General features: G+C 48.1%; 1 protein-coding gene across 1 annotated transcript; it reads right to left on the bottom strand.

Moving 5' to 3' along the window:
* Positions 1–45,642: 45,642 nt before the first annotated feature.
* FGF9 (fibroblast growth factor 9) lies at positions 45,643–71,450 on the bottom strand. The gene is made up of 3 exons (XM_059996093.1): positions 71,098–71,450; positions 62,988–63,091; positions 45,643–46,456 (listed from the first exon to the last, which is right to left on the bottom strand). The coding sequence occupies exons 1-3, from the start codon at positions 71,372–71,374 to the stop codon at positions 46,211–46,213; spliced, it is 627 nt and encodes a 208-aa protein (XP_059852076.1). The 5' UTR covers positions 71,375–71,450; the 3' UTR covers positions 45,643–46,210.
* Positions 71,451–72,089: the final 639 nt, after the last annotated feature.

Genomic DNA, 72,089 nt, shown 5'->3' with positions numbered 1-72,089 from the left:
TGATACATGTTTTTTGATAACGAAAATGAGGAAGTCATTTGTATTTGCTTTTGAGCAATAGCCTTGGACAATGAAATAAAATAAACAGGATGGAAAGCTAGGGCCAGGAAATTCAGAGATGAGCCAAAAGCTGGCGGAAGCAGGCTCCCAGACTTTAGACTATACTACAAAACTACAGCCATCAGAACAGCATTGTACTGGCACAAAAACACACATAGATCAATGGACTAGAAGAGAGAACCCAGAAAAAGTCCCACACACCTATGGTCAATTAATCTACAACAGAGGAGGCAAGGATATACAATGGATAAAAAACAGTCTCTTAAACAAGTGGTGCTGGGAAAACTGGACAGCTACATGTAAAAGAATGAGATTAGAACATTTCCTCACACCATGTACAAAAATAAACTCAACATGGTTTAAAGACCTAAATGTAAGATGTAATACCATAAAACTGCTGGAAGAGAACATACACAGAACACTCTTTGACATAAATCATAGCAATGTGTTTTTGGATCTGTTGCCTAAGGCAAAAGAAATAAAAGCAAAAATAAATAAATGGGACCTAATTAAACTTAAAAGCTTTTGCACAGCAAAGGAAACCATCGACAAAATGAAGCCAATCTAATGAATGGGAGAAAATATTTGCAAATGATATAACCAACAAGGGGTTAATATCCAAAATATGTAAACAGTTCATACAACTCAACATCTAAAAAACAAACAAACCAATTAAAAAATAGGCAAAAGACCTGAATAGACATTTTTCCAGAGAAGACATACAGATGGCCAACAGGCACGTTGAAAAGATATTCAACATTGCTAATTATTAGAGAAATGCAAATCAAAACTACAATGAGATGTCACCTCACATCTGTCAGAATGGCTATCATCAAAAAGAACACAAATGACAAATGTTGGAGAGGATGCAGAGAAAAGGGAACCCTCATGTAATGTTGGTGGGAATGTAAATTGATACAGTCACTGTGAAAAAGAGTATGGAGATTCCTCAAAACATGAAAAATAGAAATACCATGTAATCCAGCAATTCCACTCCTGGGTACATATCCAGAATAAATGAAAAGACTAATTCGAAAAGATGCATGCACCCCAGTGTTCATAGCAGCATAATTTATAATAGCCAAGATGTGGAGGTAACCCAAGTGTCCATCAACAAACAATTGGATAAAGTAGATGTGGTATATATAGACAATGGAATATTAGCCATAAAAAAACAATGAAATTCTGCCATTTAAAGCAATGTGGGTGAACTAGAAAACACTATGCTTAGTGAAATAAGTCAGACAAAGACAAATACTGTATGATATCACTTACATGTGTAATCTAAAAAAATAAAGGAATATATATATGTATATATATATATATATATATACACACACACAAACACACACACACACATATACACACACAAAACAGGAACAGGCTCACAGATATAGAAAACGAACTAGTGGTTACCAATGTGGAGAGGGAAGAGGGGAGGGGCAAGATGGGATAAGGTGTCAAGAGGTATAAACTACTATGCATAAGATAACCAAAAAGGATATATTGTAGAGCTCAGGGAATTATAACCATTATTTTGCAATAATTTTAAATGGAGTATAATCTATAAAAATACTGAATCACTGCACCGTTCACCTGAAACTAATATGGTAAATCAACTCTACTTCAATTTAAAATAATTAATTAATTAATTAGTTTTTTAAAATGACTGGGCAGCAGGTCCAGAACCTGGAAAACCCCAGAAGCAAGGGCACAGCAGAGAAAACAGAGCAGCATAAGGACCGGACCAAGAGCCAGTCCTGGTCAGAAGCCACTGCAGCGTAAGGCCCACATGTGGAAGTAGGCAAGGGGCCCAGCAGACTGTGCTGGGGGCAGGACAGTTCCCCTGGGACTTCACACCAAGATTTCCATCAGATATTCTGCTTTCAGATAAGGCTCAGAGTCACTTAATTTTTCTTTTAATTTACTTTTTAAAAATGAAATACTTTCTATTATGAAATTGCATACTGATTTTTATTTTGTTTGATTTTTATCAAAATTAGACATGTGCTTTAGTTCAATGTCATATTGTTCTACAAGTCTTGTGAAGAAAAAAACTATAAAAGCTCCTGCCCCATTTTTCACTCCCCAAAGGCAACCACTTTCAAATCTTTTAGCTAATTATTTTCACATTTGCATCCATGTCTCTAAATAACTTGCATATATTGCTACTTCAATTTTAGGGATTATCTGTTGACTCTCACCCCAGCCCTACATACACATACATACATTATCTTTCTAAAAGTTTCCAATTTAGTTTGACCAATATTCAGGGATTACATTATTATATCTCTGTAAATCCTATTCACAGATTATTCATGTAATACAATCGTTTCTTTTCCTAGCTGACACAATAATTTGCTTATCTGTTTTTCATTTTCTTTCATTTCTATGTTCTTATTAACTCAGTTCCAAATTCTCCTCTAGTTCTGTAAACCTCCTCACAATGCATTCAAATGCAAACGTGTTCTACCTGCTCTCCTTTTCCTTTTGACCTGGTGGGTTTATGCCTTTTTAACATCGCCATGTTATTGTCCGTTTAGCAGCGCCACCAGAGAGAGGAGGGGCCACGGCGGGTGTTCACTCTGCCCTGCTCGCCTGGTGCCCAGAATCACTTAGCGCTGCTTGAACCTAATACCTTCACCAGCTGATGGATTAATTGGGGTTAGGGCCCTTGGGAAACTGAAACACAAGGAGCAGAAGAAGTCGCTGAAAATGGAGCTGAGGGATTCACTTTCAGCGCCCAGTGTTGGATTTCCTGAGCTGTGCTGCAGATTGACCTGCAGGGCTGATGGGGGCGAGCCTCAGCCTGAGGGAGGAGATGTGGGCACCACCACCCACACAGCACAGCCTGGCCTCTCTGCCTTGGCCACCACCTGTCTCCTCAGGTGACCCTCAGGCAGACTTCCCTGTGCTTTCCTGCTCAGATTATCCCAGCGCCTTCTTCTCAAGAGACCAGGGAATCAGCAAACACAAAGCTAAGGAAGAACCATTTCTCTCTGCCTCTACCTCCCGATCATATTGTGTGTATCACTTGAGGACACAATTTTGGTACCCCAAACCTACAGCCCTGAAATGATTAGGGCTTCAGAACCGGTGCTAGGAAACGTGGGAAGCAGGGACAGTGTGCGCTGGCAAGATCCCAGCCTTCTTTGCAGCCAGTTTCCTCCCACCCAAGGCTGGCTCCCCACCCCAGGCTCCCAGCCCGTATGTATTGGGAAGAGCACTGGCTGGAGAAAGACAGGTCTGGACTCCTTTGTTTACCAGCCATGTGTTGCTGGGCAAGTCATTAAACCTCTCTTAAGCACTTTATTATTTGCAAACTGGAGATAACCATGCTTGCCTTGAAGAACTATTATTATGTTTATAGTTAATATATGGAGAACTTCCATTTCCAACAATATTAAAGATTTAATAACCTGGAAACTTTCCCACTATAACACAATTTAAGATACTACATAAACCATGAGATTCCTTTTAAATGCCTAGCTGGGTTCTCAAAAAAAGAAAACAAACAAACAAAAAAAATTGGAACTCCCCAAAGACCAGAAATGAAACTGAAAACCAGAGTGAGAACTGTGTGAGCCCACGCTGACAACTCCAGAGAGAAGGGGGTAACAACCTTAGTTCCCCAGAGGGACCAGGATGTGGAATGGAATCTCCCACATAAAGACACAACTCTTGAAGAATCAAGGAAACAGTGAACTAGGGAAAATTCACCCACAGCACAGGCAGAGAAAGAGAAAGCCTTTGTATCTCTGATAGTTTTCCCCCTCTGAGAATTCAAAACCTCAGGCCAGATCTCAGACAAGTTGGGGAGATTGTGCTACCCAACATGAGATCCTGGATCACCTAGAAAACCATGCAGAACCTCTCTGGAGGGACATAATTCTCAAACTCGGGTTCATGTACAGCACAAGAAGCAAGAAACCACCAGCACTGAGAGTCGGCAGACGAAATAAACAGCAGGATTCAATTCTTAAGGACTTCTGATAATAGAACTATTGTTTAGCAACTAAAAAAGAAATTAATGATTTAAGAAAAGTAATAAAAATGTAATAAATAAGACACTCTTAGAAAAAGGGAGACAGACTTAAAAAGTAAATAGAGCTTATGGTAATAAAAAGTATAGTCAATGAAATTAAAATATCTCAGTGGATGTGTTTAACACACTATTAAACAAAGTTGAAGAAAGAATTAGTAAACCGGAGATAAACCTGAGGATATTATACAGAATGCAAAAGAGAAAGAGAAAAGAGATTTAAATAAATGGAGGTAAAATGAAAATGTCCAATATCTAGCTGGAATTCGAGAAGAAATGGAGACTGGTATTAAAAGAGAATTGTCTAAAAATGAGGTACATAAGGTGCCTAACAATAAATATTAATGATTTTGTCTTTAGTCCTTATATTTATGTAACTCTGAAGCTCAAATACTATTAACCACAAGAGCACAGAGATTGCTGTAGATCTTCTACATCTGTATTCATAGAATATTATAAATGGAAAGAACCTTAGCGGTGACCTAATCATACAACTTAATGGATAAGGCTGAGTTTTGACCCAGCTCTGTCACTTACCAGCATATAACTTAATTCTCTGAGCTTCAACTTCTTCAGCCATAAAATAGGAATAAAAACAACTAGTCTTCAAAAAGAGTTTCTGTGAAGATCAAAAGGAAAAATGCAGGGAAAACATGTAATATAGAGTCTGGTACAGTGAGCATTCAACAAATGAATGCTCTCAAGACTTCTCATCATTCATTTTCACTTAAAATGAGAAAACAGAAGCCAAAAAAAGCTAAAAAACTCTTGAGGGTCACACAGTGTATTCCCAGTAGCCCAAGAATTAGAATCCAGTTCTCTCAACCATATTCCTGTGCTCTTCCTGTCATGTTTCACCACCTCAGAAACACAGAGATGAGGGAGGTGTAGGCTGCCCTTAAAAGAGCCACATGAAACTTGGGAGACATGGCCCAAATGTTTTCCATCCTGGCTTGAGGTGACTTAACATACTGTGTGAAGACACAATGAGCTTTCAAGACACAAACAAATGAATACTCAGTGATGGAAGTATAGGCCTGTGGGGAAGACATTTCAAGCAGAGGAGTGAGGAGGCAGATCCAACACTTCAAGGCACATCAAGGCAAAATCAATGGCAGCTCTGCTTCTCAGAGTGAGGAGGTGTATGCAGGCACCAGTCCCATGCTCCAACTGTCCCAGGGAACAGGAGCACACAGGCATGTCAAGGAGATAGATGCCTCATCATGATATATTGCAAATAACTTCTGGAGCTCAACTGGAAAAATTAGTCAATATCAATGTGAATACTTTAGTAGCATCAAAGCTAATTTGAAATTGTCCATTGTCAGAGGTATGGTTCCCTGCTGGCCCCAAGAGAGTCTGAATTGGGCCGTCAATTGTGCAGTCAGGAGACTCAGCTATAGGCTGCCTACAAGAGACTCACTTCAGCTTTAGGGACACACACAGACTGAAAGTGAAGGGGTGTAAAAACATATTCCTTGCAAATGGAAAGCAAAAGAAAGCAGGGTTGGCTATATTTATATCAGATAAAATAGACTTTAAGACAAAGACTATAATAAGAGACAAGGAAGGGCACTATATAATGATAAAGGGGTCAATCCAACAAGAGGATATAACATTTATAAATATTTATGCACCCAACATAGCACTCAAATATATAAAGCAAATAGTAACAGACGTAAAGGAGGAAGTAGACAAAAATACAATAATAGTAGGAGACTTTAATATCCCACTTTATCAGTAGATAAATCATCAAGACAGAAAATCAATATGGAAATATTGGGCTTAAACAACCATGAGATTAGATGGACTTAACAGACATTTATAGAACATTCCTTTAAAAAACAGCAGAATACACATTCTTCTCAAGTGCATGTTGAGTATACTCCAAGATAGATCATATGTTAGGCCACAATACAAGTCATAATAAATTTAAGAAGATTGAAATCGTATCAAGCATCATTTCCAACCATAATGATATGAAATTAGAAATCAATTATAAGAAAAAAACAAAAATTTTAAAATATGTGGAGATTAAAGAACATGCTATTGAACAACCAATGGTTAAGAAAGAAATCAAAATACAAATTTTATTATTTTTTAATAGAAAAATATTTTAAAATATAAATTTCAAAATATTTTGAGACAAATGAAAACATACAACATACCAAACATACCAACATACCAAACATACCAACATACCATACATAGAAATACAACATACCAAAACTTATGGATGCAATAAGAAGTGCTAAGAGGGAAGGTTATAGGGATAAACACATGCATTAGGAAATAAGAAAGATCTCAAATAAACCACCTAACTTCATACCTGTAGGAACTAGAAAAAGAAGAAAAAAATGAAGTCCAGAATTAGTAGAAGGAATGAAATAACAAAGATCAGAGTGGAAATAAATGAAATAGAGACTAAAAAGACAGTAGAAAACATCAGTGAAACTAAGAGCTGGTTTTATGAAAAGATAAATAAAATTGACAAACCCTTAGCTAGACTCACTAAGAAAAAAACAGAGAAAGCTCAAACCAATAAAATCAGAAATGTAAGAGGAAATATTACAACTGATAACACAGAAACACTAGGGATAATAAGAAACTACTATGAACATTATATGCAAATAAATCAGATAAACTAGAAAAAATGAATAAATTCCTAGAAACATACAATCTACCAAGGCTGAATCATGAAGAAATAGAAAATCTGAATAGACCAATTATTAGAAGGAGCTTGAATCAGTAATCAAAAACCTCCCAAAATACAAAAGTCCAGGACCAGATGGCTTCACTGGTGAGTTCTACCAAACATTTAAAGAATAATTAACACCAATCTTTGTCAAACTCTTCCAAAAGGTAGACTTGGAGGGACCACTTCCAAAATCATTTTATGAGGCCAGCATTACGCTGATACTGAAGCCAGAGAACACCACAAGAAAAGAAAATTACAGGCTAACATCCCTGACGAACTTAGATACAAAACTACTCAACCAAATATTAGCAAACCAAACTCTAAAGTGTATTAAAAGAATCATACACCATGATCAAGTGGGATTTATTTCAGGGATGCAAGGATAGTTCAACATATGCAAATCAATGTGATACAACACATTAACAAAATAGAAGGATAAAAATCATATCATCATCTCAATAGATGCAGAAAAAGCATTTGACAAAATTCAACATCAATTTATGATAAAAAAAAATTCTCAGCATACTGGGTGCGGAAGGAATGTACCTCAACGTCATAAAGGCTATATATGACAAACCCATAGCTAACATAATATTCAACAGTGAAAAACTGAAAATTTTCCCTCTATGATCAGGAACAAGGGTGCCCGCCATAATCACTTTTATTCAACATAGTATTGGAAGTCCTAGCCAGAGAAATTAGGCAAGAAAAAGAAATAGAAGAAAAAGAAATCGAAAGGAAGAAGTGAAACTGTCTTTATTTGCAGATGATCTGATATTATTTACAGAAAACCCTAATGAATCCACCAAAAAACTGTTAGAACTAATAAACAAATTCAGTAAAATTGCAGGATACAAAGTCATCAACTGTTACAATGGCTATGGAAAACAATATAGAAGTCCTTCAAAAAATAAGACTACCATATGATCCAGCAATCCCACTTCTGGGTATATATCCAAAAGCATTAAAGCACAGTCACAAAGAAATATTTGGGCACCCGTGCTCATAGCAACACTATTCACAGTAGCCAAGAGGTGGAAGCAACCCTTCCCTTTGGATGTGGAAAGGAGGAGAAGGACAGCGGGGAGTTAGGACATCTGACGCAGGTCCCCTCGGGTGGCCAGGCCTCTCTCGGGTGCATGATGAGAATGGAACAGGATAGAAGGTTGGCATTGCTGAGTGGGGACCAGCCTCAATGCCCAAAATTTTTGAGTCAGAGCAGTGTGAGAAGCACCGGGGTTGGAGTGTGGGTCTGGTGCTGTCTTGTCATCACAACCGTGTGACTTTCTCAGCACTGCTCACAAACCCTAGTGCAGGAGAAGAGGAAAAGAAGACGCAGGCCTCTGCGGCCGACCATGGGCCAGGAGTGAAGGCTGAGTGGTAGTGCTGAGAACGTTTGTTTCACAGCCATCAGCTCAAAAAACATCCACTGAGCACCTCTTGTGTGTCAGGCAATGTGTCAGGTACTGGGGTAAACACTTGCCCTGTCGTTAGAGAAACCATACTGCCTTATCAGCTCAGCTGCTACAAATACCACAGATGGGGCAGCGTAAGCAACAGACACTTCCCACAGTCCTGGAGTATGAGAAGCCCAGGTCGAGGGTGCCAGCCGGTCCAGTTCTGGTAAGAGGTCTCTTCTGGGCTTGCAGAGAGTGAAGAGAAGCAGCTCTGGTCTGTCTCACTTCTTGAAGGGCACTGATCCCCTCATGGGGGCCCCCTCCTCATGACCTCATCTCAACCTCATCACCTCCCTCAGGCCCCACCTCCTGGTACCATCACATCCAGGGCTAGGCCTTGTCCCAGTCCATCCGTCTGCTCTAACAAAATACCACAGACTGGGTGGCTTATAAACACCAGGAATTTATTGCTCTAGAGGCTGGAAGTCTGAGATCAGGGTGCCGGCATGGTCAGGTAAGGGCCCTCTTCCAGGTCACAGACTTCTGGCCGTGTCCTCACGTGGTGGAAAAGCGAGGGACGTCTATGGGGTCTCTTTCATAAGGACACTAATCCGATTCACAAGGGCTCCACTCTCCCACGACCTCATCACCTCCCAAAGGCCCACCTCCTAACAGCATCGTGGTGGGTGCTAGGATCTCGACATATGAACTTGGAGAGGAAGTGACAGGACTAAGCCCACAGTGTCCATCCAGCATGGCCCGTGCCACAGGGACTCTACGGAAGCACATCGCGGGGCCCGAACCCAGCCTTGGGGGGCTAAGAAGCTTTCCACAGGAAACGACTTCTAAACTGAGGACACCAGAGGAAGGGTAAGCCAGTAAATTGGCCAGGGTAGAGGGTGGGGGGAGAAAGGTGTAGAAGATCAAGTGATGAAGTTGGGGACACTGGCTGCAGAGAAAAATGGGCCCGAGTTGCAAACAGACCCCCGCCAAGTTAAAAAGCTTGAACTTGGTCTTGAAGAGCAGGTGCTGAGGCAGGGGGCTAAGCAGAGCAAGGCAGCGTCAGGCGGGGGCTCAGGGAGCTCCCTCTGGCTCTGGTGGATTCGGGGGTCAGAAGGGCAGAAGGCAAGCTTCAAGTTATATAAAAATATTTCCAATGCCACTGGGTTCAAAACAACGTCCACCCACCGCCCACCCCCGCCCCGCCCCATATTGGGTCAACATTCAAATGTTAAAGATAAAGAAAGTAATAAAGATAAGACAGGTGTGAACCCGAACACTGGCCTCAGAGCCCAGACAGGTGTGCAGATAGCAAGGCCTTATCCAGAACACGTCTCAAGACACTTTCCTTTTACACCCTCTCTTACAAAACCAGCGGCAGGCTTTTTTTTTTTTTCTTTTTCTTTATTTATCATTTACAGTGACAAACAAGCATCTTTTTGTTCCATGAAATAAACTTACAAAACACTGTAGTTTTGACAGTGAAGGTGAGGGATGTAAGTCAGTCCAGTGCACCCTCTGGGCCGGGGTTACTCCCCGTGACCCTCCACATCAGCACCAATTGGTTCTTTGTTAAAAAACCCCGTAAATGCCCTCAGAAACTGGGGGCGGGCGGGAAAGGAATATGTATTGTAACCAAGGTCCCCATATTACTGTAGTTTGCTCCGGCCACCGTGACAAAGTGCCGCGAACTGAGCGCCTTAGCACAGCAAGGGTACTTACCTCGTGGTTCCGGGGTCTGGAAGCCGGAACACAACGTGTGGGCAGGGCCTGGTCCCCTGAAGGTGCTAGAGAAGGCCCCTCACTGCCTCTCTCCCGGCTTCTGGTGAGAGGTTGTTCCTCAGCTTTTAGACACAGCACTCCAGTCTCCGCCTCTGTCTCCATGGGGCTGTGTCCAAATTTCCCTCTTGTTAAAGGACACCAGTCATTGGGTTAGGGCCCGCCTGATCCAGTATAACCTTGTTTTAGCTAGATTGCCTCTGCAGAGACACCATTTCCAAATAAGGTCACATCCATAAGTGCCAGGGATTAGGATTTCAACACATTTTGGAGGGACACCATTCAACCCATAATCGTTCCTCTGAGTTTCATGGCTCATGAATATCAGAGCATCCAGGACCTTGGATAACAGATTCATTAATGGCCCATTAAGGCACTAGGCCACCGTGGACATGTGGCACCCTGACAGGCTGGGTTTCTGCACAGCTGGTTTGATCTGAGGGTGCAGGAGGGGGAAGACGTGGGTGTGGGCGGGCGGTAAGATGCACAGAACTCTCCCTGTGGGACGCACACAGGGCCACAGGCTCCACCCTGCAGGCCAGCCTGCCCAGCTTCCAGAAGCACAGTGCACTTTCCAGGATGGACACAGGGTCACAAAGAACCCCTGGAACAAATAAAGGCGTCTCATTTTACCTGAAGATCGAACCCAGAGCAGAGGCCTTTCCCGTCGAGGTGCAGTTTGTCTAGACTGTGGACCTGAGTCTGTAGCTCTGCCTGCGCCTGCAATGAGTGTTTTCTCAGGCTCTGGAGTGAAATGACTTGGTTCAAATCCTGGCTCTGTCACTCACCAAGTGATCTTACACAACGTACATAAGCCTCAGTTTCCTCATCTGTAAAACGGACGTGATAACCGGAAGGACCTGGTAGGATTAAATGAGATAATACATGGAAGCTCTTGTCACATAATCCGAGTTTAAGACATACGAGTTATTCCTCTAGAGCATCACCACCACGGTCACTGGTGACAAGCTGATATCTAATGGAACTGACTTCTGTCGTTCCACTACTTAGCATCACTCCTCCATATGATCATGTAACTCGAAACCTAATACGTTTATGAGCCAGTGATTTCCTCCGATGTCAATGAATGAAGGCAGAAAGTCTTCAGACTATGAAGTGCGTTTCGGTCAAGACTTCTTGATAAACCAAAGCGCTAATACGTCTCCTTGGGGATTACAGAGGAAGGGCTAGGTCTTGGGATATACATTCATTATATTCTCAGTAGCCTACTTCAAATTGCTATTTATTGAAAAGTTGTATTAAATGCCCCATGAAATGTGATGATATGATTTACTCACACATGTAAACATAAAATAGCGTGTTCTCCCCAAACGCGGTAGAATCCAGGGAGCACACTGCCAGGTGAAAAAGAAGCTGGCCCCAAGCAGGAAGTCGCCAGTTGTGACCAAGAAACACCGAGTTGCAGAGGCCCTCGGTCTGTTTGTTTGCTCATCTAAATGCACAGGGGTCGGCGTTTGTGAAATTGGTGGAGAATGAGAGCAGACAGCCTGTCCGCCTGGCTTCCACGGAGGCTGCCGTGGGCATTATTGTTGTGGACTCACTGCATCTTCAATCATAGAAATCACCACTGACACGTCAGGCAAAGGGCCAAGTTCTCCCAGAAGGCTGCCGCTTGTCTTTTTCACATTGCCACCCACGTCAGGGTACTGTGGCCTCTGGTGTCAGAGTGCCACGGCAGGACTTAAATCATGTCCTTTCCAGGCACAGGCATCTCGCAGGCTGTGCTCAGCCCACATGTCAATGACCCACCTTCTGTTGGGGGCAAGATGAAAGCCAGTTACACAACAGCACAGATGTTGGTTTCCCTGGTTGATGCTGTGCGGAGTTCTGCCCCTCACGGGACGAGGCTGTCAGGAACCGTGCTCTACAACTAGACACGCGTACGCGATGCCGGGATGCACCAGACACACGTGGGCTCCGGGAGGTGTCGGGGGCTGGTCACGATCTTGCCTGTCCGTGGCCCGGGCCAGGCTGCTGGCAAAGCCGACTGGGTACCTGTGTTGTCTGCCTTCCATTTAGAGCTGATAGCAGAATGCTGTACGTGCTCATGCATGCAGCCAATTACCAGTGCTCTGGGCCTGGCGGATAGGAAGGTGGGGCAGAGGTGCTGTGAGCATGCTCCGTGACCCCGTCACACCCACTCCATGATCCTTAAGGAGAGCTGTTGAGACTGGGTTCTGGTTTGCTGTGATTAAAGCAAACATGCAAAAGGTGAATAATCCATTTGAGTCAGTTCCCTTAAAACACGTATTTTCGTGTCTGTTGCATGTTGGGCATTCTGTGGAGTCGTGGGCGCCAGAGTGGACAAGACACGTTTGCCACAGAGCTGCTGCCCTGGGTGCTCAGAGGCAAGCATGAGGGGCTTCAGAGCCCAGGGGAGCTGGGAAGGGGGGCAAGGGGAACGTGTCCAGGAGCAGAGCTGAGGCGGGGCTGGTGGGAGCCAGGCTGCCTCCAGGGAAACGAAGCAGGGTCGTAGGCAGGGCTGGAGCTCGGAGGTGGGGGGGGGGGGGGGGGGCGGGGTAGGGTGGTGCACGGGGATGGAGACCAACCTAGAGATGACTCCAGGTTCAGGTCAGGGAACTCAGATGCCTCTCAGAGTCCAGACTCCAACCTGAAGACAGGGGAGATGTAATTCAAGGCGATGATCAGATTTTCATCAGAGAAAACATCGTACAGGGTGAAGGGCAGGTGGGAGGAGCTGAAATCAGGGGCAGGAAGATCCCATGGAGAGCTAATCCCCACGGAGCCCAGGGCCGAGAGGCTCCGGCTGGAGGGATGGAGCTGAATTCTGGAGGTCCCCAGGCTCCTAGGGACCAGCCAGTGGTGGGGTAGGGGGCGGAGTGAGCACCACGCTGAGCGCGGGAGGTTTAAACATCACTAGATCACAGTTAAACAAGAGACGCCACCTCTGCGTGACCAGTGTCCTGTTCAAGGAAGCTTGTGGGCACGATGTGCAAGAGGAAGAGGCTAAAAATTCCAGGGCGCGGTTCTCGGTCCTTCCGCGCAGTGAACAAACGCTGTCCCTGCCGAGAGGCCGCAGCTGCTCCGTCCTGCACCTGGCTCTGCTCGTCACCCACCCCAGACCCACTTGGGCAGAGCCTGGGCTCCAGGAGGCCCCCCCGTCTCCGCTCGCTCTGCTGGCCTCAGCTCCACCGCGCCCCCATCTTCACCCCAGGACCCCCAGAACTATGGCTTCAGAGGTGACTCCCAGTGCCCTCAGGCTCACGGCGCCTGCGCTCTGCCCAAGTGTGTAGCTTTAGCTGTTGGCCCAGATGGAGCGGGGCCTGACTCTCAGGTCCATCCCCTTGGGCGGTAGCTACTGAAGACCTCCTGTGTGCAGGTCGTCACCTGGAACCATGTCTGCAAGACACACAGAGGTGCATCAGACCGTCGGCAGGAGTGGGACCAAGGCCACCACAAAAGGGTGTGAGAGACAACGCGGGGTGAGACCCCCGGGCAGGGGGCCAGCGTGGCATGGACACTGGCCCACAGACACCAGGCACACTCTTAAGGGCTGGTATGCAATTTTCAGTGGTCAAATGTCCAGGAACAAAGGCAGTTGTTAAGCTGAGGGTAGTTTGAGATCAGCCATGATGAGAGTAGGTACACCATGGAAATCAGCAGACCCTAGAAATCAGGCCTCCCCCATCCCATCACCCTGCCTGTCTCCTTGACAACTGCAGTGGTAGCTCTGTGGTGCTGCCCCCTTCTCCCTCCAGCTCTGGGGTCTATCAGGGAGTGTAGGACACCAGCCCACATCACCGTGGAGTCTGGCAAACCTTGATGCTGTGAACAGCAGAGGATGGGATGCAGGGGTCCCAGCCACAGAAGTGGGTCGGGGGTGGAGAAGGGGACTCGGCTCTGTGCCTACAGATGGTAACTAAGAGATCAGCCAAAGAGGAAACCGAGGTGGGGGAAGGAGGGGCCAGCCGGGGTCCCTCCCTCCTTCCAGGACACAGCTGTGTCAGGCCTGACAGCTCCATAACTGGTTCCCCATTTACAAAGTAGAGGTGCTAACGTCTGCCCGAGGACTGTTAGGACCAAGGGCGTGGCGCCCGGAGCATCCCCACAACCAGGCACAGAGCAAGCCCCGCTCAGCCGCTGCCGTGTTGTCCTTGGACGTTCTCGGTATCTTCACAGGAGAAGCAGGAGAGAGGTAACGTGGACTCACCACAGGCCTGCTTCCTCTCCTCTGAAAACCCCAGGCATGTGTTCCCACGACTGGACTGGATTTCCAGAAGTTCCTAACCAAGAGCTCCCTGACTATCTCAGTCATGGGAATCTTCTGGGAAACCCCTGCCGGCACAGAGTCAGACTCACTGAAGAAGAGTGCACTGGCAAGCCCAGGTCGAGCCTGTATCAGATGCTCTGGAAGCCCTCTGCCACCCAGGCTGGGGAGCCCCGCCCACCTGTGGGCCCCCAGGTGCATGCCCCCCCCTCAGGTGTTTGGAATCTGGAGATCCTGGATGGGGCTGATCCCATCATTGAGAGGGTTTTTTAATCTTGGAATCGGGGGAGCTTTATTGCAATAAACAACGGGTGCCTCCTTACAAAGTAATGTAAACCAACAACAGGCTCCAAATAACTTTCTCAATGCAAGACGACCCACTCAAGCAGACTGAAGTCATTTTACGGGCAGCTGAACCATCGGCGCTCCAAGAGCCGCGCTGAGCCCCGCATCGGAGCAGTTTCATCCGCCACCAGTCGGTGCCCAGCGCTGCGGGTTAGATGCACGGGCTCCACGTGACACCCACCGAGGGATGCTGTCTGTCGGGTCCCTTACTGCCTCCCTTCGGCTGGCACTGTCCTCCTAGACGTCCCTTCACTCTTAACCGCGTCTCTATTATGAACCAAAAAGAAGGTCTCCTTCTCAGCCTCCCCTTCCTGCTGAACCAGGAGATGCATTCAGCGGCCGTGTTTTCCCTGATAAATTAACCTTCCTAAGGTCCTCACCACGGTGACCTCCAATCCACACTGCGATCAACAGCGGCTCAGCCAACGCGGCCAGCCTGATAGCCCACTCGATGCCTTTTAATTAAAATTCCAAGTTGGTGCTTTTGTTTTCGGAGGAAGGATGGCACGCATCAAGGTCACTCGGTGCCGGCTGCTGGGAAGAACGGCTGGCCGCACGCTTACCCTCGGCGGCTCCGGGGAGGGCCGGCTCGCTGCAGCAGGAACGGTTTCTGACAACTTTCAGCATGTTCTCCGGATATAAATAGCCTCTACGACATGATCTATTCGAGCAAGGAAGAGACTGGAACAAAAGTAGGTTATGGACTGGTAGATGCCTGCCTTCCACTGGGCACCGGAGCATCAGAGATTGGGTGCTTTCCAGCTAAATTTAGCGTCGCGTTAATGTGCTGGCGAGCAATGCCCTTTAGAAAAGCCATATAAATCAGAGGAGGAAAGATTACTAAAATTCATGAAGCAATCACTGTGAGAAACCCCTGGGCACAATCGCTGTGATAAATACCTGTTAAGCCCCCTGCCCATCCCCACCTTATGTTTCTTGTTAACACGAGGGGTCCATTACTGAGGTTGCCACTTCCCCAAGGAGAAGCCATCTGCATTTAGGATTGTGCAGCAATCTGGGCCCAGTCCAGCCTGACAAAACCCTTCCTAGAATTACAGAGATGGAAGAGCTCTCTGAGCAGGCAGGCTCCCCAGATTTTCCAGGACGATCTCAATTTTTTTTTTCATTTTGTTCTTTTTAATCGCCAAGTCATTAAACATGGAAGCAAGTAGATTTTCATGTTCACTCTTGGCAAAATTTTCCATATAAGTAATGGCACAAGTCAGAGAACAATCATTTGTCAGACCAGGCAGCCTGGTTCTGGGGTCAGAAATTAGGATCCATCGTTGGTTTGAAGTCCCCCATTTTGCAAATGGAGGTGAAGGGACATCTTTCCGCGGAGAACGAGCCAGCTCAGGTGAGAAGCGGATCTCTCCAGGGTGCCGTCCTGCCTTGGAGGGAAGACTGGTTGATAATCATACTAGTCGATTCTGCCCCATGGTCCCTCCTGGGCCAGCTGATCCTGTGTGGGCACACAGTGAGACAGGGAAGAGTCCATCTAATTCCAGCTCAGCGGCTGACGGTGTGGCCTTGGGCAGAATCCTCCAGGCCTCTCAGCCTCTCTGTTTCTTCATTGGTAAAGTGTAAATAATAAGCATGCCTACCGGGAGGAGTTGTTGTGAAAATAAAACAAGGAAATGTCGGTCAAGGCACTTACTGTGGTATCTGGCGTGTAGTAAGTGCTCAAGAAATAGTAGGTCTTATTATGCTGGATGTTGATGACTCCCCGAAGGGAAAAAAGGAAGGGAGATGGGAGGATTTTGAGAATGTTGACTCTGAACTCTGTCTTCATCTCCCCGAAGCCAGAAGATGTAGGGTAGAGGGACAAGTGCAGAGCTGTGATTTTCCACGAGAGCACCTTCATTCACTCAAATGTGTTTGGAGGGCCTCATGTCTTATGAGGAGGTATTGTGACTCTGTCCCCCTCTCATGAAATGGGTTTTGGTCAGTGCTCTGACCTGTACTGGAAGATGATAATGAGCTAAGTCCAGAGCGCTGATCGCCTGATCGCGGAACACAGACCATTCTCGTTTTTCATGGTGATAATGTGGATGTTACTCATGACACACAATTTTCAGAAATAAACTGAGCCCTAGGAGAGGTTAGTGTAATTGGGACAAAGCAAAGGCCTTTCATGTACTGAGCAATATGACAAGATTCAAAACAAGTTATTTTCTCTTTAAAACTTAATGTTGCGCTTCCCTGGTGGCGCAGTCGTTGAGAATCTGCCTGCTAATGCAGGGGACACGGGTTCGAGCCCTGGTCTGGGACGATCCCACATGCCGCGGAGCAACTAGGCCCGTGAGCCACAACTACTGAGCCTGCGCGTCTGGAGCCTGTGCTCCGCAACAAGAGCGGCCGCAACAGTGAGAGGCCCGCACACCGCGATGAAGAGTGGCCCCCGCTTGCCACAACTAGAGAAAGCCCTCGCACAGAAACGAAGACCCAACACAGCCAAAATTAATTAATTAATTAATAAATGCCTACCCTCAACATCCAAAAAAGAACTTAATGTCCTTTAGCCATTTCAGAGCAAGACGTGACTGCTGGCCAGAACAGTGCTGAGAAGCAGTGAGAAAGGTCTCCCACCCACTGGAGGGGTGACCCAGGCAGGGATTAAGTGCCCGAGAACCACCCCAGGTGGGGTAAGTGGCTGGTGTGTGAGAGGAACGGGGATGAGAGAGACCACGTTCAAATCCTCACTCTAAGCTCTGTCACTCTTTCAGTCACTTGAGCATATCTCAAACCGCTGTAAGCTTTAGTTTCTTCATCTGTAGAAATGCAAATAACAAGGCCCACTGCCAAGGTTGTCGTGAGGATTAATGGGCACCCGGCCCTGAGTGGGTGTGGAACCCAAGACACCCCCTCCCCCCTGGAGGGCAGCCTGCTCGCCTCCTGCCTAGCCCTGACCTGCGCTCTCACCAGGTGAGGGAGAAATTTAGAGCAAGGCCAGTCCCAGGTGTGCCCGCCGTCCTCCGCACCACAGTGTCTCTGTGCAGATGAACTCAAATGATTACACACATCAAGCAGCACTTGCACGTGACCTGGGCCCTCCCGCTGCACTGAAACTCTGCAGACCTTCGAATCCCTAGGCTCCGTCACGGGCCCCTTGTCCTCCTGATTCACACACGTGGGCTCCCCCCACCCCCCGCTGCTTCACCTTCGACTCTCTCCCCCTCGTAAGTCTCACTCATGTCCACGCCTCGACTCATCTCTCTCAAATCACAGCTCCCAAATCTGCATCTGTGGCCCTGACATCTTCTCCAAACCCCAGAATAGGGGCTGAACACCCCAGTACCTACAGGGGCCAGGTGGGTGGTATAAATAACTCTTACAGGCTGGACAGGGGGGCAGTAGGGAGCCGTGGGGACTGCAGCAAAGTGGGAGCACACACTCACTCCCAACTGCAGCTGACTGTTGTCTTGGGAGAATGAGCGCTTGGTGCTCCAAATCTTAAGATTTTTCAAAAGAAGTCAGAAGTGCAGATTTTTATAAGCAATTAATGAACAACTAATTCATTTTTTAATGGTGCGGGTGAAACCCATACAGGGCAAACAAGCCACACCTGGAAGCAGACGTGACCCATGAGCAACTATTTACGCAAAATTCCAGACCCACAAGTCCACCTGATCATTTTAAGCCTCATTCGAAAGCCTCTCTGGACCCTCCAAAGTAACATATTCAGACCCACCATAACCTCCCCCAAACCAGCTCCTCTCAGTGGTCTGTAACTCAGACATCACCAACCCCGCTCTCCCGAGCGCCCAGGTGTGAAGCCTCCACATCCGCGTCAACGTTTTCGTCCCTTTTCTCTCAGCTGGCCAGCTCTGCTCTGTTACCTTTGCAGCAGGTCTTGAATCTAAATCCCCCTTTTATCCCCTTGTCACCATGAATTCTCTGCTGCGACACTGCTGTAGACTCACTGGCCTCCCAGCTTCACTTCGTCTCCATCTTAATCCATCTATGCGCTACGGGCTGGTTAATCTTCCTAAAAATGCTCCTTTTCAGGTAACTCCCCTGCTCCAAGCTTCACAGCCTCCGATAGTCTCTGAAGTTCCATATGTGCTTCTCAGCCTGGCATTTGAGGTCCCCAGTGACCTGGGGCGGGTACAACCAGTTGTCCTTTAACAGCTGTTCTCTCCTCCTCCTGTGGCAGCAGGACCCCCGGTAGTTTGCCAGGAACATGGGCCCCTAAACCAGAGTATATTTCCCAGCATCCCTTGCAGCTAGGTGTGGGCACATGGCAAGTTCTCAACAACGGAATGAGCGTGAAGTCCTGGTAGTCGTCTCTGGGAACCTCCTCTAAGAGATGAACACATGCCCCTCACCCCTTCCTCTTTGCCCCTTTCTGCATCCTGACTCTAGGACATGACGCTGCAATCTGAGACCGTCATCTAAGGGCCCACACTGTGGACTAACATGACGAGTATGGGTCTGGGACACAGTGTGGCACTGTGCCAGCCCTGGGGACCACGTGTGTTTATCTTGTCTAAGCCATCACTCCCCTTGGTTTTCTGTCTCTCTCAGCCAAACCTCATCCTTGCTAACACCGATCCCACCTAACATACCTCTCCCCACTCCCCAAACCATATCCCAGCCATCACCCAAACTAAGCTACGTGCTATTCCCCGAAATGCATCTGTTTTCCTACCTCTGCCCTTCCTCATGCTTCATCTGGATGGCTTTTCTCTTGATGAAATTCCATCCCACTCCCAAGACCCTCTCAAATCTCGTATTTCACTTCCATCAAATCATTCTTCATCCCCCAAATAGCACATGATTTCTCTCTCTAAATCCCATCAGCTTCTCACTTATTCCTCTCTCACTTCCTCTTGCGTCACACTTATCCCAATACAGTACACACACACGCGTGCGCACACAGCCAGCTGTGTGCCCAAACGCCGCTGCCCGACACCTGTGGAACAGCGGGTCTGTGACACAATGCGTTTCATTGACTCGAGGAGGAAAGTCACCAGCAAGAGAACAACAAACGGGCTAAAGGTGTGGGCGGAGGGAGTCCCCTCACAGGCCTCGGGATGCTGGGGACAACGGCGGGGTCGTGGGGAGGCTCTGTCTGCATGTGAGCTCGACGTGCTGCCTGAGGCACCAGAAGACAGGGCCATCTCCACGTCACCCCTCAGAGCCACGTCACCCCCAAGTCTAGGGACCGAGGACTTGCATCGAGTCACCGCACTTTGCCACTGGCTCTCCCTCTGCCCGGCTCCTTCCCGAGGATGGTCCTGACGTCACCACTGATCAACGGGCCGTTGTCTTTCTATTGGACCAGGAGCGCGCTTTGCGCCTTCTGACTTGGGCGTAGCCTCCGCTGCCCCTAAGGTCCACGAGCCCTGGATTTGTCTTCTGGAACCCGCCTCTGAATGACAGCAGGGATTGGCAGAGGTCCAGGTTAGGGTTAGGTGACATACGGCCCTGTTGGATGCAAGCCACACACCAGCTTATCCGGGGGCCGGGCTGTGTGCCTGTGAGCTGCTCACCTGAGACCCCCCTTTACCCCTTGTCACCACCAGAGACCTTTGATAAAGGAGGACGTTTGACCACAAACAGGAAAGAAGGCAGCTGGGAAAGGAGACAGAAATGCCCTCTCTCCCCGACCCCTAGCTTCTGAGACTGCGCCCACCAGGGACCAGAGGCTCCCTTCCAATGAGCCCATGTTCGCCTCTCTCCTGGGCGACATACGTTCAGTAAGGAAGGGTGCGGCCCTTCAGCTGATCTGCACCACTTCTGAAAAGAGAGGCTTCTTGGCCCGGCCTCTGTCCTCCCCACTGTACATCCTGGGTTTCCTAAGCACACAGGTTAGCACCCAGGGGACCACAGACAGAAAGGCAGGAGAGTGTCCGTGTCACAGGCCGGGTGCCAGAGATTCCTGTCCACTGGGACAGGGCTGAGCCAGGAGGAAGGGCAGGGGACGGGGGGATGGAGAGGGCTCAGTCTCCCTAAGTTACGAAACAAGTTCCCCGCACGGCCCGAAGGCCAGCCTGCCCGTGGCACTCTCAGCCCTCAAGGCCTCTGGTCCCGGTGACTGTGCTCTCACTACAGACACAGAGCATTTTCCAGGCACTTTCAGAGGGACTCATTCAGACAAAGACCTTGGCTTGGACCTTGGGTCTGTTGTTTTTTAACCAGTCCTTTGTTTTTACTGCTTTTTTTTTCTTTCTTTTTATGTGTTACTTTTAACTTCGTCTTTATTTTTATTAACATTTGTTTCATCTTTTACTTCTTTTTTTTTAGTGGGAACAAGAAGTGACTGCTTAAAGAGCCTGCACCACAGGACTGTGCCTCTGAGGTGTCTCAGGCCTGGCGTCAGCAGACTTTCTCTGCCGAGGGCCAGAGAGGAAACGTGCTCGGTCTTCACAGGCCACGTGGTCTCTGTCACAGAGACTTGCTGCCGTTGTTGGAGTGTGGAAGCGGCAGTGGACGACACACAAACAAATGAGCATGTCTGTCCCCCAATGAAACTTTATTTACAAAAACAGTCAGCAAGCAGATTTGACCTGTGGCCTCAGATGCAGAGCTGATCCAGACAGAGAACCCAAGAAAAGAGCCCAGGGAGGGAACCAATCTTATCAGCCCTTCAGCCAGGCACATGTTCCGTGTCGCAGCCTCCCAACACCCGTGGGCTCTCACCTGAATCTCTCAGGAACCATAGCTCTTGGTCTTCAATAATCTCCCAGAGCCCTACTGGGAGACCACAGATGGGACATTTCCTTCTCGCCTGTTACCAGCACCGACCCTCACATGCCCTAGTTTTATCTCCTCCCAACGCCAGACCACACTCTTATTCCTGGACGAAGTGCTAACAGGAGTCTATGAGGACACAGCAACAAAAATTATTGGTGGTGTCACAAAAGAGGTCACAAAGATGACATATGAGCTAGGTCTTTGCCAGGCAAAGAAGGAAAAAAAGCACGTTCCAGGTAGAGGACAGAAACTGCTAAGCAGAAAACTGGCATGAGATTTTCATCTTAGAAAGACAAACAGCTTCAACAGGGAAGGACGGAAGAGGGTGGGACAAGAGGCAGAGACACAAGGCTGGCCTAAGAGGCCAGGCAGACCGGGATGAGGTCCCTGGGAAGCCAGGGAAGCAGCTGGCATCAGGGACTGTGTTTTTGTGTCCTCCCCAAACTCATGTGCTGAAATCCCAACCCCCAGTGTGACGGGGTCAGGAGGTGGGTCCAAGGAGGTGATGAGGTCATGAGAGTGGGGCCCTCGTGAGGGGATTGGTGCCCTGAGAAGAAGAGATGGCAGACAGCCTGCTTCCCCTCTGCTCTCTCTGCCACGTGAGGACAGTGAGAATCAGAGGTCAGCCATCTGCTCCCCAGACGCCAACCTGCCGGCACCTTGATCTTGGACTCTCAGCCTTCAGAACTGTGAGAAATCAATGCTTGTTGTTTAGACCACCCAGTCTGTGGTATTTTGTTAATGGCAGCCCAAAATAAGGCAACTAGGAAGTCATCTCAAACATGAATCGTTTCTACTATGATATGAAAAGACTTGAGTAATCAGCTGAGTGGACAAGAGGAAGAGGATAAGCTTGGGTTAAGGTTAGGTTAGCTGTGGGGTTAGGTAGCCTTCAGGTTAGGATTAAGGTTAGGGGTTGGCCTAGAATTAAGGCTCCCACGGGTTTGCCTCCCATTTGAACACACGACTCAAGAGGTTCTCGTGACCCATCATAACTCACCGAGTCTCAGACGCCTTCTTTTCCCATTTTACACATCTATTTTTTACGCATTAACTTTTCACCTCTCTAAATCTAGGAAGTATCTTACGAAGGTTCTTGCACTTTTTTGTAATATGCTGAATGTGTTCAAAATACAATGGAAAATCAGATGGTTCATGTGACTTCAGAGGGAGCACAAGCAACGTGGTGTGTCGTCTGTCAGTCTCGTTTCTAAATCTCGTCTACTAAGGAAGCTTTTAGACTCAGAAGGATTTTCTTGAATAAAAGCTGATCGAGCTCTCTTATGCATTGGGTGCCGTGTGTTTCCTGGCGGGACCACAGGGGAGCAGGTCGAGCGCTGGGTGTGTTCTGGCGGCAGCTCATAAGAAGGCATAAAAATTAAAGAATAAAAATCGAGGTGGCCTCTGTAGAAACTGAGAGGGGAGTTCTTAAAAAGTCTGAAAACAGAAAATATAGGAGAGAAAATCTGAGAGCAAGAGGTATGGAGGTTTGGCTCAGGAATCCAGCAAGCAGGTGGATTCAGTAAACAAAGTAGCTATTTTTAAAACAACTTGTGACTCATTACCAACCCACGCTATGATTTGAGTTCATTTAGGCCTTTTGCTGTTGTTCAAACCGGACTGTGTGAGTTATCTTATAAACAGAGTGTCATGTGAACATGTTAATTGCCTGAGTCTGCGGAAGGGCTAGAAATCCCCAAAGGTGCCTAAGCATAAGAAAATAGAATCTCCCTGCAGAGGAGTCTCTGTTTTCCTGTCTCTGGCCACACTTCGGAAGAGGGTAAGAGCCTCCTGACGGGAATCCCCGACTCTGGTCCTCCTTCAGCACCGGTTCCCACACCCCAGATGGCACCCTAGGGCCTCCAAACTTGCCCAAATGTTTCCGCTCACAAGGCCCCCGAGCGGGCGGACGTGGCTGGTCCTCTCCTGTGTCCTCTGCTGCCAGAAGTTCACTTCCGTCCACCCTCCGTGCCTCTCCTAAAGGTCTGGCCCACCGGGTCCCGCCCCTCCATGGAGGCTTCCTCGGCTGCAGTCAACAGGCCAGGGAAGGGGATGGCCACGCCAGAGCTCCTGCGACAGGCACCTGTGGGACCCAGTCCTGGTGACACAGCCCTGCCGGGGGGCTCCTGCTGCCCCCTAGGTGACCCGCTTCTGTATGACTAAGACTCTCTGGCCAAAGCTGATTGGATGAGAATGGGCTCCTAACCTAGGCCGACGGCCGTGGGCTGGCCGGCGGCTGCCGAGTGTGACGGGGCAGGTGCAGAAGCTCTGCTTAGAGCAGGATGAAGAGCGCGCAGAGCCACGAGAGTGCCGCGCTTCGCAATCCGGGCGGGAGAGAGCGCGCGCCTATAGGAGCGGGGCTGCACACATCTGCAAGTGGGCAAGTTTCCTTAACAGCAGAGCCTTACGGAAGGGGCCCGAAGTCCTGCAGCTGCCAGGCCACGAGGCAGCCCTGTCAGCAGAGCAGACCTGGGTCCAGGGCGGCTTCCCGAGCCCACTTGCTACGGCGCCAGGTCTAACTCAATCTCTGCTTTCCCTAAGAACCCAGTGTGCTGAGCGCTTCCTGGATTCTTATGAAGTCTGATCACAGACATTCCTGTTTCCCTGTATCCCTACAGTACTTAAGGGAATCTGAATAGGTGTTAATCCCATAAAACAAAAGAACCATCCGCACACAGTGCGCCTCACCAGCCGCTGTTCCCTGAACATCTGCAGCGTTTCCAGCCGGAACCGTGCGGTGTGACACTCACTGCACAGTGTCTCTGAAGGTCACTAGTTTTGCAAATGCTTTAATTTTGCTTCCCACCAATCCTACACTTCCTCGGGGCAGGGCTCGTGCCTCATGTGTCTCTTTTATCTCTCATGTCCAGTACGACCTTGAATAAGTTATTTAACCTCTCAAAGCATCAGTATTCTTGTTTTTAAATCTGGAGTAACCATAGTACCTACTTTAAGGGTAGTTATGAAGAATAAACGAGAACACGTCTGCAAAGTGCTTAGCGTAGTGCGTGGCACACTGTGAGCGCTCAGTAAGCACTGCTGGAGGCGGTGATGGCAGTGCTGGTGACGCTGGCGGTGATGGTGGTGGTGGTGGTGTTAGTAGCGTTGTTGATAGTGATGATGGTGGTGGAGGTGATTCTGGTGGTGACGGTGGTAATAGTAATGGTGGTGATGCTGGTGGTGGAACTGCTAGTGATAGTGGTGGTGGTGATAGTGGTGCTGGCGATGGTGATGGTGATGGAGGTGATGGTGGTGATGGTGATGGAGGTGATGGTGATAGTAGTGTTGATGGTGGTGATTTTGCTGGTGCTGTTGCTGGTGGTGATTGGTAGTGATGGTGGTGGTGGTGGCGCTGATGGTGGTGATAGTGGTGATGGTGGTGATGGTGCTGTGATTATAGTGGTGATGGTGATGGTGGCAGTAACGGTGGCAGTGATGGTGACAGTGGCATGGTGATAGCGGGTTGATGGTGATGATGGTGGTGGTGGTGGGGAGGATAGTATACATCATACCGTTCTGAACATACAGTAGATAACTTAGAAGTATTCACTGTCATGTGGGTCACCTGGCAACCCACATGCTCAGGGCCTCTCAAGGGGAATAAGAGGTAGAGATGAGAAGAAGTGAAAGCCAACACCTGTAGAGCAGCTGCGGGACACCAGCCCACCAAGCACGACTATTATCTCATTCATACCTTGCAACAACTCACTGGTAGAAATCCTAACTTAAAGATGAGACAAATTAGGCTCAAATAAATTAAATGACTTGCCTGATTTTATAAATCTAAGTAATGACAGTGCCTGGGACCCAGATCTGCATAAGCCCAGCTGCCAGCCCTTTTCCACGGCACCAGGCTGCCCTGCAAATGAGCCTGCGAGGACTAACGGGTAGAGGGAGGGGCAGCCCAGCAACACGCTTCCAACGCAGCCATGGTTTCAGAGCACGGACTCTTGTCTTTTCTCAAAAAATGCCATACTGGGCTTCCCTGGTGGCGCAGTGGTTGAGAGTCCACCTGTCAATGCAGGGGACACGGGTTCGTGCCCCGGTCCGGGAAGATCCCACATGCCGTGGAGCGGCTGGGCCCGTGAGCCATGGCCGCTGAGCCTGCGCGTCCGGAGCCTGTGCTCCACAACGGGAGAGGCCACAGCAGTGAGAGGCCCGCGTACCGCAAAAAAAAAAAAAAAAAAAAACACGCCATACTTCTGCACACTAAATATGCCGTTTGCACCCGCATTTCCCCGTCAAACTGCATGTTTCATTGACCCCTGATCAAGGTTTACATAAGCATCAGGAGAAATAAAGTCGAATTACTCCATTTGAACTTTGACCTAGAAAGGAGGAGGAAACAAAAGTGAGATGTCAAGAAGCAGTACCATTGCTGAGGTCCGCGATGGGCCTTTAAGATGCTGCAGGTCAAGTTCCTTTTAGAAACGTCCTCAGCAGTTGGCTGGTTCTGAAAGGTCTGCTCTGCAGGGTCCACCTGGCTGCGCTTTGTGTCCTGACTCTGGTCCAGAAGCTGCTTTCCAGGTGATGGAGTGGAGGTGGGGGGAGGTGATGCTTTCTGAGTGTCCACTACAGCCAGGAACTTAACCTCCACTCACTTGCTAGAAGATCTGTGGTCCTCTCTCCTCCACGCTTGAGGACGATGTGGAAGGGGCCCGGGCAGGGACTCCTCGGTGAGTAACGCAGAGACGGGACTTGGGTCCAGCACCCGGCCCTGGTGCCTCGGGCTCCGGGCGGCACCGTCACCCCACCTGCCCCGCGTCCCCTCGTGAGAGGCGCCGATTCCCCAGAGCAAAGGCTTTACGGTCCAGCTGCCCCGACTCAACCCAGCTGTGCTGGGTGACTTCCCGCTACTTACCCAGCGTCTCTGGGCCTGTTCCTCAGCCTCCTTGCCAGAAGGACGTGAGCGAGAATGTGTGGCGTGAGCAGAATGTGTCTCGAATGCGAGACACGCAAGTCCTGCAGCCCCAGCACGCACGCTACCCCCCTCCCCGTGACGGTACTGTCACTGTCACTCATCACACTACGACACCTGCTCTCTGGGGCTCTGTTCTCCCTCTTTCCTCCTCCGATTTTTGGTGCTGATGCCTGACTAAAAGCTAGAAGTTAGTAAGAGCATCATAAGAGCACCAAAGCCCATTCTGTCCAGTCAGCAGCTGCCGCGGCAGGGTGATGGTGAAAAGAAAATGAGATACGAGTTAGTAAAGCTGATACGGCAGCTAAACGGCTAATGCAGTTTTGGGCTTTGTTCCCAATGGTTTCATCAGCAGAGAACAGAGGTGAGAGTCCCTCTTTAATAGCCTTTCCCAAACCCCACCTGGAAAATCACATTAAATTCCGGGCACTTCAATACCATAAAGATGCAGAAAAGCTGAAGGGAGTTCAGAGCCGAGTAATAAAAATGATGGGGAGGTAGGGAGAATTGATTTACTGGGAAAGATTAAAATAACTAACTATGTACAGCACGTCTGGGTGGTGACTGGTGAGCCCAGGGAAAACATAGCAGCCTATAAATAATGGAGGCATGCACACAGCCGCAGAAACCCTCTTTAGCTGGTACCAGGAGGCACAGCCAGAAAGGAGGGTAGCACGGAGGAAAGGACAGTTTATGAAGAACGTACAGAAAGCTGTGTGGGCATTTTTTTTTTAAGGCAGAGAGATGGAGACAGAGAAATTAAAGATACTATGAAGTAATGTTCCAATCCGGCAGGAGGAAGTCCTACTTCTCTAAGTCCTACTGGTTTCCAGTTCACCCTGCGTGACTCCTACCCCAACTGCTATAGCCCTAAGCTGTCACCCTCTGTCCCAACAGACGGCAAGCTTAGCAGAGTGGAAACGCACCAGGTTCGCTCACTGGTGGCTGCCAGCACCTGAGGCAGTGCCCATCTCATAGCCATCGTCCCATAAGTATCAGCGGAATGAAAGCGGGGTGAACGACCAGTGTGCAAAGAAATAAATGAAAGAAAGCATTTATTACCAAAAATGACATCTAGTAACAATAATGTTAAGGCACCAAAGGCCTAGCAGGATCACTGCTATGGATTGTAAGGTATAGAATTTTAAGATTAAAAGGGCCAGCAAAAATCTTATATTTCCAATAGGATGGATAAACAACAAGGTCCTACTGTATAGCACAGGGAACGATATTCATATCCTGTGATAAACCATAATGGAAAAGAATATGAAAAAGAATGTATATATGAATAACTGAGTCACTTTGCTGTACAGCAGAAATTAACACAACACTGTAAACCAATTATACGTCAATAAAATTTCCTTTAAAAAATCTTACATTTCAGGGCTCCCCTGGTGGCGCAGTGGTTGAGTCCGCCTGCCAATGCAGGGGACGCGGGTTCGTGCCCCGGTCCAGGAGGATCCCACATGCCGCGGAGCGGCTGGGCCCGTGAGCCATGGCCGCTGAGCCTGCGCGTCTGGAGCCTGTGCTCCGCAACGGGAGAGGCCACAGCAGTGAGAGGCCCGCGTACCGCAAAAAAAAAAAAAAAATCTTACATTTCAATGATTCTCAATTTTTTCCCCAAACCAGCTCCCGTGTGCGCCTGTGTTTTTGCACAATTTCCGGCACACTAGTGTATGTCCATCCCTGTCTCTCCACCGTGAAAATGCCTATCAGAAAGCAGCTGCGTGAGAAGGACATTCTCACACGGAAAACCTCGAAGCCACTCTGATCTACTATTACAAAAAAGTGAATAACCCCCGACCGTCCTGAGAGGCCCTTCCCGAGACCACGCGGGGCCCAGCACAGTCCCACACGCACACGAACACTTTCTGAGTTTTTTAATTTTGAATCCAGAAGTATCTGCTCCACTGCTCACACCTGGCTGTAACCTGTGTGTAACTCAGCACCTCGTTTGCTGATTACGTAGAGTGACCTGCCCTGGGTCACCCAGTTCATAGTTCAGCCAGAACTGCTCAGGGGTTTACTGAGCTTCCCAGGGGCCGTTTTGTTATTTACAAGGGCAGAGACTGAGGCTTTAACTTAAATATCTCAAGACAGAAACCACACAGGCCACCTGCCGAGCATCCCAGCCCTCTGGGCCGCCTCCTGGGGGTACCCAGCCACACCCCAGATTTCTCTGCAGCAGCTCATCCGACAAGGCTACAGGTGCAGGTCTGCCAAGATCTGTGGTGAGGGCAGGATTTTCTCTGTCAGTTTAGCCGAGGTTGATGAGCTGTAGTTATGAAATTTGGAGGCAAAGTCCAGACAGCCCTTGATGCATAAATTTGTTTCTGGAAAAGTCAACTTCAAAGCCCAAAGTCCATCTGTGGAATCCCAATTCCCCCATTAACACCCAAAATAAAACAGTAAATGCACTTCAGGGAGAAAGCAAGCAGAGGAAACCCATCTCTCCATTGACTCCACAGATCTGCTGCCGCCCCCGGGCTCCAGGCACATGGGGGGCGCAAGGGGGGGCACTGTGCATAGAGCCCAGCACCACTCAGGAGCCCAGGGCTCACGCAGCCGACCAGTGCCTGAGGGGATACCCTGAAGGAGGAGGTCTGAAGTGGGTCTGAGCACGTGCACAGCTTGGGGGGACCCCAGGCAGGAGGAACGGGAAACAGCTGGGTGCATGGGGGCGTTGGTGGGGGGAGGAGGGTAGGTGCTCCCCATGGAGCTGGGAAATTCTACTCGAATCTGTCCCAAGGGCCACGGGGGCCCTAACAGTTCCCAAAGTGGAGAGGGCAAGACAGAGAAACAGCGGAGAGTTCACACCTGGAACCCAAGACGTTCGGCGCACAAGTTTAACACTTCGGGTGACAAAGTCTGAACGTAAGGCCACAAAGCCTGACCTCCACGGGTCTGAAGCTATGTACGGACTTTAACCACTTAATGTGATCAATTTTTCTGAGCAGAAATACTAATGTTTTGGAACTTGAGGTGCTACGTCAGACCCTGCTGGGGTGTCACCCAATACAGGGTGCTGTACCGTATCCCCTTCCCAAACTCCAGAACATTCCAGAACACAGCAGGCCCAGGGCCACGGAGCTGCAGGGCTTACCATTCCAGCAGCTCCGGGAGGATGGATGGGAGGGGCCGTGACGGAGGTGAGGAACCAGCTCAGCTATCCAGGCGGCGAGGGAGGGTCTGCACTGTGGCGTGCTGGAAGGAATAGAGGGAAGGAAACGGTTTGGGGATAAATCGGCAGGATTTGCTGATGGTGAGAGGTAGGGATGGGACAGGGCGGGAGCACGGACTCCCAAGTCTCCTGGACGCCACCGTGGGCGGTGGTGTCACCTCTGAGGCGGTGCTGACAGGGAGCAGAGCAGGATTCGGGCTAGAATAATAGGTTCCCCGTGAACCTATGTGCTGAGTTTGAAGTCGCAATGAGCAATCAGACAGAGGCATCCAGCAGGGAGTTGGGAACACGAGCTACCAGCCCCGGGGAGACATTTGGTATCGCGTGGTGGTAAATTAAAATCTCAGAGAGTGAGCCGGAGCAGAGGCCATTCAGATTATCTTCTGCCCAGCAAGGAGGGAAGGGCAGGGAACGTCTGGCCATGCTCTCCAGAAACCCCCTAAATAAGGTCGGTCGCACAGTTGAGGCAGGTGCAGGAAAGCACAGAAAAGGCTCCCGAGTTGCCCTGGCGTCCGTTCCTCCTGCTTCCCTGAGCTGGCTTGGCCCCCGAAGCTGCGGCTCCCCTTGGGCCCGGTCTCCTTACACAGCCTCCCCTACGGCCCAGTGGTTGTCTCCATCCACGTCCTCTTTCGCTAACTCCAGACAGACCAGTTATTAGGGGAAGCTTGCGGTCGCACCTCAAGCACCACCATACAGCAAGAAAACAGGCCCGCTGTTGAGTTATAGAGGTGGGAGGGCGTGTTTGTGCATCTCCTGAAATTGGTGTCATGAGGAGCTACAGAGCCCTCGCAGCTGAGTTGTTATTACGTTTGGCAGATGTAAGACAATCCCATATACCTCCACCACCGCACTTTTCCTAGTGCTAGATTCCTCATACGTATTTTTCGTCTTCTCTGGGTAATCTCTGAAATGGTTTCAGAAGTCATTTCTAAAATGCAGGTGTGGCCTCTGGCGATAAACCATCAAATTCCCAAGCAGGGAGGAAGCCCAGCAAGGTAGCCAACAGCCACCAACAAGGCGGCTTTGCTCAAACGGGTAGTTCGGGAGTGGAAAATACACGGGGGAATTACGAAAGATCGCAAAGCCATTTTCCACGAGACAAATTCGTCTCACTCCATGAACGGAGATGGTAGCGCAACTCATGGGCTGTTTTCTGGTTTTGTCTTTAGGATTTGTTACTCACTTAAAATACCCAGCTGAGGGTGGACAGCTAAGGCCCTGCCCTGATAGGGGATGTAGAGGTGAGGCAAAGAGGCCAAACGACAGAGGGTCACTGATGCACTTGCTTCCTCTGAACAGCCCAGAGGAGGATGTTTAAGGAGCTGTCCCACCAGCCCCTCAGACACTGGGCTTGTCTACATGGTCAGAGTTGAGTCTCAAGGTCATGTGGGAAGGAGAGAGGTGGGGGGGGCGGGTGATGTGTGACGTTTGAGGCCAGGTCTAAAAATGCCAGAAACCTCTTCTGCACTTGTTCCATGGCTAGAAATCAATTGGGTGGTCCAGCCCAGCTACAAGGGATGTTGAGGTAGCTGGCAGGAGGGAAACCTGCTACTGAACGTGTTGACCAGGAATCACAGCCCATGGTCTTCCGCCATCGAGCCCAGTGACAGGGGTAGCCCAGGCAGGTACGTCTCGGGGCTCCTGGACCACTACCTGCCTGGTCTCCTCTGCATGAAGACAAAATAAACTGAAAGAGAAGCCACGTTTTGGGGTAACTAAAGTGAAAATTAGATCACTGGTCTTCTAGGGCAGACTGTCCCTCACTCCCGGTGGAAACTGAACCAAATCACGTCACTTCATTTCTCTAGAACCCATTTGTTTCCAATTCCAAAGAAGAAGGAGGAGAAGATGTAGGAGCAGAAGTAGCAGAAGCAGCAGCAGCTAGCTCTGGGCCGTGGCTTCTCCTCCCTGGAATGTGGCAAAAGTAGGTGAGATCACACTCGCCCTCTGCTTTGCTGTCCGGGATGCCCTGCCGCTTAAAAGGACCATAGATTTCGTGTTCGGGCTGCCCAAGCAGAGTCAGGAGGTGCACACGGAAATCCACCGCGACTGAAGGAAAATGCTAGGTGGGCGTTTCCAAAAAGTAGAACTCCTGGTGGGCAGCACCGCTCCCGTGCTGTGATACAGTATGAGGAGGAAAGCTGGGGCCAAGGTCAGAGAGCCTAGGTTCACTCACAGGACTAGCATGAACTAGCTAGTTTGTTTTCTGTGAAACAGAGATAATTAGTTCCTCCTCGTGTTATTTTAAGGATTCGAACGTAAGGTGTGGAAGGACAGCCAAATCCGGCTGCACGCTTACTGTGCGCCCGGCACTATTCACAATTCTTTACAAACTTATTTCATCCTGACAACAGCCCTTACAGAGGCAGAGCTAGAGGACCAAGCAAAAGCACAGCGAGGAACATGGTCGTGTCCCCGGATTCAAATTCAGGCCACCAGACTGCAAAGCATGTGCTTGTAAACCTCTGCTAAACGGCTTGGTGGAGAATGGGTATTCAATAAACGCAGACAAATGACACTCATGCAACTCCCACTCTTTTGAAAATGTCCATCAGCCTCCTTGATCTTCCATCCCATGTGAAGACGCAAATAAATATTTATAAGCTGGCATCTCCCAAAGGTGAATTAACGGCAGTGTAAACAATTACTATTTCCATGCGTTCAATCCCTCTGTAAACAGTTAGGCAGCATGGTGGGAATGTGTAATTGTTAAGTCCAGTAGATTCCCCTTCAATGTAGGCACAAACCGGCCTAATTTCTGTTGAGACAAGCCATAGCTGGCCTCTTTGCTGCCCTCCAAGAGCAAAGTTCTCACTGTCGTTGTAGAAACAAAGCTTTGATTGGCCCTCCTCTCCTTTATAGAGAACTTGTTTTCAGATCATTAATCTGAAATCCTACGGTCTTGACCTTTGTATCTCTCTTCAATATAAAGTCCTACGGCCCCAAGCGTGGGTGACTCAGTCGCTGGATTACACGTTGTATTAATTCTTCCCTCTAATCTCTCGTGAACTTCACAGCACAGTAGGTGTTCTGGCATTTGCTTCGAATGCTCAGCCCTCTCCAGAGAGCAGTAGCTCATCGAAGGAGTTTGTACATACGTTTGTCACACGGCCCTTAGAAGAGTTCCCTGCGTGTGCTCAGAACCATCAGGTGTGGTTCCCAATTTAGCCTCATGACAAGTTGTCACCAGATAAAAAGAGCTAAACGGGAATTTTGAAACTTAACTCCTTTAGTTCTGAACGAATCATTACAGAGCAAGCCCAGAAAGGTATTCTATCTACACTACATACACGTCTCGATCGTCTTGCTGTTGTTTTTTCGTTCTGCTTGCATGCCTCCTTCATTATACGTTGTAAGTCAAGCCACTCTCTCCTGCCGACGGTGTGCTGTCCCCACGCGGAGGTTTAGTTTGGAATTGGGGGGGAGGGCTCTCTGGGCCATCACCCACCGAGAGCTGCTCTCCCCTGCCCCAGATTCATCTGCCTCTCTCTGGAAGATCACCCCAGTCCAGAAACTGAGTTTTAGAAAATGGTGATCAGGGACAAATACCCTCACCCTGTTTCCCTTCCTCTGGGTGCTCCTTTCCCTGCTGTGTAGCAGACGTGAGGACCTCTTCCCTGACGGAAAGGCATCAGGCTGTGGCTGTAAGTAAGGGGAGCAGACTGATGTGCCAGGATCCCACCACCCCCATCATCTCAGTTCAGCTACAGGATGGCTCTTTATATAGATAGATTTTATATATAATGTATATATTATATTATATATTATATTATAATATATATTATACTTTATATAATGCTTCTAAATTTTTTCACTGTGGTTAATTGCCATGCCATAAACTGCACAGAAACGCAGGATGTGATAAGTTTGACATATCTGCACGCTCAGTAAATCACGATCATTAACAAATCCATCACCCAGAGGTCTCCTCATGGCCCTTGGTCGTCCCTCCTCCCACCCCTGCCTGTCCTGCACATCTCCGGGAAACCTCTGATCTACTTTCTATAGCTGTGTGTTAGATCTAATTTTGTAGCATCTTATTCAGATGGAAACATACAGTACGTACTCTTTTGTCTAGCTTCTTCCATTCAGCACAATTATTCTGAGATTCGTCCATGCTGCAGAGTGTTTCAGTAATTCACTCACCTTGATAGTAGAGCAGTATTCCATTGTCCGGGCATATCAGAGCTCGTTCATTCACCTGGAGGGCACATCTGGGTTTCTCCCAGTGTTTGGCTCTTATTTTTAAATCCATGTTCATGATGGATATTGATTGCTCATTTTCTCTTCTTGTGAAGTCTTTCTCTGGCTTAATTTATAAGATAAATTTTAAAATATTTCCTTCTCTTCAATTTTCTCAGTTTATCTTAAAATGATATTTCTTTCTCCCTAAACATTTGGTAGAATTTACCAGTGATGCTTCTGAGTCTAGAGTTTTTATTTGTGGGAAGGTTTTTTTGTTGTTGTTTGTTTTTTTGCGGTACGCGGGCCTCTCACCGTTGTGGCCTCTCCCGTTGCAGAGCACAGGCTCCGGACGCGCAGGCTCAGCGGCCATGGCTCACGGGCCCAGCCGCTCCGCGGCATGTGGGATCCGCCCGGACCGGGGCACGAACCCGTGTCCCCTGCATCGGCAGGTGGACTCTCAACCACTGCACCACCAGGGAAGCCCTGTGGGAAGGTTTTTAACTGCAAATTCATTTATTAATTTTGTAATTAATATTAATATCTATACCTCATTATATTAATGTTAATATTTAACATTTACATATTAATAGCAATAATATTAACCCTATGAGCAGAAATAAGGCTATTCATGTAATTATCTACTTCTTTTTGAGTCAGCTTTGGTGTTTGGCCCTTTATGTTTTTCAAGTAATTTGTCCATTTAGTATAAACGTTTTATTCACTATTAAACCGTAGCATCAATTGTCCCTAGTATCCCCTTATTTTAACATCTGTAGAATGTGTAGTACTGTAACCTCTCCGTTTTTATATCTGTAACTTGTGTCTTCTTACTTTTTTCCTGATCAGTTTGCCTAAAGGTTTATCAATTTCATTGATCTTGTCAAAAAAACAGGTTTTTTTGTTGTTGTTTCATTAATTTTTTCCTATTGTTTTTATATTTTCTATTTCATTCATTTCTACTATGACCTTTATATGTCTTTTGTTCTTCTCACTTTAGGCTAAATTTTCTCTTCTTTTTCTAGTTTCTTAAAATAGAAGTTCAGATCATTGATTTGAGAACTTTCTTCTTTTCAATAAAGGAATTTAGTAAATATCAATTTCTCCCTAAGTATTAACTTAGCAGTGTTCCACAGTTTTTGATCTGTTGTATTTTAATTTTTATTTAGTTCAAACTACTTTATAATTTCACTTGACTTCTTCTTTGAACCATGGGTTCAAAGTTAGAACATTTAGAAGTATGTTGTTTAGTTTTCAGTATTTGTGGATTATCCAGAGAACTCTCTGCTAGTTGGTTTCTATTTTGGTTAGAAAACATACTTTGTATGACTTGAATCCTTTTAACTCTATTGAGATTAATTGTATGACTCAGAATATCTTGGTAAATGTTCCTTGTGCACTTGAAAAGAATATATATTCTGCTACCGTTAGGTGGAGTGTTCTAAAAATGTCAGTTAGGGGGACTTCCCAGGGGGCCCAGCGGTGGGACATCACATTCCAATGTGGGGCGTGTGGGTTCGACCCCTGGTCGGAGAGCTAGGATCCCACATGCCTCACAGCTGAGAAACCAAGGCGTGAAATGGAAGCAATATTGTAACAAATTCAATGGAGATTTTGAAAACGGTCCACATCAAAAAAAAAAAAATCTTAAAAAAACTTAAATTAAATTAAAAATAATAATAAAATTAAAATGTCGATTAAGTCAAACTGGTTGAAGGTATTGTTTAAGCATTCTATATTCTTAATGATTTTCTGTCTACTTGTTTTATCAATTATTGAAAGAAGGTTCTTGAAATCTGAAATTATTGGGAATTTGACTATTTCTCCTCTTGCAGTTGCATCACGTTTCACTTCGTGTGTATTGAAGCTCTGTTCATTAGGCACACAGGTTGGATTTTTCTGTTCTTTTAGTGAATTGACCCCTTTATCATTAAGAAATGACCTTCTTTATCCCTGGTAACATTTTTTGCTATGAAATTAAGTTTGCCTGATACTAATATAGCCACTCCAGCTTTTTTTTTTGTAGAATATTATCAAAGTATATATTTTCTCATCCTTTTACTTTTAACCTATTTGTGTTTTTATGTTTAAAGTGTGTTTCTTGTAGAGAGTATACAGTTGAATTGTGCTTTTATAATCCAATCTATCTCTGTTTTGTGGTGTTTAGACCATTTGCTTTTTTTTTTTTTGGCCGCACCGCACAGCATGTGGGATCTTAGTTCCCCGACCAGGGATTGAACCTGGGCCCCAACAATGAAAGCACCGAGTCCTAACCACTGGACCACCAGGGAATTCCCTAGACCATTTACTTTTAATGTGACATTTAGTATAGACAGGTTTAAATCTATCATCTTGTCATAACTCTTCATTTTATTATCTTAGTGATTGGTTTAGAGTTTATACCACACATCTTCAACTTATTATGGTGTTATACCACTCCACCTATAGTATAAGAACCTTACAATAATGTACTTCCATTTCTCCACTTCCAAGTTTGTGTTATTATTGTCATATGTTTTACTATTACAAATGTGATAAATCTCACAGTGCATTGTTATTGCTTTTGTTTAACATCCATCATCTTTTAAAGAGATTTACGTAAGAAAAAATCTTACATTTACTCATGTAGTTATCATTTCTGGTACTCTTCATTCTTTTGTATGCGTTCTTATTTCCATGTGGTACCTTTCTCCTTCCGCCTGAAGGATTTTAAGGTTTTAACATTAGCAATTAATACTTATAATCTTAGCTATAGTATGAGCCAGCTGCTGATGAATTCTTACAGCCTGTGTATGCCAGAAAGAAGTCTTCACTTCACCCTTGTCTTTAAAATATATTATTGGGGCTTCCCTGGTGGCACAGTGGTTAAGAATCCGCCTGCCAATGCAAGGGACACAGGTTCGAGCCCTGGCCCGGGGAGATCCCACATGCCACAGAGCAACTAAGCCCATGCGCCACAGCTACTGAGCCTGTGCTCTACAGCCCGCGAGCCACAACTACTGAGCCCATGTGCCACAACTGCTGAAGCCCGCGCACCTAGAACCCGTGCTCCGCAACAAGAGAAGCCACCACAATGAGAAGCCCACGCACCGCAACAAAGAGTAGCCCCCACTCTCAGCAACTAGCGAAAAGGCACGAGCAGCAGTGAAGACCCAATGCAGCCAAAAATTAAATAAATGAATAAATAAATAAATTTTAAAAATAAATAAATAAAATATATCATTGGTGGGTATATAATTCCAGTTTGACAGATTTGTTTTTTCGGTACTTTAAGGGTATTATTTCATTGTCTTCTTGTTCACATCATTTCTGACAAGAAATCTTCTGTCGTTCTTAACTATGTTCCTCTGTATGTAATATATGTTTGTTTATTTTAACTGGCTGCTTTTAAGATTTCCTCTTACCACTGTTGGTCAGCAATTTGATTATGATGTGCCTTGGTATAGGTTATTTTTTTCATGTTTCTTATGTTTTAGGTGCAGTGAGCATCTTGGGTCTTTGTATTTATAGTTTTTATCAAGTTTAGAAACTTTCTGGTCATTATTTATTTAAATTTTTTTGTCTCCTCTCTCTTCTTTTTTGGGGACTCCAGTTACATGTATATTAAGCTTATTGAAGTTTTCCCACAACTCACTAACGCTCTGTTCAATTTTTCTTGATTCCATTTTCTCTCTGTCTTCCATCTTAGATAGTTTCTATTACTGTAACTTTGAGTATCTGCATCTTTTCTTCTGCAATGTCTAAACTGCCATTAAATCTATCCAACATATTTTTCATCTCACACATTGTACTTTTCATCTCTAGAAGTCAAGTTTGAATTTTTTCTTGTATCTTTTCTTGTCTCACGCTATTTTAAATTACAGAATGTAGTTATAATAACTGTTTCAATGTATTTTTCTGCTCATTCTAACATCCTGGTCAGTTCTGGGTCAGCTTGAATTGAAAGCTTTTTTATCCTCGTTTTGGGTTGTAGTTTCCTGCCTCTTTGCATGTCTGGTGATCTTTTTTTTTTTTTTTTTTTTTTTTTTTTTTTTGTGGTACGCGGACCTCTCACTGTTGTGGCCTCTCCTGTTGCGGAGCACAGGCTCCAGATGCACAGGCTCAGCAGCCATGGCTCACGTGCCCAGCCGCTCCGCGGCATGTGGGATCTTCCCGGACCGGGGCACGAACCCGTGTCCCCTGCATCGGCAGGCGGACTCTCAACCACTGCGCCACCAGGGAAGCCCATGTCTGGTGATTTTTGATTGGATGCCAAACATTGTGTATTTTATCTTGCTGGTTGCTTGGTATTCTTTATTCCCATAAATATTATGGAGTTTTGTTCTGGGATAAAGCTAAGTTCACTTGAAAATAGTTTGATCCTTTCTTTTAAAATATGTTAGGTAGAATTGGAACAGTGCTTAGTCTAAGGCGAATTATTCTCCACAATTGAGGTAAGACCCCTCTGTGTTCTCTACCTAATTCTCTATGAATCTTGAGGTTTTCTAGTCTGTCTGGTAGGAAGAGGCACTGTTCCTCACCCTTTGGGAGCGCCCAGTACTGTTACCTCTCATCCTTTAGGCTGGTTCTTTCCTGTCCTCACCTAATCTCCTTATATTCATGTACTAATCACTACATAGCCCCTTCCTAGAGAGCAATTACTAATCAAAGGTATTTACAAATTGTTCATACATTTGTCACATGCTCCTTAATATAGTTCCTTGAGTGTGCTCAGAACCATCAGGTGTGGTCCCCAAATAAGATAGCCTCATGACAAGCCATCACATGTTTCTGAGATAAAAACAGTCACACAGGAATTTGGAAACTTAATTACTGTTCTGAGCTACAAATAGAGACTAATCATTATAAAACATGACCAAAAAATATGCTAAATTACATCATATTGACTTTATGCACGTTTTATTTTTCAGAGACATTTTTCAGTTCAAAGTCAAACCAAGAGGGAATTCCTTTGAGAACAATTGCAAGCATCCAGTTGAATGGGAACCAAAAGAAGATCTCCAAATGGCACAAGTCCATTACAGTATAAAGTACCCGCTTTAAGGAGATGACACTCTGTTTTAAACCACATCCCAGTCGTCTTCTCCAGGGAGAAGTGATATTTTATATAAAGGAGACAAGAAGAAAATTATGACGATAAAATCATGACACTTTCACAAGAGGTAGGCACACGCTAAGTGAGTCAATACATATTCACATTGCGTATGAAAACAAATTTTAACAATTCTGTTTTACTTTATAATCCCCAGAATATGGTATATATCAACATTTGCTTGCTTAATAAGTTAATGAGCTTCAGGGAAAAGTTCCCTTCACTTAAATTCTGGTCAGGTTCTAAATAATCCACTGGGTATTATATAGACATGTTGAAAAATCATGGGTTTCTCTAAGAATAAAACTCAATAGTTGACCAATTTTAAACGGTTTAAAAAATTTAAAGAATCAAATGTGACCCGTGACTACAAAAAAATAACTTTTATTTATCCCAACTACAATAATAATATTTATTCTTTCTATTTTATTTTTAGTTTTCCTATAATTTGAGCTCCTACTATTTGAAAAAAAACATGACCCAAGTGTCTACAGCAACCAGCTAATTAGGAAACAGAACAGCTCGTCTGAGAGAAGTCTGGCCATCTCAAGGAACTGATGCATTTGGGAACACGTTTAGGACCATGTGGAATGCAGAATGGGGCAATGGCTCATGGAAAAGGACTTGACGTGACTAGACTGTATTTTCAGGCAAGTTAATTCATGTACTTCAGCAGGAAGCATTGTTAATAATCTACATTTTAAAAGAAATAGCACTTTGCATCTGGAACCAAATGAAAGCTCTGAGATGAGACTAGTAGAATCCAGCCTTCTTGAATAGGAAATATGCCAGAGGAAGAAACAGGAAGCATGGGTATAGGCACATTAGAGTCACCACAAAATTTTAAATTGCTTCTTTGAAGCAGATCATCAGAAGAAATAGTCTGATTTCAAACTTTGCACCCATCTACCAAAGTAGCATTCATAACTCAGACTGATCTCTTGGTGGTACGACATCGGGTGAATGGCAGCATCAGGGAAATGTTCTGCCCTTAGGTTTCTCCATCCAGGGACAGTCACAGCATATCTCCTGAAGGACAGAGAGTTTCTTTTCTTGCCAATATGTCCTGCTTTGAATGCTGCTCTAATTCAACTAGCCCTCGTTCCCTAAACCAAACTCAACATCATAAAACTCTTCTGGAGAAATTCTAAAGACCACCCATCACATCCCACCTGTTCTACTTATTCTGTAACAGGCACCGAAGCATCTCTACTCTTCAAATGTAGGACAGAGAGGGGAAGACCCAAGAGAGTGGGAAGCCAGGACACCCCTACAACTAGAAGAGGAAACCGAAGCCACAGGGGAAGCCGGAAGCTGATTAACTACAGATTTTTAATTCTGGTGAAGACGAAAAGTTTTATCCCTCTAACCGAGATGTATAATTTCATCTCTGTGGTATAAAAGCTACTGTTACACGCCCATTTATATTTCAGTGAGGTGGGTTGTAAGGGAGATGAGGTATTTTCCAAAGCTTCATTGGTTCTTGTAGCTTCATAGTCCTGGTATCCTTAAAAGACAGCCAAATGTGTAATTGATAAACTTTTGGAATTGCGGTTCCTTTTCCTTTGGATTTTCCCAAGGAAGGAAAAATGGGACGGCCTCTATTTCAAAAGGAACTCATTTACTGCCAAGGAGGAGATCATCTACTGAAAGAATCTGTATCATCAAATTTGAGGACACATTTTTAAAACGCTATCCTGGGGGTGGGGGAGGGATGGAGTGGGAGGTTGGGATTAGCAGATGCAAACTATTATATATAGGATGGATAAACAACAAGGTCCTACTGTAGAGCACAGGGAACTATATTCAGTATCCTGTGATAAACCGTAATGGAAAAGAATATTTTAAAAAGTAAACAAAATAGAAAACGCTGTCCTACTTAAAACAATAGGACTTGAATGGGTCTGCATCTAACTGGGTTCTTATATATTCATGTAAATTGAATACATAGCTGAAGACAGGTGAAGTCCATGGAAAATTGTCAACATTATCCTAATTGCCTTATAACGTGGGCATCCCAGTCCTACAGTATCTTAACCTGCAAGTTGATATAACAATTGACATAGAACCCAGCCTGGTATTAAGTAGCAAGATCAAAATATTGTCTTTTTTTCCTCTACAATATCCTTAGCACTGTTCCATGTCATATAGCAGCTGCTCAGTACATATTTATTGAAGGAATGAAGTGGGTATTTTAAAGATTATATTTTCACCTCTTTTGTTACCCTATATTTTCACTTCTAGTCTGTTGTGAATTTTGCCTGTGACATGAGGTAAATGTGGAAGGGGAAAATTAAAGCGAGTAATATTAACAAAAACCAACAGAGCCACCTTCCTCTGAATAGCAATCGAAAGTAGCCAAAGAGCATTCTGAGCGTGGCCCCGGTAGGCACAGGGCAGCAGAGATGGTCTGACTAAAGACTGGTCCCCTTCATCTCCAGGAACCAAAGCCACGACCGATGCTGGCCAATCAGCCAGCACTTTTCATATCCTCAGGGTCCATCACAGGCACCCAGGAAATGTCAGTAAAAGATCCAATGAGCCCAGATTCTCCAAGAACAAAGCACTTAATCTTGACACGGTTAGAAAGCCAGTTGACTATAAGCTCTCTCTCTTGTAGCTCCTGCTCTTTCGCATCTCAGCTCAGACATGACGACCTCAGGCCCTCAAAAGTCCATATGGGATGCACGGATGTCCCACGGCCCCCGGTACCCTCCCATCCCAGGGTCCCTCACACCACCTCAGGATGCCTGTGGTTTAAGTTCCGTGTACCATCAGAGACCATGCCTGTCCTTTTGCTGCTGATGCCAGCTCCACAATATGACAAAGGAAGGAGGGAAGGAGTGAGGAAAAGAAAAACAGGAAGGGAGAGAGGGGGCAGGATTTGGTCAGCCATGGAGCGAAGAGATGTTCGGAGTACCGCTTCCTTCTGAAAGAGCAGCTATAATGCTAACATCTTCATGGACTAGGAAAAGCCCTCTTTTTATGAATCAGAAACAGAAATCTCCCAAAGCTGTCATGGACCAACCCTGTACACCCGCAGACACTAGAAGCGAGAGGCGACAGCCGGGTGGAGTTTACAGAATGCTTTGCCACATCCCACAGAATGCTTAGGAAAAAGCCTGTGTAAGTGTGTTTCTGATAAGTTTCTGCAAGCCGGGCCGTGAACGTTGTCAGTAATACTTGCGCTTCCACTGTGTGCGGAGGGCAGACTCAGATGCTCAGCTCTGAATGTCCCCTTTACACGTTGTCTTTTAACTCTTTCGTTCCCAGGATCAAATGTTCCCAGCTAAGTCCACTAATGACAACAGGAATCATCACCAAAACCGCAAACAGAAGCATCTTCAGAAGGGGATGGGAAAAAACAAGAGCCAGTTACTAGCACATCTGGCCAAGAGGTACTGAGATATCAGGGATGCCTACAACTCGTTTTCATTAAAGTTGTTTTAAAAATGTTTTCCAAGATATATGCCGGAATAGAGTTGGAGAGAAATGAGAAACCTAAGTATGAATTTTCTCTTTGACGACCAACCAAAGTAGCAAAGAGGCCTCTCCTCGGTGTTTTCTTTGCCTCACTGGTGGCCCTCACAACACCGTCCGACCTTACAGCCGGCGTCCACGAACCTGCCGAGTACGAGCTGGTGCAGCGCCGAGACGTAGAACACACACACACGTGAAGAACACTCGTCATCATTTCTTTCCAGAGAAAATTATAGAAGAGGCCGTTTCTCATTTCTGCACGCTCCCCCCGGTGAGGAAGACGTCACAAGAAAAATTCTTCTGAAGACCTAAGGGAGGCGGCTGCCAAGGGGCGGGGCAGGTAGAGCGGGGAGCCACGTGGGGCGCGGCTCTCGCCCGCAGTCAGGCCCGCCCTCCACACCCAAAGCCCGGAACGCAGGGCTACTTACTGACCGACACGTAATTCCTCCCACCCCACCTGCAACAATAAAGTATCAATTTTCAAATGTGAAATGTCTATGGATGCCCGTGGGTATTACGTCGCGTGTATCACACACACACACACACACACACACACACACACACACACACGCACGCAGACAGGGGCTTGGCGAACGCATCTTTTGAATCCATCTGGCGTATTCCCCGACCCCCGCCGCTTCATTGCTCTTTCATGCAAGTGACCACAAACAGTGGATCTAAATCCGGCACATTTCGAGGTCAAACGATGCAGCAAACAGAATTTGACCTCGGACAATATGCCTCTGTCCACTCACCATCCACGTCAACGTGCGTACACACTGCGTTTTGCTTGATGCAAGTTCATCAATCTTTGATCCCAGAAGCTTCCGCGCTCCCTCATCTAACGCTTACAGAAAAGAAAGGACATCCGGATGCGTCTCTTCCCCCCCATCATCGCCACACACCCCCTCGTCCCTCAACACACACGCAACAGCTGTAACAGCAAGGAGATCGTGTTTTTAAAATTCCATCGGTTCACGTAGGCACAGAATCGGAAGCAGCTCCAACATGGACATCAAGTAAAAAATACCAGTTTTCCAAAGTCTGTAATTATGTATTTACACAAATTACATAATCCTTTATGTATTTACATACAATTACAGATTATCAAGTAAATAACACAATGTTGTGTTAATGAGATGAAATCGAATGAAAACCATAAACGGAAGCCGTCCACTTATCCACAGAAAAGGACCTGGCAGGGACAGGTGCCCCAAGGTGACCTGGCACGTCGGCACCGCCTGGGGACATTCTCATGACAGATGGGGGGGTGGGTCAGTCCGTGCCTGTTAAGTCTGTGACCAAGGTGCAGTGTTGGCACAAACGACATAGCGGTTTGGCTGGCCGGGCTTGTGTTTGTGAAAACTGGACCCATCATTCCACAGAGGTTTGAGCAGCCAGCCACAGCCTTGGGTCCCTTATGACAAGAAGCAGTTGCAAAGCCAGGAGCTGGGGTGACTCGCTCTGCAGCCCAGCAGGACAGCGCCCGCAACAAAACCCTGAGCCATCTACTCTCCCAGAACACTTATGGACAGAAATTGCATAAGTCAGTATTTATTTATTTACAGACCATTACAGTTTATCATATCAATTGCCAAAAGCATATAACATTTTGTTTTTCTTTTTTTTAAAAAAAAAAAGTAACCAAAACAAAATAACTCCAAAAGTCGACGTTAAAGTAGCATTTTCTAGGAATGCTTGGAGAGTTTAGTCTTTTTCACAAATCGTTTTCTTTCTTTTAGGCTGATTAATCTAGCATCTCATGCTACTTTAAGATTACTTTTGGCTATTTCCTAAAATCAATTTCTTCGGTGCTAAATATTGTACCTCTGACATCCTAGAAACTTGATTCTTCCCTGTGATCAGATGTTTAATGTTTTTCAGTCAACAAGATTAAATGCCTTTTGGAAAAACTAAAGCCTGAATATGTGCACATTTTAGCAGCAGCAAAGGGTTAAATAATAAATAAGAATACTACCTCTTGGAATTAAATGCAGTTTCCGTTAAGAAAGTTTTAAAAAAAAAGAAACAAGAAAATAAATGAAGAGGACATTCTGACTTTTACCACAAATCAGCTATTTTACATTGCTTCTGTCCCCTCCCCCCCGCCCAGCATATTTCTTAATTCCGAATGTTGGACTTAGTTTTTCTTTAATGCACATTCACAGGAGGCCCTGTCCATTCTGCCCTTTGGACCAGAGACGGGCCCCCGCGCTCAGGACAACCAGCCATGTGCCTCTACTTCGAAACAGCTTTGACCCACCAGTGGCACACTTTTATTTTTCACAGAGAATGTGCATCAGAGCAAAACAAAGTTGGAATATTAAATTTTAAAATTAGTTACATAAATCCCAACACATTTTTTAACTGTCACTTTCCATTTCCCACACAAATGGCTAGAAAGTGTTATAGGTGGTATGAGAATTTGTTATAAATTTCTTTTTCTTAAATATTGCTTTAAGAATTTGGCTCTTTTCTCCTTAGTATATAGTAAGAAATAGTCTCCCTTGCCCAAGGGCAAGTTTCAAAATTATTGCTACTCAACAAATATGTATTCTTATGCTGTTCAGCATCAAATGTCATAAAAGCCTTGTAAAAGATAACCTATAGAGTAACCTCCCCTCTAAAAAAATCGAGTGCTTGTGAAGACCATTTTAAAAAACAAAACACAGTCAACAAATATATACTTTCCCCCTCATTGTCATGATCGATGGAGAGTTATGTTGCATTTTGCAAGTTTTACTTGAAGGGTGCTTTCACCAGGTATTATGACAGGTCACACCGAGAGCAATTTTCTATAAAAGGTGTTACAATAACCCCTATGGTACTTGTGTAACTTCATATTTGAGAGCCAAGTGCACAAATAAAAAGTTTATAAGAATTACCCTGTTGTTCTGACTCTGATTCTTGTCCCCTAAAAATAAAGAAAAATCTGGGCCAAGTAAGCTTTTTTTTTTTTTTTTTTTTCCTTTTTGAGAATTCTAAACCAGTACAATGTTTGATACGAGTCCTGTTGTTCTGGAGATCGACTAAAATAAAAGCACAGTTATCGTTTAGCTTTGGTATATTCTGCGATACATTTAGACAAGTAGAATATATACCAACCCTTATATTTTCCAACCGTGAAGTTACAATGAGGGAGGAAGTAACTTATGAGAGAGAAAATATTACAGACACAGAATAAAAGTTTGAGACCCAGTTTATCTTTAATCCTCTGGGATAAGCTATGGAACAAGCAGTCTGAAGAGTGGACACTCAGTGTCATGAACGGTATGCATCAGTTTACAATAACATGGGCACAAAAGCGATTGTCGCCTTTAGGACACTAGGGCCATCTGAGTGTCTCACATCCATGCACGCCACGTTCGCTTCATGAATATGCCACAGGTTTGTAGCGGACGTTGCCATTTAATGCCTACAGAGCCTAAAGCTTCCAAAGTGCCTATCTGGCCTGTACATATTTCATTAAAAATAAACTCTATAGAATAAATAAATATATAAAATAAATAAAATGTTGCCTTTGGAATTTCTATAAATAAATTTAACTTTTTTTCTTTTTTTTTCTTTTTTTTTTTTAACTAAGAGGTCTTTGCTTTAAATTCACTGGGATGACACCCGTGACAATGAACCGAGAAAGTCTCGTCGGTCAGACCGCACCCTCCTGCCTGTGAATATGCAGCGGGGCCCCCCTCGGGCCGCCAGCCAGATCCCGATGCGTCCAGGTGTGGCAGCTCTGCTGATGAGGATGAAGGACAAGAGGTCGGACGGGAAAGCGCATCTATCCCCACATGCATCGGCTGGTCCTCTCTGCTCCCTCCTCTCTGCAGCCCCACTCACCCCCTCACCCTGCAGCCTCCTGCCCTCTGCTCACCACCCACCCGGCAGCAGTGGGCAGGGGGTCCCGAGAGAGGACGAGCCTGGAGAACAAAATCAGTATGTCCCCTCCACGCCTCCGTCAGACTATGCATGCGACAAAGTTTGGCAACAGTGGAGCTGATGTGATGACACAGCAAATCAATAAGAACCCACCGCGTGAAACCTTTATAGTGGTTACTTTTTTAAGGGCTCAAGTGAAGAAACGGTCTTTGTCAACTTTGGCTTAGGATACCCTTATAGAGTTCGGGTACTTTGTCGGGGTCCACTGGTCTGGGTAAAAAATGTGTGAATTTCTGGTGCCGTTTAGTCCTCGTTCCTTCTCTGGGGGTCCCGTCCTTATTTAACGCGACATAGAACCGCCTTCCAGTGTCCACGTGTTTATACAGATTCGAGGAGTACGTGTTATACCAGTTTTCTTCAAACTGTTCTCTGAATACACACTCTTGGGTTAGTTTTTCCTGTTAAAAAACAAAAGCAAATATTTTGCAAAAATTAGCTACGTTCCGTACTGAAAGCAATTGCTACATAACATAACTGGTGACAAAATACCAATTTTAACCCACTTTAAGTGCACTTTGCAAAAACTGCTTACCTCTATAAATGTAACTACCTCCTAATTTTTTTTCATAATGATTAAAGCACAAAAGAGTCTAATGTTTTCTAGTTAAACTTTTCCACATGCCAATTATCTGAATGAGTCAGTAGGCAAAGGCAGCTAACGCCATGAGCTGTTCCCATTTTCACCACAGCAATTAGGATGGTGACCATCCTGGGGGGAGGGCCTTTTCGAAGAAAGAGTCTCAGACTGCCGCTTCATCTTCAGCGTACTTTTCATAAAGTCCTCGCCACACAGACCAACATCACCAGCGACGTCAGAGATCTGCTGCCCTCTGAAGCAGTGGAGTTATTCATTACACTAGAAGAGTGGTTTTCAGACTTCAGTGTGCAGAAGAATCACCTTGGGATGCTTTTTTTAAGCGTAAATTTCCAATCCCAAACCTTTTAAAATTCTGATCCAGAAAGTCTGGAAATACGCATTTCCAACAGGCCTTGTGTAATTCCGATGCAGCCGGAGTCCACACTTTGAGATACGATGCTTTCTATCAGGTCTGGGTCTTCCTGAGTACAAAGAAGTAAAGACAAACATCCCAGCCCTCCTGTTTCCTTGAACTTAGAAGAACCACCACACACTCCCCCCAGTTTAAAAGCAGAAAGGTTCCACATCTCATAAATGTATTACACTTCACTCTCCACCAGAGCTTTATGAGAGCCTGGGTTCCCTGGAACCCCATAACCTAGGGCCCCTGCAGCCACGTGTCTTGAGGGCAGTAAGGACCAGAAGCGATGCACACATCACACCCCAAACCGTGAACGCATTCCAGGCACAAACATGTGCTTCTAGCTGCGCCTGGAGAAGTGAGGCAGTGGGGTGGATCAGCTCCTTGTTCTTCTTCTCACCACGTTGAAACTTTAACATCAGCACCTTCCCAGATGGCAGTGTTAAAAAATAAACACTAAAACGGCTTCTGAAAACATTCCCCTTGCTCTTGCCCACCTGGCCCCTTATGTAAATAAGAAAACCTACAAATACATGTCCACGCAGTTACACACTTGAGGACACAACCTAGTGCACTGATTCACAGCCAGCCCGGCAGAAGGCATCATCTCCAGCTGCCGTGGTCGCGTCGGGAGAGCGAGGGTGGGGACAGGGGGCGTGTCAAGCTGAGGATGCTGAAAGCCCGCGGCCAGCGTGAGCTGGTTTCCCCACGTCACTCCTCCGTTCACGGAAGGCTTGAACCACCCAGAAACACAGGGGACCTGTACCTCCTGGGAGCTGCTCTTCTAGGTGAGGAGTCCCCAACCCCCGGCCACCGACCGATACCGGTACTGGTCCGCGGCCTGTCAGGAGCCAGGCTGCACAGCAGGAGGCGAGCGGTGGGCAACGAGCGAAGCTTCATCTGCCGCTGCCCATCGCGCCCCCCGCCCCCCCCACCCCCCTCGCTCGCATCACCTCCCGAACCATCGCCCCGCCCAATCCGTGGAAAAACTGTCTTCCACGAAACTGGTCCCTGGTGCCAAAAAGGTTGGGGACCGCTGCTCTAGGTGATCAAAATGTACTGAGCAGGTTGGTAACAAAATCTTATCTCCTTGGACCAGTCTCTGCTAAGCGAGCTGGAACAAGGGGAAGCAACAAAAGCAACCAAAAGCATCGAGCAGGACAGGATGATGGGGACACTCCGGGCACCTGATGCCGGGTTTATAGGGACAAGGTGCGTTGCAGGGGGCGAGTGGCACCTGCAGCTCCCCTCACCTGGGCGCTAGCAGAGAAGCCCCTCACCTCCCTCCACGAGCAAACCTAGAGGAAACCCCCTATGCTGGGGAGACCAGGCTGAACGTGATTTCTGTTTCATCTCCATTAAAGCGGACAAAATAAAAATAGTGTGTTAAAGACTTTAACAGCTATTTCAGACTTTACTTCCATCTGTACAATAAATATTCTCCCCACAGACAAGATTACTCCTGGCTTAAAATGTCTGGTTTGAGTTTGCAGTGATTAAGTAAATTTTCTAAACAAGCAATGTTCATTTATTTTCTACTTAATAAAGGTGGACCGAAGTAGGGAATTGTAGAGCCTTCAGTTCTACCAAGGAGATGAAAAAAGAATTCAAATTAAGCTTTCTTTTTCTCAACAGGAAATCACTTTACCTGACAGATACTTGGTTTAAAAAATAAGGCTCAGGCTTCCCTGGTGGTGCAGTGGTTGAGAGTCCGCCTGCCGATGCAGGGGACCCGGGTTCGTGCCCCGGTCCGGGAAGATCCCACATGCCGCGGAGCGGCAGGGCCCGTGAGCCATGGCCGCTGAGCCTGCGCGTCCGGAGCCTGTCCTCCGCAACAGGAGAAGCCACAACAGTGAAAGGCCCGCGTACCACAAAAAAAAGAATAATAATAAGGCTGTCCCTCCTCCTTCTGGATCCCAAGGCCTGCCCCAGCTTCCATCTGCTTTGTATACAAGTCGCACCTGCAGGGTCTGCACACCATGAGGGGCCTGGCTTTGGAGCAACAGCCCCTGCTCCGGCAGCCTCACCTGGAGCAGGTCAGTGTCACACCTGAGGCGAGGCCATCACAGGTGCATGGCCGGCGATCGGCACCCGGAGCCCAGGACACGCCCCCAGTCACCGTGGGGGCATGTCAGAACCATGAGTTCAGAACCTCTCAGAACTGGAGCCAACCTCAGCCAAAAGGTATTGCAACTTTCCCCGGAAAATGCCCGAGACAGGGGGGCCTGGAAGGGAGGTCACCTGCCCCAGACCCCGCACCTTCCACTTCTCACTAATGGAGGGTTCCTCCAGACACCCCGTCCGTCCAGGGACTTCCGAGGCCCCTTCCAAAGGGCCGGGAGGGGGGCTCCACGGACCACGTTCCACAACTCGGTGCAGCCCCTCTGATTCTGACAATCACACGTGCTGCCTTTCTTCTTTACCTCAAAATGCAATTTTTTAAAAACACTATTCATTTTGCAGGAGGAACGGGTGGAGGTGGAGAAAACAGAGCGTATGCACAGAATTCTGCAGTGGGAAGGACACTGCACGCTAAGACTGAAACACTAATGAGTCCAGTATTGAAGATGAGCCTCAATTCACATGTTTTGGGGGTATTGTCAGTTTGCGGGGGGAAAAAAAAAAAACGTTTTTAAAAAAGTTGAACGAGGTAAGAAACTGAACTAACCTTTTCACTGCTCAGCAAACACGGCTCTGTTCCCCTTATGAGGCTGTTGTAACATCCTTTACACACACAATATAATGCTCTAGGCAATGCGGAAAATGAAGTGACTGTTCCACGTAGGACACTGTCATCTACAGACAGCAGCTTTTGTGATGGTTAAGAGTTCAGTCCTCTCCTTCACGGGAGGGTTGGATAACCTCAGGTAACTAGTTAAATGAGGCCGTGCAGACATTACCTTGCAAAACCCCTGATCCCGTTCAGTCCTGTAATTATTACACAAGGGGTATAACGCCACTCAGAAAAACCTGCAGACCTTAAAAAAAAAATTTAATTTAAATGATCATAAAAATTAAAGACCCTGATACCTTTCTATACCATGTATATGCTTTCAAATAATTTCTTCTTGCTATTTGTGATTTTTGTTTCAGACAAAGGTAGACAAAGCAACAAGATTTACAGAATTAATCTTTATGATTAGACTTTAGTACTTAGCGATAAAATATTTACTTGAGGTGAATATATTTATGTTACATATTTGTACTCCAAAGTGATTTCTCTAAATTAAAAATAAGAAAGTGAATGCAAACTGCGACGGCAAAAAACATACATTAAGCTGTATTCTTATATATACACAGAGGAGAAAAAACAGGTTCTGCCTTCAAATAAACTATACACTTTAGAACTATAAAACTCAGATGTTTTAAAACTCACCACATGTTTCCAATGCAGACAGTTTATAGAGTATTCCACTATAAAGTGATCAATTCTTCTTTTATTGTATTTCCATGTTTTAATATTTTGGGGGGATTATTTAACTATAGCTGTTTATGGCATACCTATCTTTGAACTGCTAGATTATGTCACTCAGCTTGGGTGGAGAATGTGGATTTAATTCAAAAGTCTCCTAAAGCCCATGCTTTGGAACAAAATCTGGTGAATGTGAGCAGCTATGGAAACCCCTTTTCATTTTATATCATCAAATTCTGAGCAGTGGGAAAAACTGAAATTAAAACTTCCAAACTTTTACCAAAATCCTATTAAAACCAAAGTATGAGATAATAATGTGAAAATTATAGTATACCCCAGAGAATGTTTGGGAATGTTATACGCCATCAACTCATACGGACACTAATCTTAACTATTTGACAATTGGAAAATGGGTAATCCACATGGGCGTTACCATGCCTGACTCCTATCTGTACCCATTTAAAAACTGAAATCAGAAGTTTTCAAAATTTGAGATTCAAGAGTCCTCCTTGAAAATGTACAGACTTATGCTGCCATACATATAAACATATGGTGTAGCTTTACCCACAACATCCAAATGGTTGTTTGTGTTCAACTCAACGGGCTGTTTGACCTCCCTGCATAAACTCACAACACATAAAGCCCAAGGTCAGAAACTGCCTTGATAGAGTTCCCGAACCTTTTGTAAGTTACTGATTTGACGTAATCGCTTGTTCTCTGCCTACCGTTTACCCCAGTCATGGTATTTAAACCTCCCTTAACTACAATTACTCGTAGAGATGTACCTTGCTCATTAATAATCTAGCAGTAAAGTCTTCATGGGAATTGTTGCAAGCATTGCGGTGATTAAATATAATGACGAAAGGATCATTAATAAGAAGCTAGGTATTTTAACGCTTCTCTCCTGGGAGAAGTCCCCAAACGGAAAGCCACAAACACACAGAACAGGCAGGAAGGCACTATTTCTCATTTTATTAGAAGTTCCCTTCGGATCCAGCCCCCTTAAGCCCTCAACACGCCTCACTCAAGGCCCATTTTTCAAAACCTCTTTAAAATCCCTACCATTCCCACGGGCCTGCTTTCATACCCATGATCCTGGCCATCAAAACTGCCACTGGAATTGTGGGAACGGTTGAATCAGTTGTGTCTGGTCAACGTACACAAACGAAGCAAGTGGGCGGGCAACGTCTGTCTCGTCTAATACACAAAAAGGTAAGAATTCCTACGTTCTCTCCACTCCTCCCCCACCAAACCAGACAAAACAAGACAGAATTCAGCTTCGCTCCAGAAGCTGCGTACTTAGGTGTACCTGTGGACTCAAAGGTAGGGCCCAGTCTGAATCTGATCCGGCCTTGGACGTCTCCTATGGTGTGGGCTCACCAGCCACATGGTACCCACCACACAGCCAAGGACAGCGCCCGCCGCGTGTACCACAGAGCAGACCAGACAACTTAGATGCTGTCCTTAGCAGCCACCCTAGAAACGGACATTTGTTTAGCAAATCAAGTGAGCTCATAAACTTGCGATATATGTTCAGAGGTGGAGCCCCACAGGGGAAAGAAAATCCTGCCCAAGGTTGAACAGAATTCAAGCAGAGAAGTTTAATACTCACTTTATGAAATATTTTTGCTTCTGCCAATGGGTAGACTGTGCACATTTGGTGCTTCTGCCGAGAGCCCTACAGGAAAAGTTTGTGAAGTTTCTCTTAGGGTCCTAGAGCACAGGTAACATTTATCATAAATGATCATCTGATAAGAGAAGTAAGTCATTCAGTGACCACTTAAAATGCACATCAGAGATTTGCAAAAGCTGAAAACACTTCAAGCTAAATATTACTCTTTGTAAAAACCGAAAGTCGAAGGACAGACCATGGAGGGGAAGTGGACAGCTTCAAGGCTGGGAGGTGGAATGAAGGAAATAATTCCTGTTATTAAGGACACCAGGCAGAGACACTGGAACCCAACCACCGCGTCTGCAGACGCACCGCAGGAGGGAGAATCGAAACAGAAACACGTACCAGAGATCTTCTACGGTAGACAAAGCAGGCTGAATTCAGGCCTTGAGTGCAGAAATAAAATTAGACCAACTGAAAGATTAACAAAGATGACGGCAAAGTAAGCGCAAAGGCAATTTCTGAAGAACTAAGAGATTCACGGAATTTCTATGGTAAAGGAATGTCAGCCTCCTACAGACACACACAGTGGGGTTGATTAGCCACCCTGGGCCTCAAGTTCCTTCTCTGTGAAGACAGGAGACTGGACTCAGGGATGTCCACGGTCTCTCTGAGTCTAAGGCCGCGTGATCCGGCCTTGAGCATCCAGTGTGGAGGCCTAGCCACCCACAATGACTCGGGAAGGACGCGCTGACTAGGAAACGGAAAAGAAGCTGCTGGAAGAAGGGGGAAGAAACACGCCCAAACGTTCAGCCTCCGTTACCTCTGCAGAGACGGACAGCTAAGTAATGCTTCCAGAAGCAACCAAGCGGGGAGGCTGCTGTTTCGGGGAAGAAAGGACGGGGAAGAAGACACAGCTTCGGCACAAGGGGCCCCTCCTTCCCTCCCTGGGAGACCGATAGGATGTCCCCCGGTGTTGGCCTCACAAAACATGGCTCACAAATGAACGTCTGCCTGACCAACAAACCCTACGTCATCAGCTGCCCGCAGAGGACTTACTGGGAAGAAAAACCAAATCCTGGAGGAAAACAAGAAGTTATCAAAGTCACAGAGTGCCCAGAGCTGGAGGCAAAGTTGGACGTGTGCACAAGATAGATAAAAGGAATGTTGGAGAGAAGCGACACCAGGGCTCCAGAATTTCTCAGACACCCAGTCACACCCCCTCCGAGGTGCACAGAGGAACCCCGAGTGGGCTCACGAGCACATGCGTGTTTCCGGCACCTCTCGACTCCCCGGGGCCCCCCCTACTGCCCGCCACCAGCTCCAGCTGGACTCGCGTCAGCCCATATTTCTCTGGAACCAGACTCTTCCTCCCAGCCCCCGCCTAGCGCTAGAGAAATGGCCCCACGCTCGTGGAAAGTGACCGGTGCTGCTGTCCCTTCCTCACACGTGGGTGGCTGTCCCATTCTCTCGGGGCCCCTCTGCAAATGGCCCCCTTCCAGGACGAATCCCAGCTCACACCGTCGGCCAGTCGGCCTGCTTCCCCGAGGCACCGGAGCCATACACCAACGTGGGCCGCTTCCACAACAGCACCTTCACCCTGAAACGCCGAGTCCGGGGGAGGCCAGGGCAGCGCTGCCACAGCGTAGTGACTGCACCGACATGCAGGCATGAGAAGTCATGCTCGCCACCACCACGATGGGAGCTAAGCCCCTAAAACACAGTCCAACTTTTCCATTTAATTAAGTGGGTACAATAGTAACGTGCTGCACTTGAGGAGAAGGTGTATAAAGTTAACCCTAGCAGATGAAGCTCTACGGTTAACATTTTCAAGTGTAATGCAAGGGGCGCCACAGTTCGATCTGAAGGGAAATGTTTATTTACTTTCACAGACTGTGTCCTAAATCTGAACTTCTGAATTCAGACTTGCAAGAAGCACAGTTTCCGTGCGCCTCCGTGCAGGCGTCTCCTTCTGGGACCACACTTATCCCTGAAGGAGGCGAAGCAGCAGCTGCACAGCCCCGGGGGCCAGGACAGCGCCGGCCGCATCCTGGGCCCCGTCTCCACTGTCCTCGTTACCCTGGTTCCTAGTCCCAGCCCAGCCGGCCTGAGGAGGTCGCCCAAGGCTGCACAGCCCACGAGCCACGGAGCGAGCGGCCCAGGCCCTGCACTGCCCTTACTCGTCACTGCATCTCCACGTTCAAACCCTTCAGGATGCAAGTACAGGCTTGAACCTTCCATCGAAACACAGAAAACTGAAAATCTACTCAAAGGACAGGGAGAGAAAGAAAAGGAATACAAGCCACCCCAGAGGGTCCAGAGAAAATGACCTGCCACACAGCGACTCACAAGGAAAATGGAAGAGAGGGAGGGAGGGCAGAGAGGAGCCTCGGGCTGGGAGTGGACAGCAAGCGTGCACACGTGCAGGGCAGTGTGGCAGCCACACGGACAGAGCCACTCCCGGCCACAGCAGAGCCAGCCCAGCACGCACCGGGGAGGGTGCCCTTGGCATGACCTTGGCAAGTCCGAGCTCAGAACACTGCACTGAGCCGTGGGCGGTTCCCCACAAAGGAAAAGCAGACTGCAGCAGAGAGCTCTCTGAAAAGTCACAACAAAAGACTGAGGAAGGAGGGGATGCATTTATGTCAGGACTGAAAGCATTCATGGAGCCCTATGTGGGGCTCCACTCCAAGCCAGAACCTCTCCGTCCTTGGGGAGCCTCGGCGGCGGGGTGCTGGGAAGGCAGACACTCTTCTCAGCCGCCTGCAAGGATGCTGCGGGACGCCCAGGTCGATGGACACGCAGCGGACAAGCCAGTCCTGGCAGGGGGCAGGAGCGGGGCGGCCCTGGGGCGAGCGGGTGGGGCTTTCTCTGGGAGGGGGTGTCTCCCGGGCCAGGACACGGGAGCAGCCAGGCTGCAGCACCCCCAGATGGCAATGATGATGACAGTGGAGGACCCTCCAAATGTCGGTGTCGTGGCCTCTGGCAGCAGCTGAGAGAAACAGAAGCAGAGCCAGGACCACTGGGGCTGGAGGGGGAGTAAAGATGGCAGAATCAGGCTCCTCCCGGCAGCCACGGCTCCAAAGCCTGCAGCCCTGAAGCTGCTTTCACGCCAGCCTTTCCCTGCCCGAGACCACCTGCCTACTTTTCTCCATCTCCTCTGTGAGTAATCCTGACGTCTCCTCCCAGGCCAGGGATGGAGCTCCCTCCCCCATGCTCCCCAAGGCCTTTCTGTATACAGTTCTGTCACAACACCAGTCGCACCAAATTATAAGCCTTGGTGTGCACGTCTGACTGCCCCCCAAAGCTGCAAGGTCACCCCAGGAGAAAACAACACTCACCTGCGCGGGGTATTGTGTGTGGATCGGGGCCCTGAACCGCGGCTCCCGGGGAAACACAGGGTTAGGGTCCTGTGAGCCTCTGCTCATGACATTTTTGTCAACAAATCAATACATAACCTTGTTTTACGCCTGCTTCTGTTTCAAGTTAATAGTGCTGGCTCATTAGCCGTGGACGCAGGCAGTGACTCAGGCCGACGGAGGCTCCTCTGAGGTCCGCGTATCCTCCGTGAGGCTCGCCCAGCCTCCGGCACTTGGGACACCAAACAGCATCTCAGCACTCGGTCCCGGGGGCATCCTAACCAGCAAAACCACCACCAAAAGCACAAAAAACGTGAGACCCGTGGCAGAAGGGGCGCTTGCCCAGTGGGAGCTGCCCCCTCGAGACGCGGCTTCTGCCCCTCCGTGCAGGCCGGCGAGCGACACGACTGCAGGGTCACGCGGCAACCGCAGCCAGCAGACAAACGTGCGCGCACGCAGCCTGCGGTCACGAGGGCCACCTGTACTCCTGGCTCCTACGGAAGGGCCGGCCCGTGTGAGCAGCGACACGGTCACGTCCCCTGGCTTTGCGAAAGCAAACGAGTGTGCGAGCGAGGGCAGCCGAGTGTGGCGGGGAGCGTGCGGGGAGGTGGGAAGCAGAAGCGGAAGCCCCGCGTCCCCAGCATCCAAGCAGCGGCCTGGCTCTGCGTGCCCGACAGACGACCCTCTGCAAAGAGGCGCGATGTGCACGGGGTGCAGGGAGGGGCGGGCCGGAGGCCCCGGACCCTAAAGAAAGACCCTCCCTGCGCACTGAGCACAGCCCCGGGTCCTGGAACCATCCCCTGCCCGCCTCTCCTGCCACACGGAGAGGGCCCCGCCCGTGAGCTTCGACCATTAAACCGGGTCCTTCCCGAAGCCCACGAAGACCTGTGCTGGGTGACTCCAGCCACCACTAACTTGCGAGGTTTTCCACACACCTCACCTCAGACCGTCAGGGGAGGCAGCTCCCATGCTTCACAACGTAAACGTATGTAAACTCAAATAAGAAGGTATGATTTTAAAAGATGATTTTCCACTAATTAACGGCCAGGAGTATAGATGCTAAGGAAACAAATGAACCACTAAATAGAAACTAGTACTAGAAAGAGACAATTGTTTCAAAGTCCTATCTGTGAAGGGGAGACTACAATCCTGCTCTAATACGGGGTTATTTCTGGCAAAAAAAAAATTATATATATATATATACACATATATCTTTTATTCACAAAAACGGCTGGCCACTCATGCATATGTACCAGGCAAGATTTACTAATTCACCTATGTTCAAATAGTAAGTCCTTACGTACTCTGTGTTACCTTGACTCAGTCGCTAAGCCACTAAACTCTCATTCCCGTCACCTCTAGAACAAGGACACTATGAACGAAATCAGCTCACACAGCAGATGCTCTTCTGAGGCGCTGCCCTCCTGTCTTCAAAGTCACCACCTGATCCTCTGAACGCTGGCAACTACACTAGCAATTGAAGGCCTTGCTCTATCACCCGAAGTATCTATTTAAAACCGCCCACTTCCAGAGCACGCCCGCCATCAAGGAGATTACTGCACAAATGACCCTTTACAGGAATGACATTCCTTGGAGACTCGACCTACAGGACACGCCTCACCATCCACCATCAAAGTCATCTGAACTGACACAGCAAAACGACAAACTGCTAAGTCCAGTGTGGACAGGCCATCGGGTACGGTGTCCTGTTCCGTAACACACATGTTCACTCTGCTTGTTCCAAAGCCCCTCACAAGGGCACCGCAGCACCTAATGCAAACAACAGGGACCCTCCCTGCCAGGGCCTCCCAGCCCCAGGCGTTTTCACGACTGGCACCTACGGATCCCAGGAGGATAGAGGACCAAATCTGGGGGCAACAAGCTTCCTGGAAGAGCGTTTTCTCTGACCCTTCATTTCATGAAAAAGTAAAGGGGTCATTTTAAGGCCACTCTAGACCTTCCAGATGACCGCGCATAACCACATACTGCCGCCCAAGAATGTGCGTGTGTCTAAAGTTACCTTCGGCGCTAAGCAGTACAACTCTCACCATCAGGGCTACCGGGAAGAGGAACGACATCCTTGGAACGTCGGTGAAGGTCAGGTGACACCTGGCTTCCCAGTAATTCGCCCCGGAAGACACGGGGGGAGGACCTCCTCCCCCAGAAGCCCTGGGGGACAGGTGTGCCAAGCTCAAAGCCCGGACACTGAGGCAGCATCTCAGCCGTCACATCAGATCCACCCTACTGCTTCAGAGTCTATTGGTCTTATAGTCCAGTGTGAATTTTAATATAAATATGTTTTGAATTGCAGTTGCCAAAGAGGCATAAGGGGTTCGTGTTTGTACATATTCAAATAAGATAATAAAAATAATCTAAGGCAAATGGGGTTCTGAGGATCTGAGATACTTCACCGTTTTCCTCTTACAGAGGTAGACATACTCCTTCATCCTGGGCCCCCTGCTGCTGCACCCGCTGTGGAAACACCGCACACGTGGAAACACTGCACACGTGGAAACACTGCACACGTGGAAACACCGCACAAGGGACGGCTCTGGCTCACACACGTTCACCCAGTCCACAACTGCCCCAATGCTTTGGGCTTTTTTAAGTTCCTGTGCACTGGAAACACAGTCCAAATCCATCACACCTTGGTTACTGATTACACGGACTCACAGAAACCGAATCGGGCCCAGCTGTGTCTCTGGAAACGGAACAACAAACAGCAGCACCTCTGTCAGCGCGGTGGCCAGGCCCCCTAGAGCTGGTCTGAGTCCTCGCTCTGGCCCACCGGCCCCCGAGCTCCAGCCTCGGAGCAAGTCACCCCACCCCCTACCCTTCAGCCGTGACAGTTAAGCAGGGTCCCGCCTGTGGAAGTCTAGGACGGTCAGGTGGGCAGCGACATCCTGGGCAGCGCGGTCCACGAGGGCATGACCGGCTGGAGAGCTGGGGTGACAAACCCTATGTTCCAGCTGCTCATGCGGAGCCTTCAGGAAACATACAGACTGTAAAGACAGAGTCTGTCTCCTAAGAACTTAATCCAGCAGGAAAGACCAACGGGGAATGAAAACTCTGGACAGAATGCCGTACGTGCTACCAGGGGTACAAACCAGAAATCCATGTCATCCTTTTCACCATGTTTACAGATCCCATGCTTGCTTTCCTGTATCATTAGAATTTTAGTGACTGTGCTACCTTTTTTTAATGAAAAGGTCAATATCTCTCATGAAATGCAGGCTCCTTGAAACAGATTAACTTTTTTTCAAGGCATTCTTTTTTAATGAGATATTTAGTACAGTCAATTATTCTTGACACACTGAAGTATCTTGATGATACTCGGATAATTAAGATTAAGACCCTAAAAGTAACTGAGCCTTACTTCTAGTCTCTTTGATAAGAACGAAAGTGACAAATGTAAACTAATACTCTAATCCTCTGCCCAAGTGTGCACCCAAATGAGTGTGTATGTGAGAGATCTAATACCCTCCCTAAATTTCACCCAGGCAGGATATTCTAATCTTTACATTTGAAACATTATGTGCCCTTCCTTGTCTGCCCTCCCTTTTCTGAGACTCCTATTCATCCCTCAAGACCCAATTAAGTGCTCCCATCCAATTTCCCCAAGGAGTTATTTAAACACTCTTCTGGACTCCCAAGATACTTGTGATTCCTCTAATACAGTGCATATCACATTGCACTGAATTATTTGTATCTCTCCTACCAGATTTTGAGATATTTGTTGCACTGTCATGCACTTAGTACAATGCTGGGCACATCGTAGGTATAAATGTTTGTGAACAAATGAGCAAATGAATGGAGGCATGGATGAATGAACACATGAATACAATAATCAAACTCCATCCCAGAAGTAGAACAACTCAGGTTTTCCTTGAATCATATAATGATACACACCAGCAATAGAGTTTTTCCTATTTCCACAATCTAATAGGATGTCACAATCCCACATGTTTTTCTGAAGAAGTATTACCCCATTCACCTCTGGCCTTTTAGATCTAATCCTAATGTAAACTTGGAAACAAAAGATCTACATAGATGAAAAGAGAAAAATAATCCCCAAAATACATTTTAGATTAACTTTTGCTACATTTACACATTCACTTACTTTATAAAAGTGATGGCTGTTTCCCCAAATCTATTTACCTTCTTTCCCAATGAGATCAGTCTTTTCAAGTTTTCCCCAATGTTTAGAAACACACCTTTTCCACTTTACGGAGCTTCACACAGCTTCATACAAGCAAACTCCTCGGGCTAGTTTCCAGCGTATTTAATAACAGTGTCGTTGCCTGTTTCTCTCTTTCCTTCTCTCCATCTCATCAGGATGAAAAGGGGACATGTGGGTGTCCCCCCCATTCTCACTGCCACGCCAGGATGACAAGCACAAACGCAGTGGAAAGTGATTCCTGGCCCCCGAGGAGATGGTCTCCCCCACGCCTCCGCACACCTGCATGAGGTACGGGCCGCGGGCAAACCAGGCCGGCTGCTGGGAACAGATGGTCCTGCTGCATAACATCATGCCGTAGAGCACCCTGTGGGCCAGGCAGGCAAGACTCGGGAGCGAAGCCTGCAGAGTCCTGAGATCCAGAGCAGGAGCATTCGGGCCACGGAAGTCCAGCCCTTGGTTTCGCGGATGCGAGGAACAGGCAGGGCACCCACTGATGTCCTGATGCCCGTCCCCATTCTCCCCCAGACACCACCTTCTCCAGACTCGGCCACGCCCCCTGGGGCTGGACATTCGGACGACGACGCGTTACAGCCCAGCTCAGCACGAGGGTGGCCGGGAGGGACTCCTCCCTCCAGCAGGGCCCTAGGGACACAATGACCTCAAGGGCTGCACCTCCAGGGCCAGTGGAGCCACGAATGAACCCCGACTTCGATCGCCTTCAACCCAACATGTGCGGGGCTCGGGCTGTGGCGGGGCGGGGGGGCGATATTCAAAAGAAAGCTGCAGCCCAGGCCCTCGACACGCTGGGGACGCGGCCACACCGGAAGTGTACATTCCTCGCGTGAGGACGGAAACACAAACAAAGCATCCCCGGGGCCCAGAGGCCAACACAAGAAACGCTGACCAGAAACTAGGGTCCGAGTTAGGGGCGTAGGGAAGGTTTTGCAGAAAAGGCAGCATCTTCACGGAATCTGAAAGAAAGAAGGCTGCCTCCGCGGGCACACGGGGGAGGGGACGGCAGGGCCGGGGCCGGGGCGGGGGCGGGGAACCTGACGGCGCGGCCCAGCAGCCCACCAGTGTCCGCAGAAGCGCAACGAGGCGGACGCGGCCTACACAGGGACAGGCGACACAGCAAAGCGGACCAGCAGCGTGGTTCGGGGAGAGGACACAGCAAGACGGGGGGGCTCGGCCTGCAGAGGCTTGAGGGATCCGAGCGGGAAGTGGCCCGTGTCTGGGTCTGAAGGGACCCTCCCATTGGGGTGGGGAAGGGGACGAGCTTCCCACGGCGCAGAAGCGGCCCGGTCACGCCGGCCTCCCAGCAGGGCCCTCGGGTGAGAAGGGACGGATAGGGAGAGGGCCCTGTCCCAGCTCTGCTGGGTGCAGGCGGGGCTTGAAAGGCCTAAATCAGGCAGCAGGGCCTCCAGTCCGGCTTCCCTGCCTCCCAGGAGACGGCCTCCCGGCCTGGCTGCCACCCCGCTGTCAGCGGGTCTCGTCCCAGCGGGGCTCAGATGGGGCCACAGGGAGGAGGGCGGCATTAGGGAGGGGGCCGGCGGCCCCCGGAAGCGCCCCTGCGCCAGGCCGAGGCCTCACGGACGCAAGGCCATCGGCTGTCCGCGTGGCCCGAGGGCTGAGGACAAGCAGCATGGCCTCTGTCTGCTCACTCATCGCTGCCTTCCAAACACTTTGCCTTAAGGCGTGTTTTATAAAATAACGTAACATATACGAACTATGCGTTCCATATGCAATTTTCAAATAATTTAAGATGCAGTGTTGAAATCCACACTCAAAACATCTGGAGACCACGGTGATAAACTACAGTCCCTTCCACCTCCCCACCCACAGAAGGTCAGACTGCGACCCAACACAGAAAGCCTTCTACTGAGCCCACCTATGACTGACTGAATTAAATCCACATTATGGACCTAAAAGTGAAGGGAAAAGTGAGGGGTGACAAAAGGAGAACATCACTGAATGTTTTAAAAATCTAAAAGCTTCCTTACATCTTGAATCTTTGCACTTAAAAGCGTTGACGAAGATAATTTAGGAAGTAAATAACTTCATCTAGACCAAGAACTGTGTTTAAAAAACTAAACTCAATCCTATGCTTAAAAACCTATTTTAAAATAAGCCACTCTCTCGAGGAAGCACTTTTTTAAAAAGACAAATGTCTAACAAAAGCAATCAATCTTACATTCAAATTTTACCAAAGCAGAAAAACCATCCTTGTGTCATGAAAAATGGTGGGTGTTATATTCAAACTATACCATTTATTGTCTCCTGGAGTTTCTGAGTAAAAGTTGGATACTACTCCCAACCCTTGTGTGTGTGTGTGTGTGTGTGTGTGTGTGTGTATTTACTAGTATATGGATTAAAAAAAAGGATATCTAGAAAAAGTTTCTCCTGATTCTACATAAAAACGGCCTTCACTTCTGCCAACAGAGGACTCCAGAACTTCTCCCATTCTGAGCGTCTTTTAATTTTCAACTTTTTGTAGATTCTAGCCAAAGTTCTCATATTGCAGATAACATGGATTAAATCCCCATTTGACCACCAATAATGGCAACAAGAAACTGAAGGCTGACTTCACTACAAATCTTTTGTTGAAAACTCAAGTTATATACAGTAACTGATAACCTAGTATTCACACTCATACCTTTAGCAGAAATGTGTCCAGTTCCTACTGTGCAGTAAAGAGATACAAAGTCTGCCCCTCCTCTCAAAGCAGAAGCGGGGGACTCTCGTTCATTTCTGCCCTCCCAACCCTGGCACCTAGAGCCGTGCCTGGCGGGCTACAGTGAGCGCTCTTCTTTGCCTCACCCAAGGAGCTTACGACCCAGTGGAGATAGGAAGTAAGACCGGGGAAGGAAGAAACTCCTAACACTTGCAAATAATTATTATATTTTTATATTCTTATTCACATACAAGAATATCTGACAATAATTTCCATCTCCCTTCTCTCTCTACATAATGAAAATTTTATGCAGCTCAGAGAAAGGGTTTATACTCACTGCATGGTCTATTTCTAGTTTTAATTACAATGCTTGGCAAAGCTTGGAAGATCATTTCAATTCGTTTCAAAAATAACTCCCATTCAATACAAGAAGATGGGATTTTTCACAGTTGTGAATTTTTTATTTCCTTGACAATGAAAATGGCTTGGCATATAAATAAAGCATTTGCTTAGAAACTTTGGTCTCGTGAAGATCCAGGGCTGATATCTATTAATAAAAATGAAGTGGTTTTCTTCAAAAAGTGAAAACCTACACTCCCCTTCCCACCACTGTTTCATTTCTATTTATAAGCTAGAGAAAGAGCAGTTTCCGGCAAACGTGAGTCAGGAAGGCTGGCAAGGTCTCTACGGTACTTACTGATCCGTACAGCTCCCCTTTCTCATTCATGCCGAGGTAGAGTCCGCTGTCCACGCCTCGAATGCTGACCAGGCCCACCGCTATACTGATAAACTCCAGGATGCCTGCGAGACCAACAGCAGAGGGAGACAGGTCAGAGCACAGAGCATCTCCCCTGGAGCGTCCACATCCCTGGGAGCATCTAAGAGGAAGGCCGCACCTTCACTCGAGAAGTGTCTTCTCTTAAAACCACTGCCCCAAAGAATTGATTTTTCAACTAAATTTTATCTTACAGTAATGAGACAAAAAAACTCATCAACACAACACGTAACAAAATATTTTTTAAGTAAAAAAGCTAGCATTTACATAGATATGGTGAGAAGTGACATGTCAGTAAACCAATGCACGTGTTCTAATTAACTTAAAAGAGTATAATGTATGAGAAAACTTACTTCCACTTTAAAAATGTGAAATTAAGTATCTGTGTATGGCCATGGATTGGAAAAACAAAATTCTATTCAGAGAAGGGTCTATGCCCCTCATAATAAGAATAGGAGATGACAACCAAAGACTTGTCTGGTTTACACCGAAAGTTATCCAGCTCTCTATTGTATAACTGTATTGAGCTCCATCTGGAAAACTAAAAAGCCCACACATATCCCAAATATTTCTGCTTAAACAAAGTATTCATTTTCACTGTGCTTATCTAAGCCCCAAAGAGACAGTTAAGCAATTAAGATAACACAATATTCTGGGGGAAAAAAATGCTGATTCCAAAAATGCTCTTGATTTAAAATAGGCGTGGAATACTATATCCCAAAATCAAATCAACATAACGATCTTCTTTTATTTCCTTCTTTCACCTTGCTTACCTCACTAAGAATAACAATACCTAAGCTGGGCATAAACCCAGAATTTTGTGGTCATACAACAGCAGTTCCAGGTTCTATAACCATATTGTTGTTTTAACATGATTACCCAATGGTATATTGGGACGATGCTAATATCACTCATGCTCGACCATTTTTTCCATTTTGTCTTAAAGTGCTACACGTTGTGTAAACCTTGTATGAACACATACCAAATACTGAGTTGTTTAAAATATCTCCAAATATTAAAAAACTTACTTACATTTAAGAATTTAGAAAGAAACTAAGGGTAACCCTGGGCTAGAGTCAGTCTCACGTGACTCATAGAAAAGCACTTACATGTAGTTTTAAACAATTAATTTTGCAACTCTCGCAAAATAGACTGTGTTGCAATCACAAGAAGATGTGAACTACATAAATCTAATAAAGCAAAGGTTCCAAGGTGACGGACGAAGGGAAAGAGATTTCTTATAAAGAGGTATTCCTAATTCTGTTATCAGCACAAAATGCAACAAATATTTTGAGCTTACAGTTTACAGAATGTCTATCTGGACCTGCAAAACTATGTATTTTAACAGAATGTGAAATAGTGTGTGAATAAATATAAAGAGAAGTTACAAATTGAGTTCTGGATCTGATAACCTGTGACTCTCTAGTGAAAAATACATGTGAAATAAGTTCATTACCAGCCATCCCCACCTCACAAACCTAATGGAAAGACAAATAAGGCAGTAGTTCCATGAGAGTCACTTCTTGTGAGATGCACATCCTTATTGATGAATCATTTTATTTCATTATACTACGTCTAACTCTTATGATTAAAAATAACTTATGTTGTAGCATTTTATTACCATAGGAGTCACACACATGTGAATCTCTTAGCTACCTGAAAACACACAATATAAGTCATTGTTATCCTGAAATAGTATAAGGAATTCATTAATGTCCAACTTTCATTGTAAAATGAAAGCATTTGGCCCCTTTGCATCTGACCGATTTAATACACCATGTCAATAAAACTGAAAGTCATAAAACTAAAATAAACAATACTTGCACCTTCTAAGAGGGTATCTGATGATCTTTCTCTTTTCCCTAAGCAGGAGGCAGCTCTGAGACTATTAACTGACATTGCCCATCAGACCTAAGAAAAAATAAGTGCATGTGATCTCGCAAAACCATGTAACTGGCTGGTCAGCAGAACATCAGAAGTAATAATATCAACAGTGACAATCCTAACAACTGGACTCCTCGAGCATCTAGTCTGTGCCCAGTGAGAGGCCTGATGTCATTCAGCCCTCAGAACAGCCCTAGGCATTACCATACGCTAATCTCCAGATGACACGTGGGGACAGTAGGTTCAAGGATAACTTGCCCCCAAGCGATCAGACTCCAAAGCCTAGGTCCTTACTGACTAGGTACACCTTCCCATCACTTTTACCTTTTCTCACGGATCCGTGATTTCTGTACCACTTTTATATAGTTAGTCCCTCACTAGTGACTGGAAGATGTTACCCAGGTGAGACTCTGCAGGCCCAGTGCACAGGACTAGAAGCAGAGGAAGTGAGGGACACGTGAGCTCCTGGGACCGTGCTCTCATCACACAGGACTTGGGAAGGTGGGCACCTGTGTGTGCACACTCTTCGCACGTTGTTCTTTGTGCACATGGGTTTTTTTCTTTTTAAAGGACTTAAGGTCCGAAACGATTATTATACATTTTGGAAATGAAGGTAGTAAGACATCTTATCTTGTTATCTCTTCCTGGCATCAGCAAGATATGCACTCACTCATTCAGTCAGCAAACTAAGGAGTGACTGTATTGTAAGCCGAGCACCATGCCCTTTGCTGAGGGTATGGAGATGAACAAGGTCTAGCCTACACCCTCAAAGAGCTTCCTGCCTAGTGGGAGGAAGGACAAATAACCAGATAAATGTAATAACAATGTGGGAAATGCGGTGAGAGGCAGGTGTTCAGGGTACGCTCTGGGCGGCTCACTCAGGCTGGACCAGGAGAGCCAGAGGGGCTTCCTAAAAGGAATCGGGCCGAGACAAGCCTCCCAGGCGTGCTCCACATGAGAAGGGGCTACATCTAGGGACCCCAGGTGGAAAAGGTTTCATCATCTCAAACCAGCACCCCTATCTCTGCAGCTCCTTGAGAAGCAGAGACCTCGAAAGAGCAGCCCAGCTTTTTATGGGGTCACCTCACGATCCGAGGGCAAGCAGAACTCAGAACGCCTGAGTCACAGCCGTTCCCTCACGTGCAGAGGGGGCCAAAGCTGCGAGGCCAGAAAGCCCTGACCACCTGAACCAGCTCCCGCCCCCCGCAGACTGCAATCCTTATCATCCCTGCTACCATCATGTCCACCATGAACTCTAGAACCTCAACCAGGTCAGCTAACCTCTCCCTGGGCCTGAGCCACTGCCGAGCAAGTGATCCCAACCGCACTGGTCTGAGCGGGGCCGCTCCCCCAGTGGCTGTTCACGTGGGCGTGAGGCTCGGGAAAAGCCCAGAAGAAGGCTTCTGGGTAGAAACGGTGACAGGCTTCACCATCCACAGGAGAGGAACGGAGTGAAGGAAAGAGCTAGGAAGAGAAGAAGGAGGAAAGGGAGGGAGGGAATGGTGGGGCTGTGCCTGAGATTGAAGTGTGGCCCTCACATGTGTCCCAGGGTGGCCCAGCTCTCTTAGGCAGGTCAGAAGGGCCACAGCAATGGACAGTGATGGAGTGGCCTGGGAAGCATGAGGTCAGTGACGAGTGGCACCTGGCGATTCCCTTTCACGGCAGGCAACAGTTCCAGTGAGGATGCACTCACTGGGCCCAGGAAGCCTGACGGGGTCTGGTGGGGTCCACGGTCATCTGTGATCCGCAAGAGGCCAGGTCAGTTCCTGGGACCACTGCAGGAAAATGACCTCAGCAGAGCATCATCCTCGCCCCGGACTCACTAGGTAGCAGTGCTCAGCCCCCAAGCTCTGTTCACGTGGACCATGACCCCAAAGCTGGCCCAGCTCCCAAGAGCCCCTCTGCATGGGCCTCACCTCCACGCTGGCCATGGGAAGTGGGAGGGCCAGCCCAAGCAGCTCCACTCTGGCCCGTGTTAAACAACCCTCCAGCCTAAAAGCCCCCAACACTTAACAGAGCTGCATTCTTCAGAGGACAAGAATGTGTGCAGGCTGTGGAGAGAGGCCTGACACAGGCTTTCGAAAATAGATTAACCGGCCCGCCCCCCCCCCCCCCCCACACACACACACACAGAGCTCCCTGCTGGCCGGGAGAATCCCGCACCAGGGTTGCCAAATCAATCAGCTCAGAGCCCCAATCCCAGCAAGCCCGAGTCTGCAGCAACTTGAGCAAATCCCAGAGTTCATGTGGGAAATGACTAGCTGAATGGGAGCCATAACCCCACCGATTTTTCGAGAATCTGAACCTATCCTGAAACAGCTCCTTAAATAGGCAGCCTTTCCCTTACTGAGATATTGAAGAGCCAGATACCCAGAAGGGCATTGTTTCAAGTGCGAAACCCTGGAAGTAAGATTTTTTTGAACCTCTTTCTTTTTAAAGTGTACTGTTATCATGTTTCTCCGCCCTGGTACAACTTCACCTGACCCCTGGACCCGGCAGCCCCAGCCGGGAGCCCTGGTCCTGATGCAGGCGGCCTGGCGGAGCTGCACTAGGGCCGGAAGACGCCCGGCAGGGACGCAGGCATCTCCGCACCAGGCCGGGGTCACCCCGCTCAGGCTCCTCGTGCCAAGTCAAATAACGGATCAGGCCCGACGCTCACTTTTTTATTATTCCACATCACCATTTCCTCAATTGATTTTCTGCTCACTTTTTCCGTCTAGCAAGTGCTCTAAAGAGGAAAAAAAAAAAAAAGGAAACGAACCGTCTGGCTCCCCTGGCCTATCACCCAGAGATACGAGTCCCGGTTCCCTTTCTCCAGGCTGGGCCTCAGCTCCACGCCAGCACCCCCGAAAGGAAAACAAAGAGCTCCCTCTAGGTCCCACCTAAGTTGTCACCGCGCGGCTCCTGCTGGGACAGCAGTAAGGTTCCCCCCCTCCCCCCGCCACGACCCGCACCGCCGCCGCAGTGCCACCGCCACGCTTGCCAGCAGCTGCGGTCACCTGCAGCTGCGGGGGGTAGCACGTCATTTTCCCCGCACGCTTCCTCCTGCCTTTCCGTTTCAGGTAGAAAAGGCACCTTCTGTTTTAATCAGGGTGCAAACCCCCCTCGCCCCTACCCACAGCTACTCTTTCCTATGGACTCGGAAGAGAAACCGGGATTGCATTCGAAGTCCCCAGAGCGCAGCGGGCGAGGAGGGGGGCGCACGCGGGGGAGGGGGAGGGCCCAAGGTGAGGCCGGGGGGGGGGGTGCGGGGGCGGGAGTGCCAGGTGCGACGGCCGCCGCCCCGACCCGGGTCCTAGCGCCCGCCCGCCCCTCCGGCGCCCCGGGCGGGGCCGGGAGGCAGGGTGGGAGGCTCGGCGGCGCGGCGCTGCAGAGGTTGCTAATATTGGGACCTGCCGCAGCGGGAGACCGCGGCACTGCTGTCACCCCGGGGGCGCTCCTCCCTGCCACCGGATGGAAGCTGAAATAAGCCTCCCGCCTCGCCCTCCTTCCCCGCCCCCACTGCGCACACCACCCACTCAGCCGCATCCAAACCCGGGTGAGGGCGCGGCGAGCGCCGGGCGCGCCCCTCCCCCGCAGCCAGCTCCCGGCCGACCCCCGAGCTCGGGCCGGGCCCCCACCCCACCCCACCCCACCCCACCCCACCCCCGGCCGGGCTTCCGCTGCCCGGCCTCCCACCCAGCACTGCGCCTACCAGCCCGCCGGCAGTGCCGGGCGGACAAGGAGTGGACGTGTCATCTCCGGGGTCGGAGGTGGGGTGCCGAGGCCGGGTTTTTGTTTTACGGTCTCTGTTCAGCCACCGTGCCAGCGTCCTTGCCGGCTGACCCCAGAGCGCGCCTCTCGGCTCCCCGCTTTCCGGTCCCCGGTCCCCTTCATCCACCCTGGTCCCTCTCTGTCCCCGTGGCGGAGTCACCGGATTCCTAATGACTCGGCTGCGTGTAGCGAACGTCCTACACGAAAGGTGACTGCGTTTAAAAAAAAAAAACACCCACGGTGGGGGCGAGGTGGAGGAGCCCCAACCGGAGCTTCCCCCCCCCACTCTACGCGGGTCCCGGGCGCTCCCGGCCCGGGCTCGACTGCACACCAGGCCGCCGGCCGCACTCGGGCGCCCACCGCGGGCTCCCCGGGCCGGGGCCCAGCCACGCAGGGCGCGGAGAGGGGCGCCAGGCCCCGCTCGGCAGCGGTAACAATGGCACGCGGCCCCCGCCGCCTGCGCCGCCCTTTGTCCCCCTCCCTTCCCCGCGGCTCCCGCCCTGCCGGCCGGCCCGACCCACCTCCGGCGCCGCGAGCCCACCGCTCCCGAGACCCGGCTGTGAGCGTCGAAGGAGAGAGAAGGGTCCGAGACGGGACGGGGCTCAGGGGCCTCGGCCCCGCCACCGAGTCCCCCGCCGCGCGCGCCTCCGGCAGCTTCCACCCCGCGCGCGGCCGCGCTGCCCGGGCGGCGGCTGGATCCGCTGGACCCGCACTCACACGCGGCGAGCGCGAAGGGACGCGGCTCAGGCAAAAGGAGCCCGACCCCTAAGCGCGGCCGCAGCGCGCCAGCCGGCCGGGCGCCCGGGACACAGCGGTCCCCGCAGCCGAGGGCGCGCGGGGCGGGGGCAAGCCGCCGAACCCGAGCGCGTCTAGGACCGCGCGGAGTTGGCCGGCGGCCGCCGAGTGGCACCTGCCGGCCGGCGCGCCGGGGACCCGTCTGGGCTCGGCGCCCCCGCCCACGGCCGCCCCGGGTCCTGCAGCAGCCCCGGGAGCGGCCGCAGAGAGCACTTTAGGAAAGTTTCGTCCCCGCTCCGCAGCGGCCAGAGCTGCCTCCGCTCCTCTGGGCTACGTTTCCGTAATTGAAAGCTGCAAAGCAGAGAAGGGAGGCAGCCCGCCGTTCATGCCGGTAGGTTCAGTGCGGGGTGAGCCGAGGCAGAAAATCCCGGGGCTCGTGCATCCGGGACCAGCCCCGTCTCAGGCCCGAACCGTCCTCACCTCCTGCATCGTCTGCGGCCCACGAACCTATACAGATAGTTTAGATCGTGTTCAACATCTGGCGTTAAAGCTTGAGGAAAAGAAGTCACCACAGGACTTTGTTTTTACGACCTAGTTTAAGTGTTGTCAGGTGGGTTTACTCAATAAGTTAACTCCTTCCAACAGTCTGGTTGCCCAAACGCCCCCCTCTTTTTTTTTTTTTTTTTTTTTTTGGTAAGTAAGGAGAAAACCCGAGTCGCCCCTCCACCATCAGTTCCCCCCACCCCGGGACTGTGCTCGCCGAGTCGCTGCTGTCGGGCTCAGGGTGGCCCAGCAGACACGTGTGTGCACTCATTAAAGGGGGCAGTCACCAGCCCTCGGGTCTGCAGCTATCCATGCTGAGTCACAAATACCCTCCTCGGGAAATGAAATCCTCGGAATGCCCTTTAAAATTAGCTCGCAGCTTTTGCACGGGCGCACACACTTACACCAGAGCCACACAGGGCTGCACGCCATGGAAATTACAAAGCACAGGGAATAACTCGTGGCTGGATGGACAAACGCCCCTGGTGAGCGCCCTGCCCCTTCCCGAGTCATTTTCCCCCAGTGCCTCTGCAGCCCAGAGTCTAAAATACGACTTTAGTCCTCTTCCCAACAGAACAATTAGCAACCTTCGGCTAAAGGGTTCCAGACCCTCACGGTGGGAGTAAGCAATACGCTTAATTTAAAATTCAAGCAGGATACTTATTGGAGGAAAAAAGGGAAGGGGCAAAAACTTCATTTGACACAAGATGATAACTGCCTTCAGGAAAATGCATTTTAAGTTCTCAGTAGTTAATCATTAAAGCTTTAAACTCGTGGAATCAGTCCATTCAAAAGAAACTTCCTAAACCCGATCTTCCCGTGTATCTGATGCAAAAGAACTAGGGGCTTGTGTTATATTTATAAATCACGCCCTCCTTTACAAAGAAAAAAAAAAAGGCCTTTCAATGTAGACCCGCATCAGTGCCAGCGGCAGATCTGCAATTCCGGAGGCTTCCCTCCCCCCACCCCACCCCCCCCCCTTGAGCTAGCAAGACAGAGACAGACGGAGACAGAGAGAGGGAGAGACCCCTTCCCGCATCCCCCGCCCAGCCACCTTCTCGGTAGTTACAATCCGAACATGCCAGCACGGACAGTAAAGGGTTAATGGTGTACCTACCAAATCGGCTGTGGTCTTTCCTGGTTCCCTGGATAGTACCATTGGGGAAGATTTCTAAGTGAAATCCAGTCCTGCAGTAGAGCTGCCTCCGCCTGAGAATCCCCTTTAAATGATCCAAGTCCGTGACTGCAGGTCCCCTGGGAAGCCCCCCTGCTTCGGACTGACCCAGGTGGTCACTTAACAAAACCGGGCTGTCCGCCGGCAACACGGGCACATTCCCAAACGGTGCCGCATCCTGCACACCGAAATAGTTCCCAACTTCACCTAGGGGAGCCATCAGAAGACTCGGCTTTCGGAGCACAGCGATAAACAATAATGATGGTGCCAACCCAGGAGCTATTAGGCGAGGTATATCCAACTCCCCTCCCTTACTGCAGTTGCAGAGAGAGAAAAAAGGTCCTTTTCTTCAATCCATTAAATGGATAAATAAAAGTCATCTGCTGCTTCACTGGCACAGGTTCAAGGTCAAACCACGGATAGTCTAAGAAGCCACCACTTTATACTCACACACTGACATATTGATAAACGTATCTATGTATCTCTACAGATAGATTCCCCGGCTCTCAGCAGGCAGGAAGGTCTTCATCCCATCCGACCGTAATAAGGAAAAAAAATCCGTAGTTTCTCCATTTGGTTTGAGATCAGAATGACCATAGCAACTTAAATGCCTAGGCGTTATTATAGGGGGTTTTAAGATGCACGGGCTACGTCAGAATTTACGGATCCAGGAAGGCATGCGCCGTTTTCACTCTAACCGACTCTGCAGATATCAGCAGGAATCCTTCAAGGGGAAAAAAAAAAATCTCACGTTGGTGGCGGCGACAAATCTGCCCCCGTCCTCCCTCCAAAAATGAGAATAATGGTAATAAAACAAAAAGAAGGAAAAACTTTAGGCGTCCAAAGCTGGTATCCAGAATTCTCCAGGGGCTCGGCAGGCGTCCATTGGCTTAGCGCGGGCGGCGGGCGGCGGCGGGAGCGAGGGGCGCCGCGGC

This window comes from Delphinus delphis, chromosome 18 (genome assembly GCF_949987515.2).
Source record: "Delphinus delphis chromosome 18, mDelDel1.2, whole genome shotgun sequence".
Lineage (NCBI taxonomy): Eukaryota > Metazoa > Chordata > Mammalia > Artiodactyla > Delphinidae > Delphinus > Delphinus delphis.
The sequence above is the reverse complement of the archived record's forward strand: the minus strand, read 5'-3'. Positions and strand labels throughout refer to the sequence as shown.

What these genes read in the sequence shown, in the direction of transcription:
- FGF9 (XM_059996093.1), bottom strand. Translation starts at nt 71,374, where the DNA reads ATGGCTCCCCTAGGTGAAGTTGGGAACTATTTCGGTGTGCAGGATGCG. An exon ending in GAAAGACCACAGCCGATTTG is followed by an intron (nt 63,092 to 71,097) that starts GTAGGTACACCA and finishes TTGGTCTCGCAG; the next exon opens with GCATCCTGGAGTTTATCAGT. An exon ending in AAGGGGAGCTGTACGGATCA is followed by an intron (nt 46,457 to 62,987) that starts GTAAGTACCGTA and finishes GTTTTTTAACAG; the next exon opens with GAAAAACTAACCCAAGAGTG.